The sequence below is a fragment of the Channa argus genome, chromosome 16, assembly GCF_033026475.1.
Source record: "Channa argus isolate prfri chromosome 16, Channa argus male v1.0, whole genome shotgun sequence".
Taxonomy (NCBI): Eukaryota; Metazoa; Chordata; class Actinopteri; order Anabantiformes; family Channidae; genus Channa; species Channa argus.
Genome location: NC_090212.1, coordinates 6,698,880 through 6,767,150, shown reverse-complemented (window position 1 = coordinate 6,767,150; position 68,271 = coordinate 6,698,880). Strand labels below are relative to the sequence as shown.

General features: G+C 41.3%; 1 protein-coding gene across 3 annotated transcripts; it reads right to left on the bottom strand.

Moving 5' to 3' along the window:
* Positions 1–7,910: 7,910 nt before the first annotated feature.
* runx3 (RUNX family transcription factor 3) lies at positions 7,911–56,128 on the bottom strand. 3 transcript variants are annotated; one of them, XM_067479403.1, is made up of 8 exons: positions 55,921–56,128; positions 55,477–55,587; positions 36,727–36,968; positions 35,825–35,981; positions 34,465–34,569; positions 22,094–22,234; positions 15,937–16,011; positions 7,911–11,249 (listed from the first exon to the last, which is right to left on the bottom strand). In XM_067479403.1, the coding sequence occupies exons 2-8, from the start codon at positions 55,532–55,534 to the stop codon at positions 10,768–10,770; spliced, it is 1,260 nt and encodes a 419-aa protein (XP_067335504.1). In that variant the 5' UTR covers positions 55,535–55,587; positions 55,921–56,128; the 3' UTR covers positions 7,911–10,767. The 3 variants fall into 3 exon arrangements, with proteins under 3 accessions (XP_067335504.1, XP_067335506.1, XP_067335505.1); XM_067479405.1 differs by lacking the exons at positions 55,477–55,587; positions 55,921–56,128 and adding an exon at positions 49,283–49,443; XM_067479404.1 differs by lacking the exons at positions 55,477–55,587; positions 55,921–56,128 and adding an exon at positions 46,444–46,498.
* Positions 56,129–68,271: the final 12,143 nt, after the last annotated feature.

Here is a 68,271-nt window from a genome sequence, read left to right as displayed (position 1 = left end):
TTAAGCTACGGAAGCCTCCTGGGTTCATTTCTTCTGCAGCCCAACCACATACCCCTGAATCATGCTTTGGTTGGAAATGTGTCTGTTTTTTTTCCAGTCATCATAAAGAAGACAAACTCCTCTACTGTCTCCCCATCCTATATTAACAAGCTATGTTTGGCCCTGGTCTCACTATAATGGGTCCTCTTTGGGTTGCTGCTGGTTACAGTAAAAATCAACACCTCCTCTGTCCCAGACTGCAACTTTTCAATGTGCAGATCCAGTTTCCCCATGAACACTTGGCCTGCTCAGTCATCAGGAGGGGTGTATGTGTAAACTGCTCTGTTGCCTATAAAAGCCTCCAGGCGTAGCCTATGAAGGTGGTTAATTACCTTAAAATCCATATGCTTCATTGTCAGACTGTCATTCTGCACTCTTATGTGAATGTCATTACGGTGTCTATAAAATGTTTCCCGTTATTGTTTTTAATGTACAATCCTTCTTGAGTTTGACAAAAAATATGAAAATAGATTATTTCATGTCATGTCTTTTTTGTAAATGTTTATTAAAACAAATACATTGAACTTTAAATTTAAAAAGCAGAAAACATCCAAGGGGGTGAATACTTTTTATAATCCCTGTACATTCTGGTACCCCTCGTTTCACTGATATTCTGTTCCTATACTAGCATTGTTGACTGTGATAATATAGTTGTCATCCTTAGCCATCATTGCCAACTGAGGCATATCCTAGAGCCACTTCAAGACAAGGACATATCTTGTCTGGCTTCTTATTGGCTTGCTCCTCTCTACTCTGCCAACTCAGGAGGAAACAATAGAAGGGCAGAACAATGAGCTGGCTGCAGATCAGTGGGGGCCCACTTGGCCTTTTCCAGACATTATGTCTTATTTCCTTTTTGATTACTCATGCCTGCATGATGAGCGACACACTCACACTCCTCTCTGTCTGCTTGTGAGAGAAGTCACAAAGAATAGCCTTTTTGTACGAGACTGGTTTTGATTTGGAGGCTGGAATGCCTTTGTGATAATGTTGCGAGTTTTGTTGGCAGGAGTGTGATGGATGGGTGCGAGACAAAAGAGTTAGGGTGCATAAAGGCTCATGATTCAGACACATTCAGGTATCAAAAATTAAATTTCTGAATATTGCATAGTTGTGTTTTTCCGTGCTTATTTATGTCAGTTTCCATTAAGAGGCATGGATAGTCTGCCTGTAAACAGCCTTAAACTTAAACTAATAGTCGTGCTGGGACTGAAGCCCAACTCTATTGCCACCCAAGCATGTGGCTTGTCTGCTGTGGGCTAGGTCCCTTTTGCCTGGTCCTCACTAGCTCCCACCACCACTTGCTTCCCACCCCCTCACCACCAGGCCGGAGGTAGGAAATCAAACCAATTACGGTTGTATTTAAAGAAAATTGGAGCAGGGCCGGAAAAGTGGGGGCATTTCTAAAAACCACAAAAAGAAAACTGCACTGCCACTATAGCAAAAAAAATAGCGTGACTGTAGGCTGAGTGGTATAGCACTTCTCAGTAAAGACAAGAAGAAATATATTGTTAGATACTTTATTGTATAAGCACTATCTTTTAATTATCTTCTTTATATAAATCAATCATTTAGAACTAGCCAAAAGTCTTTTAAACTATAATTTCTTGCAATGTCCTCTTTCTCTTTTTGTGCCTTACTCTGTGGCTGCATTTACATGCACCTAACTGGGGTACTGGAAATCTGCATATACATGCACCAGAAGAGTAACCTAATTTCTCCTCTACATATGACTTATTTTGAAAGCCTGGCCCACAGTGAAAGAAAATGCTGCTTTCTGGCATTTCTTTTATGCGTGTGCATTTGTGTCGCAGCACAGGGGAAAGTAAAAAAAAAATTTCACTCGCTGCATGTTCCTGTCTGCTGCCTTTTGTTATGCACATATGTAATTGGAGAAAGATGGTTAGAAACCTGGTTATACATGGCAAAGAAATTCTCAGACAGAGATTTACCTGGGGAAACCAGGTTTACCTAATCTGTGCCCTGATTTCGGAAACCAGCTTTCCTGTTTACATCACACATAAGAAATCAGCTTTACCAAGAAAGCCGACTGCAACCTGGTTACTTAAGTCCATGTAAACACACTCAGTGGAAGAGATTGATGGATTTTGCTCCCTGGTGGACCTGCTTGATGGATGGTTTTTAATGACTGACTGTGTTTGTATTGAGGTCTGCTGTGCCCTGCTGCGAGCAGACTGCCAGAAGACCACACCTCATAGTGTGGCAGAATTCTCCAAGACATCCAAGAACCCAAATGCTCCTTGGCTCACTCTCCTGTTGCAGCGCCTGCTAATGTGAAGTGTAGGGCCTCTCATAAAGCACAAACACCTGTGGGCTTCGAAATGGGGGGACAGTAAGGTATGTATATGCACGTACATGATCTTTTGGTCAGAGCTCTTCACAATCTGAGGCCATCTGTAGGGCCAAAAAAGCTTTTCTGCAATCAGTGTTGTAATCGCCACCCCCTGATCTGATATATTCTCTCTGTTTTACCTCTCTCTCTCTGATCCTCCTCCTCGCTGTCATCTCTCAGGAAAGCCCCCTCATTACCAGGCCCTGAATGTACTGTAAACGCCTCATTTTCCACCCCCAACCCCCCAAACGCTCTTTGTTCCACAGCCCATTTGGCTGTTATATCTCAGTACTTAAAAGCAATTATTCGTAAATATGAGTGCTCCGTAACAGGCGTCTCCAGACACTAAAAAGATATTTTTCTTCCTTCATCTTTTTCTCTGCCTCATGGGCAAAAACATAAATATGAGAAATTAAGGTGTCTGGTGTCTGCAGGCCAACACACACACCGTACAGGTGTACATGCAGAAAAGACACTAAACACACACAAACTGTTTACTTCACATGCACACATCATATAGAGTGTAAGATGATCTCCCATTAATTATGAACACAAACCAGTGGGTGGGAGGTGTCCCACAAGGAACTCCACAGTTGCTTTAGTGGAACCATGGGAACTTGTTAGTAGAGGCCTGCAGGGCACCCATGGCCAAACATGAGAGGTTGTAACACTGCCACACACACACTGCAGACTGTAGATATAAACACCAATGCGATGGCTTTTAGTCACCTTACCTGTCTAACAATAACAATAGTTGACACTTTTTTGTGTGTCAGCAGTAGCTTGATTCATTCAGGCCTGGTTTTGTTTGTCTTGAGGAGAAAGTTTGAGTATCAATGTGCAAATATGGGAGCAACAATAAAAATGATGGTTGCTGAAAGAAGACAGACGACAGGCGGATTTGTGTGTGTGTGAAGCTTTTGTGTTCAGTGACACTTAGATGAAGGAGAAGATGGTTTTAATGCTGTCAGTTTATGAGTCAAAGAAGGCCTGTAGCTCTGTGGTGCTTCGGCGGTTTTCACAGATTTCTTTATAGCCACATCAGCCCTCAATGGTGAAAGAATATTACTCATCTAGATTGGTGGTCAGTGCAAGGATGACGTTTACTTTCAGAGGGACAGAGAACAAGAAATTAGAGACATGAATTTAACTTTAGAGCTGCCACAGTAAATACTGGGAACGGAGGCTTGAAGCTTCCCACGTGATCCAAAGCAGACTTGAGCAATCGTCCTCGTTTTACTCACTGCTTGCGCACAAGGATGAAAACATTAAGGGAGATCGAAAGATAGAACGTGTGTATGTGAACCGGCAATTGAGTGGGTTCCCCTGCTGAAGGAGGAAGTGAATAGAGACCTACTCCACAGGGATCCCTGTTTCCCCTTTTCTGCCCACTTTCCAACGGAACCCCACCATGATGGGGGAGAGTCTGGCAAGAAGCTACAGTGTGTGGTGTTTGTGCTCTGTGTGTGTGTGTGTGTGTGTGTGTGTGTGTCTGTGTGTGTGTGTGTGTGTGTGTGTGTTAATTTCCTGTTTTATAGAGGAAGCAGTGTTTGCATGTACAGATCGTTATTCAGATTTTTTTTTCTGTGAGAAACAAGGACAGAAAAAAAGATTGTGTCAATTCTCATGAATCTGTATGGGAAACAACTATCATTGTTTCTGGGAAGCTGCACTGCTCTTTTAGTAAAAACATATTTTGGTTCACTGGTGAAGTGCAAATGCGATGTCTAAATCAAACTTTTTAAAAAAGCATGTCATGTCATTATTCCAGTCAACAAAACAACCCCAAAACACTACAGGCTTTTATTCTTTCATATCATATGCTCTGCTTTATTTCCCTAACGAACTAATTAAATTATGTGTGGACATTATGCAATGACAAAAATCTGACAAGAATCCAGGCCATTAGGATATCTTCAGTAAATGAAAGTTAACTGCTGCGGTCTTAGCCAGAATACCCTTTAACCATGGTCTGGGCCACCATGCAGCGGTCTGCTGGGTTTCAATAAAGGCCTTCTTTTGGTTTTGACTCATTTACATGTCTTGGTTTCCTATGACAAGATAAGTGAGGAAGGATGATTCAGTTGAGTTAGAATATTGTTTAGAACATTGCACTCTTCTTATCAGCACTATCAAGCTGATTCTTTGCATATGTGCTACTTGGTGATAGCGCTTGTGAAATTCTTTGAATTGCAGCTGCAAAGAAAAAAAATTGTTTGCAACATGGTTTGAAAAGATTCCTCCAGACATGTTTAAACACATAAAATACTGTGCATTGTACAATGATATAATGATTTTCACAATAATTTATTTCGCAATAAACCCCAAACCTAAAGCATAACATTTTTTAAAATGACTAAAATCTACTCACATTAAAAAAATCCCGAAACTGTGAAAATGTTTCTGGATTTTCGTCTGGATCTTCAGTTGTCCTTTATCTATCTGAAATGTCCACTGTAAGTTTATGTGCACTGCAGGCTTTTAAAGTCGTTGTAATGCTACAAAATCCGGCTCATACATACACATCTTAAATAAAACGTTAAGGTAAACACAGAACCATTTTCTCCCTTGTTCATATAAATGTGGAAAAATGCCTTTTGATAAACTTAACTGCAAGGCAGTTTTGGATGGTAATTGTTAGATACACTGAACAGGAAGAAAAGTAGGTGAAAGTGTGATGCAAATATTTAGTGTAATTTAATATTTAAGGCTTCAAGTAATCCTTATTTTCATATATTATTAGTACAGTTCTTTTTCATGTTTGCTTGAAAAATAGTTTTGTTGATTTTGTAAATTACCAAAAATATTGACAGATGAACATTAAGTAGACTGGAAATTTTAGTGGGTGATTAAGTGCTGCTCAGAATAAAATCCCTTAATGTTCATTACTTGCATGTTTGGAAATATCACTGAGAGTTCACACAGCAGAGTTCAGTTTCATATAACAGCGGTGACCTTGATTTTTATGGTAGCAATTCTCTGGGTCGACCTGATAGTGATTCTCTTTCTGCAAGTGCCTCTTTTAAGATTTCACTGATCCTCAGGGCCTGAGCAGGATCTCAGTTCTAGTCCCATGGAGAGGTGCTCCACTGTGGGAACGGGGCTCTGTTGGGTGTATGGTAGCACAGACCGGTCTCTGTAGAGGCAGCATGGATGAGAAACTACCTTCACTTGGATCCCTCTGAACTCGGTGAGCTCTCTTTTATTTTTCCTCTATCTCTCTGTCCATATTCAGCTCCCTGTCAGAGAGGCAGTGCTAGTCAGTATGAGAACAGTTGCATCACAGCTCTCGCGGTTTCTTAGCCCCTGGCCCCTGTGTTTCTCGGTCAATCTGTGGGAACCCTAATTTTGGACGACAGCCTCTGTTCCCACCACCAGTCTGGTTAGAAAATAGACTTATGGTCATGTACCAGGCACCCAAAACAAGCCAGTTCTAGCCTGCTCCTTCTCACGGGTTCAGGGGGCAGGAGAGGTCAGCGGCAGTAGAAGAGGCCCTAATGAGTTTCGTATGCAGGTACCGCAGAAGCGACAGAGGATACAGCGTTCATGAGAAATGAGAGGGCTTTAACGATTCTGTGCTCATTCCAAAACACTCCCTCTCTCCTCGGGTTGGTTTTTCTGACTCCTGTATCTCTTTCTCTGTGTCTGTCTCTTATTCAAATGTATAAATAGCACTATATTTATTTTCCTTTTTCTGACTAATTGAAGAAAATTTGTGACAGGAAAACTCAAGACCTTGTGCTCTTCAACAAAACAGATGAGTGCAGAAAGTAATTTTTTTCCTACAGCAATTCACAATTTCATTTTTCTTCACAATCATGCCTCCAGTTGATCTTATATTTCATCCACTTAAAAAGCTATTTTCTATGTCATCTCATAAGCCAATTCATCATCCCTTTGACTACAATTACAACCAGACAAGTGGCCTCATCCAGGCAAACATTTCCCCTCTTGCCTTGAGAGTTACAGTTTTCGCAATGGAACACCACTGCAGGAACACAGAATAATTTTTTATTTTTTTTTTAAAAAGGCAGCGCAACTCATGTATCTCCATGAAAAAGACGGAACCAGATGAGAGCTCCTCTGCTCCCCACATGTGGACGAGAGAGCCAGTTCTCACAGAGTGTGTGAAGACAGCTGGAAAATTCCCCTGAGCCCAGTCTAATTCAAAGCTTATCATCTTTTTGCTTCCTGAGCAGTGAGGGATTTGCGAGGACCAGCACGTAGAGCCACTTTGTGACGAGACCTGGAAGAAATGGTTGGGAAAAGACTGTGCAGATCTATCATATACTCACACTGTGAGGTGGACCTCAGACTGTATGGGTGGAGGTGGGTGTGAGATCTGTCAGCAGGGGATAGTGTGTGTCTGTGTGTGTGTTTCTTGTGCGTGTGTGCAAATGCTTTGAGTGTGCAGAGTTAATTGAATACAGTGTGTATCAAGGCTGCGTGTGCGTCCCGAGGCTTTGTTGTTCTGCCAACTCTGCCCCCACAGAAGGCCTGACGCACACAGCCATACAGAAAGAAAGAAAGGGAATTGAATGAGAAGAAAGGATGAAAGATGAACGAAAGAGTATAGATACAGGAGAGTATAAACAGGGAAAATAAAATAGTGAAAAACTGAGGAAGAAAAAGAAAGCATTTAGAAGTGAAAGGCCTGTCATGGTATATCAACAGGTGGCATTAGTTTAACTGTGAGGCATTGTGGGTGTTGTATTTCAGGCTAACCACATGAGAGATCTGAAATCAGACCACCCCACAAGGTAGCATCTCAAGTGTTTAATCTTGTGTCTCAGCTGCACATAGGCCAAGCAGATGCCATCAGCGCCGCATAAATTAACAACCACATAGCTGGTATAAAAGACGGCCGACATTCCAAACTTCTTCTGTATTGTTTTTAACAAGTGGCAACTTGCCGATGTACACTAACATGGAGGCTGCCAGGGTGGTGTTGGATTCCTTAGCCACGCTTTATTTACAGTCTGGGTACCACCGTGTTGACAGCCGAGGCATTTTCAAACCTCAGAGAAGTGTGAGTAATTGCCAGTGAGTTTTTCTAATGGCAAAGAACAGGGTAATTATTAAAGGGGGGTTATTGGAAATGCACTATCAATGAACTGCCAGGGTTATGAGATGGAAGCAGTGGCATGTATGGTATTCACTGTATGAGCAAGAGGAACATAATTTGTTGGATCACAACGTCCTACAACTTTTTTACTTTCCCTCTGGTTTGCTTGATAGCTGATGTGATGGAGTCTAAGTTTCTGGGTTTCACTCTTAACACATCCACTTGTTTAAAGATCTCAGTGTCCAGACGTTTGAGCACTGAGTTTCATAATTAGTACAGTAATTAGTAGTATTAATAATAATAATAATAGGAATTGTTTTTCAAGTAATGTGCATAATGTTTAAAGATGTATCTGTAAACACTGAACCCAAAACTGGGGCTGATTCTTCTCAATAGGTCAGGTGGCACATATAAAAGATTTTAACTCCTAAGGTAAAATGTATTAAACAGCAGTTGAGAAGAAAAAAGTCAAACACTTTTTTTTTTAATTAAAATGATTAAAAACTACATTATCTGCAAACTTTACAAGCACTCAATATGGAAGCATTAACAATGTCATTACATACGTACATGATAGTTTTAAATTAACATATTAGTTTCTGGTGTACATGCTTTGAGCATAAGGAGAAACAAAGACAGCGAGATGACTTAACATTTTTGTTATATGAAAATGAAAGGGGATTTCTTTTTAAAAGAAACAAAGGAAATGTAACATTGTGCTTTTTAAATGCAATATACATTAAAAAAACAATTCACTTATTTTGCTTTGTAGTTCTCCATAAGACAAAGTTCATATAACACACACATCTTTCCCACCATTAACATCCTAACTACATTACAGGCAGTTGTGAAGGTTTTGCTTTTAATGTATGTATGTATTTATTTATTTATTTGAAGTAACCACACAAAAAGTACATGTGGCTTCTTTAGCTGCATAATATTTGCCCATAATAAATTAAGGTCTCCTTCTGAATAAAGACTCCAGAGGAGAGGGCAGGGAAAATTGATTTTTCTTTAAAATCAAAGAGAACTAGGAATGAGATATTTTTACTAATTGTTAAATAAAAATAGGAATAATACACAAAGGTCTTTATGTTGAATCATCAGGATAATTTGCATATTTATTTTTTTACCTGAGCTGCTTTGGATCACTATCACTTTGAAATTAAATCTCACTTCTGTACTGACTAAACACCCATCTTACTGAGTCATGAATGCTAATTGACTTCCTTCTTGTGAAAGACTTTGCTAGTAAATGTTAGACACTTGATATCTTTCATGAATGTCTTGGTATGGCTCACACCAAGAGGATCTGTAGGGGCGTATAAATTATTGGCAGGGCCACGGGCCCCTGGAACTAATGATTAATAAATGAAACCGGGAAAAGACAGAATCAGGGCCATACAGGATTCAAAGCACTCGCTGGTGCACAACAATGGAAGGTCTCTTGCATAACTGCCCTTGGTGTTTCTTAGACAATACAACTATGACCCCAGTGCCTTCAGTGCTATCCTTTCATCCTCACAGTCTTCCTCCTCACTCTTCAGGATCACATGTAACTGCAGGGGGAAAGGCCTTTCGCACAGAGGGAATGTACACACACCTGTGAAGTAGGAATGTGTGTCTGATCATAAAATCTCTTGAAATTGGAAATTATTTGGTAAAGAATTTGTTGAAATAACACAAAGTGTGTTCAGCAAACATATTTTTTCACTTAGTTCTGAAAAACTTGCAAACTTTCTGATATTTGTAAATACACCAGCAAAAGGAAGAAACAAAAGTTCAAAAATATAGTGCAAAATGTAAGCAAATGGCTTATTTAACGTAGGAAGGCAATTTGGAAAAAAGTATGGCTCTAGGTACAGCGTCTCACTAACAGAATCTGTTGGGCGTGGTTCATAAGGAATAAAAGTTTTTAGTGCATCAAAGCTACATTGGAAGACAAAATAATTACTTTAAAGGTTTTGTTTTTTTATAATTTAGTAGCAATATATTACACAAATTCCAAATTTATACTCAACAACACAACATGGTATATGTACTGTGTATATATATATATATATATATATATATATATATATATATATATATATATATATATATACTATATATATATTTATAAAAGGAAAGGTAGAGAGAAATGCTAAAGAATTTTGGGTATATGCATACATTTCCTCACAATTTGGCTCAAATAAATATTAAAGTAAACTGTTTCATCCAGTTCAAAAATAGTAGACTAGGACTGTTTTTTTTTTAAATCAGAAAAGGGCTTGAATATGAAATTTGGGGAAAATTAAGGAGCAGACATTTTAGGACTTAAACATTCCTCCAGGAAAAGAAAGAAAAAAGGAAGAAAAAACAAAAATGTACACTCCTCTGCCGTAATCGTTTACATTCCTCAAAATATTAGCCATTTTTCTGCAGAGACTGAATACACTGGAGATTCCACAAAGGAGAAATCCTTTCTCAAATGTGTGACTTCTAACAGATATATATTTCTTTTCTCTCAAATATGTGGTGATTTTTGTAGAAGCTTCCACTGCATAACTTAGCACCAAAGGCTATTTGTCCATTTTGGATAATAAATTAAACAGTAAGGTACTGCATATTTGCTGTGATACTGTTATTACACAGCCATGGATGCTACTGAGGATGTTTTCACAACTGTGACAAGACTTTTGCAATATTTAAATTTTAAAGAAATTAAAGCTTTGGAAGATTGATTGCTACAGCAGTACAGATTTAGGAAATATGTCAAGAATCACTCTACAAGCAACATTCAGGTCTACCTATCTTCACCTACCAGGTGAGTTGGATTTGTCCAAACGGTCCATCTGGTGAATGTCTGCTGTGTTTTCTTTTAATCAGCTGTGGTGGTTGATCATACAACCGCTGTCTTTAGTTGCTTTTCTATTAGTTTTTGATGAGTACCTGTTTGAGTGATCCTGAAACATGATGATGGCTTCTTTGGTTTTACTCTCACTTCTATTTTACAGTCTGAGCTGAACACCATCGCAATGTATATGGCTTTAATAGTCCTTTTAAGAGTACATGTTTTAGCACAGTGCAGGAGTTCACTCAGAATTTACAAAAAACACGGGGTCTTGGGAGAGCTCTAAAACTCAGTCTTTTAAAGCGAGCGCTGGAGAAACAAAAGACAAACATGCAGCATTTCTGTTTTTGTTTTTTTGGTTTTTTTGGTTTTTTTTGTTGTTTTTTTTTTCAGTGTTCAGCTTTTTTTATTCATCAACCTCCTGGCTTTTGCTCACTCACTTTTCCTCCACTCTCTAATTGTCTAGCTGTCTGTCAGTCAATAAGGCCTCCAGACAGACTCATCCAAGCGACCCGAGGCACTCATGGCCGTAGGGGAGTTGCTGTGGCTGCCGTCGGCTTCCACGCCCTCGCTCTGTGTGTTGAGGCCAGGATTCATCAGGCTGTTGGAGCCTCCACTACCCGTAGCACCTGAGCAGGACAGCAGGCGGGTGGGGGAGCGCTCGCCCCCAGTGTTCCCTGGTGCCACCATGGAGAACTGGTAGGATCCAGAACCTGTGCCGTAATACAGGTAGGAGTTGGACTGGAAGTTCTGGGTCTGGTTGTTTGAGTAAGGTGGTGGCAGGTAGGTGTGGTATCTAGAAGAGGCTGACATGCTGAGGCCACTGATGCCGGTGCTGGAGGTGTTGGCTGAGTAAGGGAAGGCCCCAGGGTAGTGCATGCGGGGGTCTGAAAAGCGAGGGTCAGCCAGCGGGGTCAGAGATGGGAAGGTGGTCCTCTGTTGGAAAATATCTGTAGTTCCTGTTGGCACAAATGAAGAAACAAATGGTTGAAAAGACTCAACAAATATTCAGGAATGAATGAAACTTGCTCTCTGGGTTTTGAAACAAGGGTCCGATATCGCATTTTCTATTATTCTAAAAAAATAACATACATCTTAGCAACAGAAAACTATCCCAGACCCTCAATTCTGTGCTCAGAGTTCTTGCAATACGTCTGCTTATGGAAATATTTACTGAAAGTAATGAACTGAGACAGTTTTTTGCTTAATAACAGTCATCGAGCACTGACAGCACATCATCCCACAGCCCTGTGTAGTGGACTGAAGTTATGAAAAGTCCCCTCACCACAGCCCTCCTACCACCCCTTTAAAAGGACAGCAACATATAGAATTCAGTCTTACTCAGAGCGATGAAAAGAGACGTCGTCAATGCTTAGGAGTGCTTTGTATAAACATCGACGGCTCAACGTAAATCATACTTAGATGACAGAAGCAGACAGACAATAAGTACACAGAGAGAGAAATAGAGATGATAAAAGCAAAGAAAGGAAGCTGGAGAATTAGTGTTTTGGTGTGAATATCCTCTAATGTGTATCACAGTCCAGGATCTGTTAGAATTAACTGCTGAGTGTAACCTCACGGGTAACAGCAGAGTTGAATCAAGCTGTTGGAAGTTGAGTTTTACTGCGCACTTTCTAAATTATTCAGCTGAAAAAGGGAAATTGAAATGTTGCTCCAAGGTTTGACCTGGCAGTTTAGCTTCTCTAAGATTTGGGGCCATTACTGTCACTAAGTTAGTTCCTTAAGTCAAACACCATATTGTGCCTCTCACTTAACTAAGGACCATGATTGGCTAATGTTACATCCTGAGCTTCAGATACTGGATGATCAAGGCCCTGCAGTTCCAGGATTTGTGAATGCCACGTGTTGGCAACTATTGTTTGTATTTGTATATTTGTATTTGCACTATGGTAAAGGGACAAATAAGTTTCATTTTCTGCGGTGTAACTTGATACAGATTAATAGCGAATCGCTATCTGTAAACTTCTAGTAAATTACGCTCTGTATTGGTTTATAAGGTCAGTTTGTAGTTTATATGTACTAAAACACAACACTGTAAAAAAGTTGGCCAGTTGGCCAACAAGTTAAGCATGCCTAGTCTTTGCGCTCAAATCAGTCACATATTTGGCAAGAGATGTTAAGGTGGCCAACAGCCAGGCTGAAATATTCTGTAGTTGTAAACGCCCTTAATCTGGTTGTTCGCCATAACTAGGAAACGTTCCTCATACCTGGTGTCAACATGAAGTATGCTCTGTCCACACCTGCTGTCTGTACATACACTCACAAACACACACACGCACCTCCATCCATGGTGTTATTTGTTTGTCCGCATGTGGCTTTCATGGGTCCAACATGCCCACATGACTGCAAGTGTAAAATGTGGATTTGGATGGCAGAGAAAAGAAAGCTTGTATTTGTGAAATAGCAAGCGCTTGCATGCCACAGCCCTGAGGGGGGAGAATGCCAAACTTGCGTGCCACAGTCTTGTTGAAATGTCTTTTCCCTGTGTCTGGAGAACTGAATCCATTTTCAGCTACTAAAAAAAATCTGTTCCTTTGCAATTTCCATGGCCCCTCTTTTTTTCCTGCAGTTGAATTTCCTCTTCTATTTAGGAAGAGGGTGTTTGGTAGTGGGGGAGCTGTTTCTTTTTCCAGAGTCAACCAGGCACTGGAGCTGGGTTCCATATCTGATTTCACGCGAGGAAAATCCAAGCGTTCAGCTGCTGCTCATTCGAATGAAATGGACTTGGCCCACTTACTCTTACTGGTCTCCCAAAAGCCTCTATTTCTCTCTCTCTCTCTCTCTCTCTCTCTCTCTCTCTCTCTCTCTCTTTCTCTCTCTCATTCTATCCCTTCATCTCTCTCCAGTCTGCCCTAAATTTAGGCTTCAGGGTGAAGCAAGGGAGGGAATATGTGGCGTGGAGACCTGATGGCTCTGGCTGCTGCGACCCACCCTGCTCATGATCTGCATTTAATTGGAGTCGATGGAAATGTGTTGGCTAAACTGTGGTGGAGATTGACTCCTGTGTTCTGTCAGGGGAAACTGGACTGGACACTTATCACAACACCTTAATAGGCTTGTGTAGTATCAACGTCTTGGCTGGGAGCCAGGAGGAGCCTGTTACCGACTTAAACTCTTTACAGTATGGTAGCTCCCTCTGGAGGAGAGGGCTAAACAAACTGTCCTGTAATTGAGAAGCAAAGTTATGTAGTCTGCTTTTTCTCCCTCTTAACCATGTTGCATACCTTACTGCATCCCCACCCTCCCCCACCCAGTATAAGTACAGGCTCCACTGTTGTGGCTGTGGTAACGGTGGTGTATTTTTGGCAGAGAGGGTCTTCCTAACTCAGCCTAGTAGTAGCTGCCTGTAACCTCTGAGGCCCAAAACCACACATGATCTCCATTAGGCTCATCTGAAACATGTTGACTAAATTGCAGGGACAGGAGAGGGGATGGACCCCAGAGGGCTCGCTGGCACGGTTTGCCGTCTGTGAAGCGGGTACCTGGGAATCAGTGTTTTTATAGAGAACATAGTGTTCCAGTGCTCTCGGTTTCTCTTTTCTCCTTTAGTGCTGAAGCAAAGTGCCACACACTTATTTAATTCACTGAGGGTTGCATCCTCCTCCTCCTTTCTGCTTAGCTCAAGAAGTCCACTAGTCCACAGTCAAGCGTGTAACCCAGATATGACAGGAGGTTTGCCTCATTTGCTTATGGAAGAAACTGATTTTGGTTGTTAACATAAGGGTAGGTTTGAGGCCGTCACATCTTTGTGTGCAATTGTGCAGAGGGTTATGTGTGTGTATGTGTGTGGTGGCTGGCAATGGAGAGATGCAAATCCATGCGCTCACCTGTGAAATGTTTACTCAGGCTTGATGCAAACTGTGACAGCCAGCACCCAGGGAATGGTGTCTCAGGCAAATCAGTGGAGGCCAGGAAAAAAGAGAGAAATCCTAAGGATGGTGCAGCAAAGATATGTGTACGTGTGTGTAAGATTGTTTCATAATTATCTCCCTGCATCTCCAAAAAATGCTGCTTCTTCTTTCCAAGGTAGAAAGGGTCTTTGACTGGTTTTGGTGGTTTGAACAGTGGATGCCATGAGGAAGGAAATCATCATTGTTGATAACACAGTGACAATGACAAGGCAATACGGTGCCAGCCTAGAGCTGCTGCAGCGCAGCCTAAAAAATAGGAGACCCAAATGAACACAAATGATCTCTAGGTGTTTATTTAAGCACCAAGGCTTTGGAGCCAGAGCATCATATCTAATGCAAATAATAATAACCTCTGTACTGTGGCACCATGGTCAACAGCCCCAAAGCCTCATGCATGTTAGACACTTTATCATGAGACACACAGGGGATTTTGCATGTCCCCAACTTGTGACATGCAATACAAGCAAAGGTAAAGGAAGATTGTGATGACAAAAAACCCTACATTTTCCTAATGCATCAACAAACAAGCTGACACGATAAATATGTTTGTTAAGTAAATCTTTTCTATGAGAGATATGATGCCTCTCTGTAAAGGCTCTGATGTGATTTGCTGACCCTATATCATATATGCTACATTGTGATGGATCAAGCTATATAAATACATCATTCATTCTTCTTTCTTCCATCTCATTCACAATTTATTCAAAGTAAATATTTGACAGATGTCAAACATACACTTTTAACTAACCTTCACTATCAAGTCACATTTTTCACACCACCATGAATGTCTCACTCTGCATTAAATGTTTATCTAGAAAAGGTCTTGGACAAGCAGTAACATATGTTAATATTGGTGATTCCCAGTCTCTCTCAAACAGTCATATTTTTGTTTTTTGCTTCAGGCATTGTATTCTATCTGATCAATTGTAGAAAAGAAAGAGATCAGTGGGCCAAATCTTTCTTCTTTCTTAATGTGTGTGTGTGTCCTCATCAGAGTGTGTGAGTGAATGACTTTGCACGTTTGGTGTGGTGGTTTCTGGGTAGGAGGTGGATAAGAGACTGAGGGGGCTGTTAGATGGCAGCAAAGATCCCAATTAAACAAATGAAAGAAAGGAGAAGTAGGAGAGAAGGAAGAAGAAAACAGGCAGGGTGGTGGCGTCCTAGGAATGTTCCGGGATGTAGTTGGGCCCTACGGCCAAAATGAAATTGACTCCAAAATTGTCACAGCGAGTGTCACACCCTGTGTTGTTCCCGCCTTTCCTGCTTCTCCACGTCACTGTTGTTTGTTTTAATTTGACTGTCAGTGTGACTACTAATTAAAATAAATGAGTTTGGAAATGTTCTAAGGTGTTAAAGCATTACCACAGAAAGGAATGACCTCAATTACCTGCATTGTACGTTTCATGCTTGCTAGCTTACACGGTAATTAAGGCCATTGGTTGCCAGTCACCTCACCCCTTGCGGTCTTTGCTGATCAAGCCTAACATTATGGTTATGTCTTGGCAACTAACAAACACCCTCTGGAACAAATTTCTCATTAACTCACACAGAAGCACGGACACGAGTAACTCAAGTTCACATTAAATATAACGACAAATCACAGAGAGTCAACGTTATTGTGAAGAAAATTACAAAGGAATACAAAGAGTTCTAAAACTATAGTTCGCTATAGTATCATAGTAAACTTATGAAGAAGTGCACTGCAAGGTCTCACCTGGCCATGGTCTGAGGTCTTCCTCCACCTTGCATGTCTTCAGAGCAGGGGTGTCCATTTGCTCCTGCCACAGACCTGTTGTAAGACACAATATGAAGAATAGATGAACACTGGAACACTACATATAAAGAAGTCAATTGGAGTAATTCTGTTTTTGCAGGAAAGAAAATGGTTGGGGGTGTGGAAGTCACTGTGCTATAGAGATTTAAAACAAAACAACAACAAAACTTTATGACAGATTCGTCAAAACTGCCTTGACATCTGGTGATTTGGAGATGTGTCTTCATGTCAGAGGTTGGCCTCTGCTAACTGTGCAGTGAAAACTGGGGAGTGGAGGGGTGGTTTTCTCACCAGAGTGAGACCAGGCTTGGAAAAACATGCTTGATGGGTGCATGGGAGATATTTTTGGGTCTTTCAGGCTAGACACCAGAGCAGCAGCAGAGACCTGTGAAGCACAGGACACTTGCTAGCCTGTCCAGCCAACCTGTCAGGAAGCGAAAAAAAGGGGTCAAGGACCTACTGGCCCAACGCGTGGGACCCTGCTTCACACTCGACAGCCACACCACAGGAGGGCTTACTCAAACAGGAGCTGTTTGCTCTGGGTCTGAGACAGAACATTTGTTACAAGACAACTTGCACAGCGCTCTGTGCACAGGAGGCTAGTCTTCATGCTTACACAGAAACGTATTCCTCAAATGTATGTAAATATTGTCTTCATATGGACAGAAACCTGCATAGTAGAATGTGGTTCTGTGACTCTGCCCTTTGCTGTTGATACCACAAAATAGTAAACCCCTAACCTCCTGTAGTGGCAATTAGGATGGAGAAGGATGCCAAAAGCAGAGAGAAGGGTGGTGCTGGGCTGTTCACCTATAGCCACACTGGGCTCAACCTGTGTAAGATCTATGCTTCCCTTGGAACTCCCTCATCCCAAATCAGCACGCAGTCACCGAGAGGTCCTGCACTATGCCTCACAATGGTAAATTCTTACACATAAATGGCCTTATTCAGAAAGGCTTGCAAGCAGCTGGTGCGATTCGCTCAAGAAAATAAACATTTCCTTCAAATATTTTGATTGGCCAGCAGACAACATCAATAGCAGAGGCACAGATTACCCCTGTTAATAAGAGGACCAGCCCTCTGGGCGGAGCTGAGAACTGGGGAAGGAAGGGGGCTAAAATGGGAAGAAGCAGCCACTGCGTCACTAATAAGTAGCTTTGCGGTAGTGCCAGTGTAGTTTTGGGGATGACACAAATAAACACATGCATTGCTTTTGAAGTGTGTGTCTAGATGAAAGGGGTGGCTGAGAAGATGTTTGAGCCAAAATGGCGTTCAACCTCATGACTCCTGATCCAGCAACGCCTCTGAGACATGTAATGCGCCTGCCGTAATAAAGCGTGTCATTGAGAAACAGTGAATGCTGGCCCTTGTGCTGGCTTCCTGTTTCGCTTAGGCCTTAGGCGTCGCAACAGGGAGAGAATGTAAGCGAGCAAGCAAGAGAAAGATGCCAACGAGGGAAGGAGAGAGAAAGAGAGTGTGTTAGAGAGGGGAGGAACACGGCCTTGGCTCAGCTATGTGGGACATTTGATATGTCTTTTGAGCCCTCACTTATAACGTGAGCAAAAACAAACACATGGGCTGAAAAATCCTATGTTCTCTTTGAGAGCTTGTCGTCCTCCCACCCTTCCTCTCTCCCCAGACTCAATAGAGACTGTTCAAGGCACACATGTAGTTTCTGTAATTGCTGAAATGTAAAACTCAGCCTGACTCTGATGTGAAATTATAACTTACACAAACAGTTGAGTCTGGTTAAAAAACAACTTGCTCTCGCTTCTCTTTTTCTCCTTTCCTTTTTTCATTGAGGAGGTGGCTTCAAAAGATTCTTTTTTGAAGAAGAAGAAGAGAAACATTTTCAGCTTGAATTATTCATCTCAGGGTCAAAAAAAGAGAGTAACCACAAGTGAAGCTCTCAGGCACCATAACAAATAAACTTCGTGGCAGTCATTGACATATTATGTAAATAGTGGAGCGCAGAAGTAAAACAGAGTGTCTAAAAGATTGGTCCAGATTTCTGCTCATTTCAGTTGTATTGGCCTCACAGGGCCAGCTTCCTGCTTGGGTTTGGCAGAAATCAGCAAGAAATTCAACTAGTGTGACGGCTATACTCAAAAGCCCACACCACAGCTACCTGACGGCGCTAATTTCCTGTCTCTCTCTTGTTTCTAATTGGCTGATCATGTCACTCTGAATGTGTGAATTAGGTTGAGCCTCTTTGGCCAGCATGTAGCAGAGAGCTGCCTCGAACCTGGGGGGGCCGGCCAGCTTGTTTATGTGGGGTAAACAGTGTGGTCACTGTGGACGAGGTAGGAGGGGCATGGTGGCATCGAGGTGGTTTACCCTCAAACAGGACTTTCTCAAGTTAAGTCCAGTGCAGAGGCCACAGCCAGCACATACTGAACAAGAGGGCCACAGCACAGCTGCAGCAGATGTATGCCAGTTGTGCAGGAGGAAGTGCCAGCATTTGTGGAAGTGTCATTAATAGAAAAGCTCCTTGTTCCTTTTAGCTAGAACTTGCAGGATAAATGTAAAGTACATTTTAAAAAATGAAGTGTGTAATATATTATTTTCTGCATGATTCTACTGACATTTTAAATGACATCACTACATGGGTCTTATATTTATACAAACAGGAACACACGCACACACACTCACACACACACACACACACACACACACACAGCTTTGGGCCCTCATCAAAGCACTGAGCACTTGACTTGATGGCGGAACGTTATGCTAGTATCTGATATTCATCTTCAGAGAGGAACACACAGGTGTTGGAACAAATAACATGTTAAATGATACCACCTCAAAAGTGCCAGGACTTTCTTACTGGATGATTAAATTGCTGCCGTATTACTTATTCACTACCCCCCCCCCCCCCCCCCCCCCCCCCCGAAAAAAACACATTTAAGTTAAAAGAGCCACTTTCGTCTCGGCTCTCTGTTAGAGGCTGTGCCAGGGGCTTGTTGGGTTTTGTCTGCATTTAAAATGGAACAAGGTAAAACTGGAATCTGGTTTTCACTTTGCACACTTTGAAAATCAAATTTTCCCTTAGCTGTTTGTTTTTCTTAAGACTGGGAAGAACTTTAAATGTACACAGTTGAGCCTGAACATTAAATCCACCTGGTAATTTTAATGTTGTGGTTCACATAGGCACTCCAATGCAGCAAGCTCCGATGCTGTATGTGTTCTGCCACGTGCCGATCATGGCCAGCATTAAAATTTTCCCATGCCGACCCTACCACAATATTAAAACCACTAGGTGTTATTAAGGCTGTGGCTGATTGGTTTGTTATGAATGCAGTGTCACAGTTAGACGTGAGAGGATCAACTACATTCTGTATCAAAGGAAGGAAAAAAAAACTGCCACCCACAGACATATATATAGTATACACATGTACCTCATTTGAGGTTTTGAAAACCAGAATAACAATTTAGTACTTGATTGTCTGAGTGTCAGATTTGCTTGACTGCACTAGTTGAACCACGCATTTTCAACCACACACACACACACACACACACACACACACACATATATACTACCTCCACCCTCCCTGAGAATCATTCCACATGTCTAGCAGGCTTACCTGTGGCCACAAAAGAACAAAAAAGCAGCAAATGCAGCGTCTGCCAGTGTGCAGGAATCTTGTCACTGCATGTACTGTAATGAGCTCTTAATTACCCTGTCTGTCTGGGGCACTAGCGGAGAACTTGCAACACACAGAACTGTGTATGTCTGTGCATGCGTGCGTGCATGTGTGTTTTGTATTTTCAATATGCCTGTGGTGCAATCGTGTGTTTGTGTGTGTGTGTGCGTTTGTGTGTGTGAAAGAGAGAGAGAGAGAGAGAGGTTCAAGAATCCAGGGTAGCAGATGTCTGGAGACGTGTCCTGTTGACAACAAAACTGAGACAGTATTTCATGGCTCAGACAACAAAATGAAGCAAGGAGGCTTTAGGAGGAGATGACACTGTATTTTCTTATTTAGTTGTCTTCAAGGGGAGAATGCAAGGTTCCAGCCCTGGATAATGGAAAACATCTTTTGTAACAGAGAGACGGGAATCCATTTAATTATAACGTGTTGATGGGCAATCTATCACCCCACAGTTCTCAACAAACAGGCCCGGGGATTTAAAGTATCTGCAAAATACAACAGTGTCTGGCAGGGTTGCCAAAAGCAGAGATGTGTGTGCTGTTGATATGTAAACACCTCTCTGTGTCTCTGAATGGGATTTATTACAAGTCTATTTTTGTTTGAGCTTTGCTTGTAAGACTGTGGTGTTGTTGTCTGTGCATGATTCCTACACATACAGGAGCTCTCAGTGTTATGTGTGCCATGACAATGCATCTCCAGTCTGCAGCACAGACACAGAGAATGGGCCTATGCTCTGTTAATTAATTACTTTACCACTCCTGCCCTGCGGTGTGCCGTCATGATGGTAATACTGCAGATTAAGGTGTGTGGTTTTTACAGCCTTTCCCCTCCTCTCTCTCGCACACTCACTCACACACACACACACACACACACACACACACACACACCTACACACACACACACACACACACACACACACACACACACACACACACACACACACACAGTTCTTATAGACGGCCTTCAGTCACTGGCAGCTGTAGCGTCAAGCTCCAGGCCTTTACAGTGTATGACAGATGCAACTGACATTAATGTGTTGTGTCTGCTCACAGTGTATAGACTGAACATGTGTGGTGAAAAAAGCGCAGCGCTTTGAACCTCAAAAAGCCTATGACACTCTAATTCCTGCCCTAATCCCGCGCAAGGCGGATGAGAGCAAAGCAAAGAGCTGCTCTTCATTTGCTGTCTGGACCAAGTCTGTACACTTCTCCCCCCCAAAAAACCCATACACACCCCCTTTTCAAGTCAGTCCTCAGAAACCTAAAGCTCACAGTATAAGCTTAGCTGCAGGGGGCTTTATATTGGCAGGGAGAGCTGCAGAGCTCACTCCAAACTCTAAACCATCCGAAAATTATCATCACAGTGGTTGTATTGTGTGGAAGCTCCACAGTGTTTATTTTCAGCATAACCGGTCGGTGTTGTTTCTAAAATGGCTGACATGTTTTCAGCTCAGTACAGGCTGTGCGAGGGAACAAAATTAATATCAACATGCAGTAAGGACAAGGGAAAGCAGGGTAAAAGACCCTGTGTTCTCCACAGTCAGCTGTTAGATAGGGTCATAATGGTGACTCAGCGCTGGCTAAGCTAAGCACAAGGCCAAACACTGGTGTTTGACTGTGATACACACTGATAGAGTTCCACCCACACACGGCCTAGCACTCGCAAACAAGCCCTCCTGTACACAGCAACATGCTGATACAAAGGTAATGAGATTCATTAGCTTGCATGAGAACTTGACAGTGGGCAGGAGGAGAGAGCATTGTGTGTATGTGTGTGTGTGTGTGTGTGTGTGTGTGTGTTTTGTCTGCATCCACACATGGCATCCTGTTTTTAAAAAAAAAAAAGGCTCTGACAAATGACGACGAGTGAACACTCATCCTTTCTCTAGCCATCACCCCCGCAGCTGTCCAGAGCATACACACACATATGGTTGAAAGAACCCCCTCCTCTCTATCGCACCACCTCAGTCTCAGCCCCCTGCCCCCGCATATTCGACCAGTCTGAGAGTGACGTGATTGCCAAGGTAGCGGGTGGCTGTTAAATTCCTAAGGCTGTAGTGTGCGGCGTGCGGGGGCCAGCTCCAGCACTGAGGCCAACCTTAGTTGGCAGGACCAGCCATGCCACCTGGCCAAAGACTCAACCCAGCATGCTGTGGGGCCCGGACCCACCAACGCAGGGCATCCGGGGACAGAGCTGACATGAGCTTCCCCTCTGACGGCCAACGCATATAAATGCTCCAAGATTAGTCGAAAAGAACTCCAAATCCCCCTTGGAGGAAATAACCATATAGGGCACTTGGCTTGTTTAATGTTGGATGAACAGTATGTACTGCGAGTAACTTATATTACAGATTTATACCCAATCACAATTGATGTGATCTGGACCCTGCAGTGTTGTGGTAATTTTGCTGTTCGGCTGGGGTTCTTTGTAATAGAGGTCCTTACCTGGTGTGGTGCTGAGGTTGCTGTGGTGGCTTTGGCGGATATTATTGTTCACTGGTAGCCGCATTCTCTGGTAGCGCTCGATGTCTGACAGTCTGTCGGAGAACTGCATCTTCTGATTATCTTCCATCTTTACTCTGTGTCCTGAAACAGTGAAATGAGAAGGGTGGGTAAAAGAGAAATCACAGTCTTGCCACCTACACAACCAGAGAAATGGCATAAAATGGGACGTTGTGTAACCACAGTTGCATAAAAATAGTAAAAACAATAACGAGTTCTTTTGGAAAACTTCTTCTCCTTAATTTCTTAATAGAGCCAGACAGTTTGATATTTCCTGAAAAAACAAAACAACCTCTCTTTGCCTGTCTAAACTCTAATTAATGTAAAATTGACTTGGACTGTTAGGACCAACAATACCCTTCATTGTAATACACACAAACACACACAGAATGAAATTATATAAGGGGAGGGAGAGATGCTGTTGCCATGTTTTCAGATTCCAAATACAAAAATATTATTAGAATGTTAGCAGACCTTGAAATACATTGGCTAGACACTAAGTGTTACCCAAGCTGCACCTGCTGCCGTGTCATCTGCAGATAACGATAGCATAAGTGGCTGAAAATAATTGCTTGAAGAATGCTGTTTTCCTGAAGTGAAATGAATGATAAACTGTGCATTCTTTCTGTGAACTGATGAAGTGATCTTTATCTTTTTTATCTTCCTCAAAAATAAGAAACAGTGAGTAGATCAACCCCCAGTAACAACCCCCTCAAAAGTGCACAAACTCACACATACACACACATTCAGGTCTGACTGACACAGCACTTAGTCAGAAGGAAACACCCAGACAAGGCTAACAGACCATATAGTCATCAGTCTTAAACATAACTGAGAGAAAAACTGAAAGAGAGCTTTTGTGTGCGCAGGAGGTGTGGGAATTAATTTTAAGTGAAGCATATCTGCTGCATCTCTTTAATCCAGATCCGGAAAACTAACCGACACACTTAACGCCTGTATCACTTCGATGTCCTGTTTAGGGAGATGGTCAGACAAGAAAACCACTGATCATGCCTTTTATATAGACACTCAAATACACATGGTCACATACACACACACATGCGAACATGCCCAACATGTGAACACACCTTAAATGTCAGACGTGAGTCCGGATGAGGTCTATGCCTCTAATGGGTGGAAGAGATTTTAATGTAACTATCAATGCACCAAAACTGTGTGTGAACCAGCATGTATACATTCTGTGGTTTTCTCCCTGGCATCTCTACAGAGTAGCCTAATGTGAAGTAATGGCTGGATTTGAATATTTTATCACTATATAAAGGGGGCAAGGCAGACGGACCAATATGGATTTTGCCCATCCTTTCTCTCCACTGACCCATGGGCAATATATCTTCCGTCAGAGGCTGACCCATGGGTAAAGTTTCCTCTCGTTTACCGCTCTGTCCATTTGTTTGTGCCCACCACCTCCACTCTGTTTTACGAACTATATAGAAATATCTATCTTTGACAAATATGCATAAAGGTGCACATGCACAGACACAATGTCTGAAGGTAGATGGGCACTGGAATCAAACTGCGTGCTGCTCGAAGTCAAACTGCAGCACAGATTACTTTGGTGCTTTTTAAATTCACGCCCTCTGACAAACAGTTATGTTTCGTTTTTCATATGTGAGACAGATACTCAGTCATGAGTAATCTGTTTCAGCAGAGACAGCAGTTCTTTTTGGTGGGTTAGGGTAAGGGTCCAGCTGTTTGTTTTCATGAGCATTAGGATGTGGGACACCAGAGGTAAGGACGATGAGTGTGTGTGAGTGTGTGAGAGCTCCCACCCACCGGCTGACCAGTTTGGTTCGTGCTGTTACTCAGGAACGTATGCTGGGTGGATAGCCCTTCACACTTTGTAATATCTTTCTTATTCACATTCATTTACACCCAGTCTGCCTTCTCTTTGAACTCTGATGGAAGGAATGAAAACCAGCGTCTGATTCTCTTTCTCGCTCAGTGTCTATCTCACACACAAGCAGGCACACACACACACACACACACACACACACACACACACACACACACACACACACAAGAAGGGGTAATGACACACAGCACCAGGTCTAGGCTCCATCACACACATAGACACTGTGGCTACTGTCTGTTCCAGGCCAGAACAGGGGCGGCCAGTGGGAAGCAGCCCTCCAAATATAGCCCCTTATATGTGTCCTTCTGTAGTTATTAAGAGATTTACACCACCTCAAACGGCTGAGGTCAAGGAAATGATACATCCCACTGCTCTCTGGTTGGAAAAAAAGACAGACAGGCAGGAAAAAAATGATAATTGGTCAGTTTTTCTGTGGCCAGTGGTGGTCTAAGATGAATTGGCTGGCTCTTTAGGGATGAAAGTGATCATTCAGCTGTCCACAAACTCTCACGCACATACACTTGAGCCTAACTGTAGATTCCATGGCCCTGATCCATCTGGCAAGGAGGCGCTGCGTTTGGGGACACACTCTTCAGAGCCTCCAGTAGGGGGTTTAGTGGGCTGTGAAAGGGAGATTTTCGGAGAGAAGCGGGCTTCATTAGAGCAAGGCCTGGAGCTTATTAACCCTTGTCCTACAGTTGCTGTTAACACCACTAATCAACTGGGAGGTGGCTTGAAACTTTCCTTTCCCCTTTTCTGTTTTTCCTTTTGAATGCTTTTTATATAAACCTACCAGGAGAGGAACACACTCACACTTCCTCTCATCTTTTTTAAGACACTTTCTTTGAATTTGTAACTCGAATTTCTTAAAAATTACAATCAGTTTGCATTTTGTTTTGTTTTTTATTCTACGGAAATATTTGATCTCATCTGCTCCTGCCTTTTGGGTCTTCAAACGTTTTTTGATTTCGAAAGAAACAGTTTTTGTACCACATATAGTTTAAATCATGTAATGGCTCTCCTTTAAATTTTACATTTCTATTGCTTTTTAAAAATCCTACTAGTTAGCCAGAACCTGTATCCTCTACTTAAACCTTGTTTTAATGTTCTCTTTAGCCTGTTGACCCAGGCTGTGGCCACGGTTTGCCTGCTCCGACCGCCAACATTTGACTTCTATCTACTAGACAGGGCCAGGGGCCAGAGGGGTGCCAGCACTGCACACCAGCCCCATTTTAGAGGGGATTCTGTGGTTGGATGAATATTTAATGTGTGAGGGTGCACTTAGGAGAGAATGCCCTTGTTTTTCTATCTATGATATCATAACCACAAGATAGAGCTGGGAGATGGGGGCCAATGCACACATGAGGCCTAAACAGCAGTGCTCAATATGCACCCAGAGGCGAAATGGATGCTAAAGGTTGTAGCTTTACTAGCCTCCTCTCAAGCATAGTGGTCACATCATCTGAAAGCATTATGGAAGTCTATGATGAACAAATAAAATGCTTGATATAAAATGTCTGGTATTAACGATGTCCTGAAAGGCAGTGGCTGTGTTTTGAAGAAATGGGTGTGCCGTTCTCAGCACCCACTTTGTTTTGTGTGCATGTGTGTATGTGTGTCTTTTTATTTCCTGATAATGTTTTATCTTTGATGCAGTATAACTTGAGTTGCGGCTTTTCCTCCAAGTGCATGGAGCTTCAAGTTGAAGTTATGTGAAAGGTGTGAAGTTGTTTTTCATAAGATTGCACCCAATGTTCTTAGACCAGTCCACATGGACAGAAAAATGAACCATTCCTACCCTACCTTCCCTCCACAAAGCTCATATCAGTTCAACACAGAGACAGTGTTTGCTCAGTAAGGTGACAGCCAGGCCTTAGGCACTGACACCACAGCTGAACGATCACCCAATATGACTTGTTTCCTTCCTTCATCCCCCACTTTTTCTCTACTTCTTCTCCCTTTCTCTGTCTGAGTTGAAAGAAAGAAACATATGTTCCTGTCCAAAGGGAGACACATTAAACACAAGCTCTCTTTAGTGAAGGGCTGGGTGCTTTTTCAGGGGCAAAGTGAAACTCTATCTAGATGGCAAAGGGCAATACGTGCTTTGGCTGTAGTCCAAGTCTGCACTGAATATATTTGAAGTGTAAATATTTATATTCGTCATATAAATGGACTCGATAGGCCCCCGATAGCAGACTAGAATTGATTTGGAGAGCATGTATTATACTTAACACTGAAAAATATGTCTGAACTGGTAAGTCAGTTAAGTACGTTTAATATAGGATTGCTGCAAAAAATGCCTGGGGAGTGTGAGGAGCATTTCTGAGTCTGGCACGAGGGCTCAAATTGCCAGCTGATTGTGATGTTTTCCTTTAGTTTATAAAATGTTTGTATGAGGTTTTCTTTTGTTGTATTGGTGAGTCATTTCAATATTACCACAACTTAAAATGCATCCAGCTTTACTTTTATATCAGGGAAGCCCAAGTTGTATGTGTTTTGAAAGCTAAGTGTTGAAAAGATCTGAGCACAAAGGTAGCATCCTTATCTCAATTTTGAAACCCCACAGTGCGATGTGGGGCGACAGTTGAACACATGTTGCAGGGAGGCCTACTCGCCTACGAGCAAACTTCCGTTTGCCCTCAACAGACATAGGGTATGTTTCAACATCTGTTGAGCAAAGCCTTGTACACCTGTCTTCCTCTTCCTTCTCTCTAGCGGACCTGAACCCCCTACATTCTCGTTCCCACCCTGCTTCTCTCCGCCACAACCTCTTATACTTCCCTTTTCGTTCTATTACTTGCATCGTCGCACAGCTCATAAAGCACCTCTGCAGCAGTATACTTGATACAGTGTTTCCCTGGGCTACCAATCACACTGTTGGGTATTTACAGTGGGGCGAATCAAAGTTCTTGTTTTGAGGCTGACCCTGAAGGATGTGGGTTTTACCCTTGGCTGGTGATTGTGGCTGTCTCGTCTGGGCCTTAAATGAGTTGATGCTAGCCACATGCAGACATTACACTACTTTGCACTCATTTAAATAACACTCTTGTAACACTTTCAATATGAATGCATTAGGTTTTACAACTGTATTCTAACCAAGGATTGAATGTGCAGCCTGTTAATTTATTTGGCCATTATTTAGGTTTGAGTTAAAATGTTTGGAAAACGTTTGGCTAACGTTTTGGTTTGCAAATATTATAACTATAAACATCAAAAATTTCATGAGGGGGTCATCAAACCTTTTGCCATGCTTTTATCTATAGTTCACCCTGTCAAGCCATTGGTGGGGATCATCTGGTCCCTCAGGCAGATGCATCAGACTCTCTCTGGGGACATCAGCAGTGTGAAAATCCCCCTTGCAGGCCTGAAAACAAGCTGCTCACAGCGGAAGTTGCTACATGAGACTGTTTGAGCAAAAAGCGCAGCCTTCCTTTTCTGATAAGGGGATAAAGCTCTTTGCGTGTGTCTGCTTGTGTGTGTAAGTGTGAACAGAAGCAGTGCCGCACAAGGACAACCCTACACCAAGACAGGTTGAGGCAGGCAAGTAGAGTGAAGGGTTGCCAAAATAAGGCCCAATACATCCGGATTCTCTAAAAGTACAATAAGTCCCATCGCACCTTTAATGTAATTATGGCTCTTTTGTCCCACTGTTCTGTGTTTTGTGGTGTGTGTGTGTTTGTGTGTGTGTGTCTTCTGCTCAGGAGTTGAGTCGTGTTGGGGGGTGATATGAGTGAGATTGTTTTCATGCCTTTTTGGCTGTTTGCCTTCGTAGATTTCCCCGTCCTGATGCTTCTGCTACTGCTTTGGCCTTGATGAGCACACAGGCCTATTTGGCTCCAGTGACAGATCATATTTAAGTGAAAAGCTACTTCAATTGTGATATTTTAGTTCTAATGCTGAATAGGGTTGCTGTTTAGTCTGTGTATGTGTGTGTGAAAGGGGGGGGGGGGGGGGGTGCGCATGTTTACGTGGTAGTCAGTTGGTCTAAGCAGCGAGGTGCAGAGGGAAAGGTGGGGGCCTCGCAAGACTGTGGGAAAGGAAAGCAAGCTGCCGCTGTCACATACATCAATGCAACGCCAGCAGATGTGTCAAACGGCTTCACGTTCACACCTCTGTGCATACTAGCTCACACACAATAATGTGCAACACGCTTGCATTTGCCCCTAAGCGCGCGCGCACACACACACACACACACACATTTCCTCAGAATGACAATTGATATTCCAGGTGGGTCAACATAAATGTGTGAGATGTGAAATGTGTGAATTTTCCACTGCGTATGCATGTGTATATTTCACTTTTAGTTTAAGATGCTGTTTCTGGACTGCTGCAGTCATATTGAGGTTGCAGATTGACCTCTCTTTTTCTGTGATGTTTGCAGCCTATTTTGAAAACCTAAGGTTTCTCTCTATGTTTACACAGAGGATTACAATCTTCTCTGCTCCTGGAAGCAGAAGAAAGATCTTGCTACACCTATTATTTGCTCACTGTTTCTAACCATTGGGACCTAAAATCATAAGTATCCAGACCGCAGGGTAGTGGTACATGCCGTCTTTTCCAGTAACCAGCAGGTGCCTTGTTACCACAAAACATTCCTGCCCCCACTGCCCCAACACATAAAATAGTTTATTGTCATAATTTAGCAGGGGAGAAAATGGTCCTACACTCATGAGCCATTTATTTTTCTAAATGCAGATCAGAACCTTTATTGAATTACAGCTGAAAGGTCGTAATGGCTAACTCCTGTATGGGTCAGTGTAAATAAGGACGAGTGAGCACACACAGAGTGGGCATTTTACTTCCCTTCATGGGTAGGTAAACAGGAAACTGAGTTTAGAGGTGAGTGTGTAGGGAGTAGGCAGAGAGACAGAGAGGGAGTAGTGACATTGGCCAAGCTTCTCACTTGATTCTGAGAAAAATGTCTAATTGCATCATCAGTGTGAATAAAAAGCACTGTCTGAGACCTCTGTAAATAATTTGGTAATTCCTAGCACGTCTTGCTGTTCAATCTGGCGTCAGCAAATATAGGGTGGAAATTTTTGTCTGAGTGGAAAAAGAAAAGGCATTTTATCCTAAGGCTATTGTGTGTGAGCGTAAGTGTGGGTGTATGTGTGTCAGTTGGCCCGAGGTGTCCACGTCGTGAAAATATTAAACCATATTCTCCTGTTTTTAGCAGAAATTTGTATTTGCATTTCAGAAACACGCCAAAGAGCAAACACAAGCAGGAAGGGGAGAAGACATTTGTTTAGAAATGTCTGTTTATATATCAGTTTTTAGATCAATTAGCTAAGTGTTCACACACAAATCTAAATACCAAAGCCTAAAGAGATTACCAACAACTGTGTGATTTGTGTGTGTGTGTGTGTGTGTGTGTGTGTGTGTGCGCGCATGCATAGCCCTCAAAGGGAGTTGGCCTCAAAGCTTCTAGATGTGGTTAAGGTGGCAACAGTGGTCAAAGAGCTTCCATCTCAGTCCTTTATTTATGCTACCATGACAAACTTGATTACATTACACATCCTTTCTGTTTGTCCTCTCATGCTTTAATGACTCTGACAAAAAGTTGTGCATTTATTCATATATAACATCAAAATCATAAAAAAAAAAGTCTCACAAAATAATAACAATTAAGTGTGACTGATTCTCTCTAATACGTAGACATCCCGCATGACTGCTGTCCTTATCCGTCACCCATCATGAGCCTGAGACCTCAGAATGTGATGAATGTGTCGTCTCAACACACAAGTCCCTCTCTGAAATGAATCCAAACCTATTCAATATGCGCTGCTACATTCCAGTGGATTTATCAGTTGGCCAATATTTGCTCTACTTCTAATCGCTGAGGCCAAGTATGACGTGTCTGGATTGACCCCAGGGGGAGGAACACCACAGTTGAGAGCCTCCAGTCACTGCATAGGCCACAGAGTGTCATTTCTCTGAAGAAGATATAAAATATCCTCTTTATCTGTTGCTTTCTGTCTCTGAGTGGTATTGAGGCAGAATCGTGTCTTTGCCAAACCATAAATTAAGTGGTCATGAGTTAGATTGTTGAGGCTAGCCACCATTTGTGTGTGATTATGTGCGTAGGCCACTATGTCTCCAGGTTATACATTTGAGAGTCATGGTGAGCTATTAGAAGTCAGGAAAGCACCCAGCATCAGACATGCCACTATTTTTCTGTCTTTCCCCTCCCCTGGTACTGATACACCTGTAGGCCTTTCTTTCAAAGACACCCATCTCCATTTTCAAACATCAAAGTTGCCTTTGAGAGAGCAATTCGCACCAAGGGTGAGCCTTTCATGTGATTTGTGGAGCATGGGCGTGGCCCGTGGGGCCGACTTAAAGAGATGGACACACCTGGCAGGTGCATGAGCTGAGCACCCGCACACGCAAATACATACACAACAACACACATGCCATCTTTTTGTTTACTTTACAGAGAGACTGCAATATCATAGGAAAAATAACACAGCAAATGTCATTGTTTGTCTATTTGCATACTTTGTACAGTCTCTGTGCCAAATGCAAATAAATCAACCCGCCAACTCCAACATGCACCCCTGCAGCCGGGAGCCCCCCCATGCCTGCCATTCTCCTCATGGACCTGTGTGAACACACCCAGCCAAGTAAATAGAGGCAACAAAACACGACAGCACTTGTGTAATTTTTGTGGATGCAAGGGCTTGTGGGTGGCAGAGTGTGTTAGCTCTGTCTGAATGTATAGAGGGATAGCATGTATGTACCATAATTGTGTTAGCTCTTAAGGCTTATGCAGGTGTAACATTTTTAACTCTTATCAGGCAAATTGCTACTGTGAGGTAATATTGAAATATATAGGCTTCCACATCGCTAACATTCAGTGAAATGTTTACTTTCTGTTTCTGTAACCTTCTTCTGGGGGTAAAGGGGTGTATTATTTAAACAAAATGATAAATAATAGATTGTTATTATTAAAATAATTACTGTTACTTAATACCAGTGCGCCCCCCCACCCCACACACACATACACACACATATGCAAACTTCAAGTGTTGATATTTACAGAGAAGCTAAATCTATTCTCAGATATTCACAAAAAGTGCTATATTTTTTCTAACTAAATTTCTGCATGTCGGTAGATGATATGTTTCCAAATTCTTTTTTGCATTTTTTTAAAGCTTGACTTTCAGAAAATGCCTTATTTACATGCTTTACACTCACTCACCTACTGTACAATCATGCTAATTTTTAAATCATCCGTAAGCTGTAAAAATAAATTCTTAACAGTATTTTAAGAGCTAAAAATATTTTAGACCCTTTTTCTGATGTCTGACTTGCGATGAGTTCATCTTTTTAACTTCTGTGACTGATTCATTTCAGATTGAGAGACAGAAATACAAATGATGACTCCCCCGTGGGTAAGTAGACTGCGGCTGATGTCATATATAAGTGAGAGAGTGAGAAGGGTACTGAAAATATAGTTATGGGATTAATTGGTGAGAATAACTCTGCAGGGTGCACCAAGTGTAGGAGCAGTGTAGCAGAGGCATCTGCTGGCAACAACAAACAGGGAGGGTCTCGACACTTAAGTGATCTGCCTTCCTTTTTGGTGTTTCTAAGTCTGCATGCTCTATCTTGTTGTTGGAAGTGGCGTATTGTTAGAGCTGCTGCTCAGACAGAAGTGAGGGGAGCGTTGCAACAGTTGTTTCCAGTTCGGTCGCGGCAGAAGTTTGATAATAAAATATGAAAGATATATCTTAGTTGAGTAGGGGGGGGGTTATGGTGACAAATGCCGGATGTGTGATGAGGAAATCGGCAGCAATGAAGATAAAAAAACATAGCTAAACAATTTTGAACATTTAGCCTATTTTTTGTTGAGAACCACAATGCTGTCTGTGCTTATGTATTTAGTCATGTGTTGGGGGGCATGTGAAAATACATTAGTGTACACACGCTCACTCATCTGTGTGTCTATTTTACGACTCAAGTGTTTTTCAGTAGGCATGGTGCAGGCAAGCAGCCGCAGGCAAGCAGCCGCTGCCACCGCTGCAGTCCTGTCCATCAGGTTTTCCAGACTGGATCAGTAAACATTAATAAAAACCTCCTCCCCCCTTGGTGCCAACTCCTGCCACTGCTCAGTTGGCAGTCATGGAAATGCAGGTCCTATACAAACAGCCTGTAAAGCCTTGTGCCGGCTGGCCCCCGCAGCCTGCCAACCTGCGGACAGGTGAACACGGCATGGCCAAGTCTGGCTTCAGGCTGTCTGCAAACTGTGAATGATAAAACTGGGTTGTGCTGAAAATTGTGTGGCAATGTTGATGGAAATAGTGTTCAAAGCACCGCTGGAATATATAACTGTCTATGAGGATGTGATTTATAATGAAAAATTGCTGTTACTTTTATGTGTTGGGAGTAGAGCCTCTCTGCTTCGGCTCTAAACGTTGCACAGCTGATATAATGTGGTGCCTTGTGGTTAGAGAAGAATCTGATCATTTTTATGGTTCTAATAATGTCTGAATGGTGGTGTGTGTTCCCGTGCATTGAGTGAGCCAGGACTGATATTATACTCTTAGAATGTGTTTCTTGTTTTTATATGAAAGGTCCTTTATCTCATCTTAAAAGTGATTTTTATTGTTTAGGCTATAAGTCCTTCAGTACACTAAACTGGAATGAAAACTACTCTGAGCCTCAGATGTAATTCACAATAATACAATGAACATAATTATGCTGTGTTTCAAATTGTTTGTTAGTGATCAGCTGTTTGAACTGGTTGCATTATTCAAATTTCCAATAATCTTTAAGCCATAATTTGAGACAGCATTCTTTGTTTACAGGGGGTTAAAATAAAGGGGGTTTTAGTTAGTGCATATTGAAATCTTATACAAATGGGTTATTTTAAATCGGCCTTTGCAGAGGTTTAACTTCTGCCATTCTATAAATTCCCTGTCAGCACCATGTAACAGAGTTTAACAGAGCCTTAAATTCCCCCTGCCCTATATTAAACAGTGTCACTTTATAGCACCCAGCACCAGTGTAAAAGTAGCATGGCCACTCTGACGCGTCAGCTGGAGCTGTGACATACTGAGAGACAGACGGGAGGCAACCTTAATGTACACGGTTATTTCAAGCGGAGACACGCACAGATGCATGCAAATGCATTTATGCACAGGCACATACTTTCATTTTTTCTTTAAACAGAAGACAATCAAATTGGAACCATCGACACAGACACAAACTGTGTTTATTATTGTTTTGTCCCTCCCTCCTTTGCAGTCACTGTTCTCTTTATGCCTCTGCAAATAGCCTGGCAGGGGGTAGCTGGCATACTGCCCCTCTCCCTGTGCCCCACAGCTCCCTGTCTTCCAGCAATATTGCTACCACTGTCTTTCCCTGTTGTAGGCTGTTGTGACGAGGCTAAATTCTCTCTGTCCCTGATTTCCCCTCTCCAACACCAGTTATGCATACGTTCAGTGGCATTCAAAACGATGCACCAATATAAACACCATCTCCTCATAGGTGGATCAAGGAGTCCATTTTTATGTCCCGCCGTTATCTATCAGTTCATAAGTATAGCTTCTGCTCTCAGCAACTGACTCATCTGAGTAATGCTGGTCTCCACCATCTCACACACTGGCAGCATTAAACCACATAAGAATGTAGCTGTGGCTGAATTGGGGTGCTAACAGCTTCAGCACGCTGAGCCTTTCTGCCCGGGCTAACAGTGGCTGGAGACCGCCCTGTGTTAATTCTACGTGCCAGTTATGTGGTGGGGTAGGTATGACCCCTCTGACCAGCACTGGGGAAGGGTAGAGGTGAGGGGTGGGTGATGAAGAGGGTTCCACTGAGCTGAGCCACCTGTGGCTTGGAGACTTATTCAGCTCCTCTTAGTGGTCTCGGGTTATGCCTTAATATGCTTTATAGTTTCCTCTGACTAGGCCCATCCCTGGGCCCCTGCTACACACATGTACACACACAAAAATTTGCACATCTATACTTGAGAGGACAATTTACAGCTCCACATTCATTCTTCAGAGAGTTACCATAACCACTACATACCTAACCCCAATCTTTACCCTGCTTTAATTCTAATATCAACCCCAAAACCAAGTCTAAACCCCAAAATAAACCGAGTGGAAACCAAATGTTTGCGTATGTGATCGTGTGAACAGATTTTACCTCCACAGTATGAATAATACTTATCTCATGCCTACACACAAACAACCTGTAAGACATGCTCACAGTCTTCAATTTGGTTTGCATATGAATCATGCCTTTCTCATAGCATATAGAGGTATAACACCCACACTTGCAGAACTAGGAATAGTTGCTTTTAACCAGGTGGCTCTGCAGCGCTAGCATCACCCCACAATGCATGTTAAAATAACATTATTAGTTGTGTGTGTGTGTGTGTGTGTGTGTGTGTGTGTGTGTTAAAGAGAGAGAGAAAATAAGTGTGTGAACTCACTGCGTGGTTCCCGGGGTCCATCCACTGTGACTTTGATGGCTCGGTGGTAAGTCGCCACTTGTGGCGGTCCAGTGAAAACGGTGATGGTCAGAGTGAAGCTCTTTCCTGCGGCAGAGAACATGTTCATGACACTTGTGAAAGAAATATCATTTTTTGAATCAAATGTGAAACAACCTTCCCTGAAAATAACTCACTGTTCCACTGTCCAAATCATCAGCTTTTGTCTTGCTACAATTATAAGGCAAGGACCACCTCTTTTGATAGCCTGACTGTGGGTATGATTTTGATTATTGAGAGGATGTGTTCCAGATTGCCTAAAAGAGCCTACAGCAATAGTTTATTGTTCAACAAGGCAAAATCTTGCTCTCATCTGCATCAGAGTCCATTCAGGGGGAGGAAGACTGCATCATGCAGTGGGTCCGGTGCTTCTCTTTGGGTCTGAGAAAGACATCTTTTGTTAAAAAGAGAATGCGTGGGAGGACATGTGGGGGGGAAGAACTGGTGCTGTAACTGACTGCAGAAATGAAAGGTATGGGCTACTTTTTAATTCGGAGATGAGAACCATTTTCAACCCACCAAATTTCTTATTCGTTAGATAGAAACAGTAAAAATACCAAAAAAGTGGGCTCTTAAGGGACTGACAGAAATATACTCTAATTTTTAGTTCAGCATGTTTAGTTCTTTATGATTTAAATTGAAGAAGTTTTGGTTTATTCAGTGTAACAGCATATATGCAGCAGTTTTACACCTTCTTTTTTAAAGCAGTTATACCATATCAATGATAAATACACAATATCCCTAATATTGTGTATTGTGTATGTAAGCTTTTGGTAGCGGAACTGTTTGACAAATTACCCCGGGGCATGAATTGCGAGGTGTTTTTTTTTTTTAATCCCTTTCTCGGAATAAGAAAACCCATATAATTATTTCTATTTCCTTGGATTAAATTATAGTCACATCGCAAATGTGCACCGTGACGCAGGCCACATGTTTCGAGTGACACTCATGGAAATCAGCTGGCAAAGTGTGGGTGCTCGCCTTAACCAAACCTAAATGATTCCACATTTGAAGTTTTTATATTGGTAATGCAAAGATCCGGCCAGAATTTACAGAAATATAAAATCTAAAAGTATACCTACTATTAGTGCTTCATGCGCCTGTGCAACCTTTTTAGATGTTTAAATGATGTTTAACATTCATTAAAAAATAATATGCTGCCAGTTATTACTCCAGACATTTTTCTTGTTGTTGTTATTATTATTAGAATTATGATTATTATGAGCGCTTTTCCTAATGTACAAGCAGCGACGTCCTCTCTCATTGTGTATCTCTGTGTGTGAGAGGGACAGTTTCAGCTCACCTCGTCCGCTCCTGCCCACGAAGCGCAGGTCGTTGAATCGGGCCACTTGGTTCTTCATTACGGCGGAGGCGTTCCTCAGCTCGGCCGAGTAGTTCTCGTCGTTCCCGGCCATCACGGTGACCAGAGTCCCGTCGGGAACTTCGCCGAGAGCTACGACCTGCGCACAGGAGAGCGCAGGCGGTCACTCTGGGTCACCAAACCAAATGTAGCTGCGCGCGTAAAACCGCATCCGGCTCCAGTAATATTAAACACGAATATCTTTGCAAATCCACCGCAATGTCAACAATAAAACATAAGCCGAATTTTATAGCCAGTAGATTTCCTAAAGTAGACACATGCAGCGCAGCGTGTTAAGATTTAAATGTTAATTATATTAATATTTTAGCGGATGGGATCTCAATTTTCTTTGAGTTCTCATGGGATGGGATCATAGCATGTTTTACACAATAAATGGGCTTTCATTGACACAAGCCACAAATGTTTGCCCATAAACATTTGGGAATATATAGTATAGTAAATGTAATAATAAAATAAATGGTCAGATCTATTTGTTTAGAACTCTGTAATTTCATATCTCTCTGTTCTGTAATATAGATTTTTTGGGCCGATTGGGCTGATGATCAAATTGAATTGTGCATAATGTTCAAGAAAACCGTTTTGCACATTTTATTAATCTAACATCCCTCAGAAATGCAAATTGCAAAAAACAAAAAGCACAACTTAAGAGCTCACTCTTTTTAATAAATAAATGCAAGTCATTTACTTCCTTAATATTTATCTGGTCTTAAATCAGTATTAAATGAGTCTTCTGTCATTCATTTCCTAAATACATAAAACCACCATGTGCACCATTAAAATATAATAGAATGTAATAAATGACAATTAGAAGCCATGTGTCTGACCTTAAATGCCACGGGGAGCGTCTTGTTGCATCTCCAGTGAGATGGAAGGACGGAGCAGAGAAAGTTGGGGCTGTCGGTTCTGACCAGCTCGCCCGGGTGGTCTGCCAGGACGTCCACCACGTTCCTGGTGTCCGGTCTTGACCTGAGGGGCCCAGCGGTGGCCATCGTCCCGTTACCGTCTCCAATCTTATTGCAGGGGAAGGACGTGGAGGGCGGCGTGAACCGTCTGGTGGTGGGCGGCTCTACGGGAATATGCATCACAACACCTTGGGTCAGTGCCACTTGACTGGGTTGTAACAGAACTCTTTGGGAGACAACAGTTTTTTATGTATTTTCCTCCCGATGCTGCTGGTTTCAGGAGTCCACTGTGTGAGCGCTAAGGATGGAGGCGAGAGCGCACTAAGTCTGAGTATGGAGACTCTCGCTGCCTTAACAGAAACAATAAACTAATGAGTGGCGACTGCGCGCTAGATGATCTGCTCAGGATGTGTCAGCCTAACAAACATCAGGGCTGCTCTGTTTATCACTGGTAGCAGAAAACACGGCCAAACAAAAGCACCCCAAAGTCTCTCGCGGTGCTGAACTTGTCTTACGATGCGGGTGGACAATGTCAGCCGCCCGTGTACAAGTCATCAACACCATAAACTAGTTGAGCTCTCACTTTAAAATCGCAAATCAGTCAGTGAGTCTGTGTGTTGCCGTAATAATCAGGTAATCCAGTCCTGATGCAAAAAGTTACACAATCCTGCTGACTGGGGCTCTTCGGTAAAGTTTCTAAAAAGGTGGTCGAGTTTAAACAGTCAGACTTTGTCAGGCGCCTCTTCTGATGTCACCAGACGCCGCTGCACAAACCGCAAAACTAAACGTTCTAAAGTCAAACTGAATGTGAAGTATATCAGTGTCCCTTTTTGTGCGTAAAAGTTCTCGCAACTTTATCCTGGTTTAGATTTTCCCACACACAAAAAAATAAAAAATAAAACAGCACGATACTGGAATAAGAGTTCTCCTGTCGCTCCAGTTGGATTTCCTTTAAAGTTATCCTTTAGCGCAAAGGTTACGGGGCGCGAGAAGGAGCCGTGAGGCTGAACGCAAGAGCAGAGTGCCGCGAGATTATTTTACCCGAGTCATTTTAGTGTTTAGTGGTTGGAGTGTGGAGAAGATTTCCACCAATGAAGCTGCTGGGTTGGGCTTTTAGCTACCAATCAAACTCTCCGCTGCTCCTGCTTCTGCTCTGCACTGTTGTCACACACACCAGCTGAATTATTGATACTTATCTGTGCCTTTTCTCTCTACTTTTATATTTTTCTACACGTTTCATAGACGTTTACATGCTAGAAATTATGAAACATCATTGCTTATTTGTGAATGTAGCAAAGGACGCTTGGTGTAATAGTAAATGCACAAAACGAATGATGTGAGGTTAAATTGATTTTTACATGATATCAAATGATCCTCGCGCCTTTGGAGCTTAATCGAGTGTATAAAGGTGAATAAAGGAGTATTTTTGAACTGCTTTTGTGCAAAAACTAAGTATTTTGGAAATAAGGAAATACGTATCTTACAGGTAACACTTTTTAAATTGTCTAATAATAATAAAGAGATATTGGTTGATCAAAACACATATCATAAACTATATTTTACTTGAGACATTTATAATTTATTCAAAGACGAATTTACACTGCCGAAGCCTGTGGTTTTATTTTCATTTATTCATTTTGAAAAGCTTTTATGTCTGTCTGCTTTACAACTTTTTTCCAGGTAAATAATTTTTTTCATAAAGTGAAATTATGGCTTTAATACAGATCCGTATCACTTTAATTGACTGTATTAAGTAAGTTTTTTTTTCCACATCAAACGAGACACTAGTGTAATGTGTGTGTGCGTGTGTGTGTGTGTGTGCGTGTGTGTGTGTCAATGGGTGAATTCATTAGAAACCTGAATTGTTGAGGCTCTTATATCAAATGACGGCACACCCAATAAACCGTCGGCCATGCTGCTCTTTGACACTAGTTGGCGCATTTGCCTTTTCAATCGCTGTCAGCTCAGAGAGTCTGAGGCAGACATTTCACATCAGTAGAGAAAAGGAAACTTATCTGTGCTCTGAGATAGTCGGAAATCTGAATTAATTTCGACCTTAGTCAAAACAGTAAAAGGAATTACGTTTGTGAGACTTTGTTTCGTGCAAAGCAGCACCAGGCATATTTATTTTTAACCTCTGCATTCATAATTTCGTTTCACAATAAATGTAATTATTATTGAAAAATTAAATTATTATAACAGCACGGATATTTATTCGTTTATTAACTGCACATTGAAGCCGCGTGATGGATTAGAGCTTATATTTCCATCCTAAAATACAACATTTAGAGAACTGATTGGGTCAGTGTTTTGTGTCTTTGTTGTAAATAAAAGAATAATTGGTCAAACAACGCTTAAAATACTGTATGCAAGTTAACTTTGTTGCGTCTGGTGAACACTAATAGATGTTATTAAAGTGAATAAATATTATTTTGAAAACGTGCGATTTAGCTGGCCCATAAATTAATTTAGAATTGGCTTGCAGCTATGAACTTTTTTTAAATTGACCCAACATATTATGCAAAAAGAGATTCAAATTCACTTATGCAAACAGGAAATTGTCAGTAAAAAACATTAAACAAATCAGGATTTTATCTGAAGCCTTTTCTTTTTTTTTTTTTTTTTTTTTTTTTTTTTTTAATGCATTCAATACGTCGCGGTGTCGTTTTAATAGGGACTCATTTTGTTTTGGTTCATCTGCTTGCGTGTGGCTATTTTTAAGTTCTCTACTTGCATGAAGAAAATAAAAAAATAAATAAGTGCAGTTAAGTGCGGTGAGGAGCCATCGCGGTGCTTTCAGGTTTTCTACAGTTTCTGCTCCAGCACACAGAAGAAAGTCAGATTAATAGAGAATGAGTAGTGCTGAGTATAAAACTTAAAAAAAAATAAATTTAAAGTAAAAAAAAATCTAATTCTAAAAGTGTCCCAATTAAGTGTTAATATTTGAGAGCGCTGTTTAGCTTCTTTAGGATCAAACCTGACCACAAACCTCACTGTTTCAGTGCAGCATGCACAGTTTGAATACTTTAGAGGAGAAGTAGAGAAAATGTCTATAAGTATCGGAATTATATGTGGTTTGAAACAATGCTGTCAAACACTAGTTCAGTCAGTCAAATGTACACTAAACTACTTTCAACAAGTCTCTCTTCTCATTTTAATAACCTACTCCCCCTTATGTTTTATTTTTTGGGGTCACAGAAATATTAAGCTAAAAGTTTGTTTAACACCAGTGACACTCCTTGTTTGTGGTTGCTTGTTAATTTTGTGATCTAGGACAGTGGTTCAGTGGGGTGTGGTGAATCAAAGGGGGTTACCAACAAGATTTTAAAAAAAATCTGAGTGTTACACACCGTGAATTACACAAATCATGGAAAGATTATTTAAAATTTGATATCATGAGCCATTATCATCTAACAACAGGAGCCTTTTTTACAAGGGTCCCAAATGACTATTGACTGTGTGTCAGGTTTTATTTGATTTTATTATTATTATATTTTTAAATCCCTAAGCACACAGTTGCTTCACATAGCAGCAGCAGCAGTTAGATCTCTACAATACTGACTACAGAAAATAATCTGTGATCAGATCACCTATCATACAGCCTCTATTTTTGAGTAAAGTTCGACTGGGCCAATGACAAATCCGGTGATATTTTAGTCGTCCATCTGCCCTATAGTTCATAATTAATATGTGACCACATGCCCCAGCTATACCATGTTCAGCCTTAATGTGCACTCTGGGCGCCTGTCACATTTAGACCTCCACATTTCAATGTGCAGTTTCTACAGTTTCAGCCGCACAGGCATTGAGGACGGAGCCCGCCGTGCCCCTGAACGATTTTTAATGATCTGGGTGGGTTGAGCCTGAAATCAAGACAGAACTCCTGGAGGATATGTGAAACCCTGAACCACCTCACATAGGCCTCAGCGTACATGATTCGTACCATTCAAGGATAAAAAGAAAATTGATCCTTCAGACATAAATCAAGATATCACTACTTTCCTCACTGATGGTTGTTCTGGGAAAATGTGTTGCCTTCATTTCTGTATTCTTCACCTGAATCATGATGTGCACTTACAACAACAAAAGGGTTCCCTGTGGTACCACAAAATGATTTGTTGGCAAAAGTCACCATAAAGTAGACTTTCTGCAGCACCATGGTCCAGCAGTTCTAAATGGGTCATTTATGAGTAAATGTGAATAAATGTAGAAAATGAATTTTAACTAACCACACAGCTCACTGGAGTCCTCACAAAGAAAGAGCTGAGATCCCTCCTCCTCTCTGTGTGTAGAGCCAAAGGAAACCCCACTTACTTCAGGTTTCATGTGTAATGAGTCAGATTGTAAAGACTAATATGAGTATGATCCCCATTGGCAGAGAAGCCATTGGAAGCCTTTGGGCTCTGTAAACGTATACCTGCCTCTAAATGCCACCCACACTGCTTTCAGTGCCACTTGTAAGCTGCTTTGAAGAAGGGGACAGTCACACATAGGTGTAGTTCATTTCAAAGGTTTATTTCTTTCTTTTTTTCTTAACTAAATACGATCTATTAGCCTGTGTAAACTCCTGGTCTATTTTCAGACATGCACACATAAGCCCTTGGATGGGTAGCTATTCATTTGGAAAAGGGGGCTATGGGGGCAATTAGAAATAGTTTGAGGTTCGGCGATGACATAAGACAAAGATTTCTATCTTTAGTGGAGCTGTGGCGGTCACACATTTCTGTACATTCACAAATTACAGGGCGAGCTTTGGCCCTCAACCCACCGAATGCATTCCTTCCGAAAAGTGTCTGCTCGAATTTCTGCCGGGGGTTTCTGCTCAGTGGAAATATGAGTGTTCTGAATGGACAGCTTCTATGAAATGGAGTTTTATTCCTCTTGGATTAAATTAGCTCTGCTTTTGGAGCTCAGGGTATTTTTTTGTATGAATGATAAATTCTGTGGTGGCTGTGGAACGCTGGGCTTGTTTACCCTTACCTCCCTTTTACTGAAATATAGCTCGCTATGAAATGGACTTTTTCTGCTTGATATGACAAGAGTGTCTGTGATTAGACTTCCAAGCATGATGTAAGTCACCAAAGCCATTTGTGCCAGTCCCCTCAAAGCCAAATCATATTCTAGCGTCGGAGTGTTTATATACACAAGTATATGGAGAAACTTTTAAACAACAGTGAGTGGGTACAGAGTGTTTGGGTTTTGGGCTCTTGCTGCTCTGATGGCTGATTCGCTCTCAAATTTTGATTACATTACGTGTCAGCACATCACAATTGGTGGTCATTTTTGTCCATTTTGATGTTCAGACAAGAAAATAGGAAACACGTTGAACAATTTTGATCACACAAATTCGTATGTTATTTTTTCTCCACCAAGGCTGTCTATGTTAGTTTTAATGATCACTGGAATTCATTCATGTACTCAAACTTGTTTTAGCTCTTAATCATCCTAAAAATATTTTTTTTATTTGAATTTCTATAGTTTTCCTCTGTTGTTTTTCTCTGTAGTTCATTATATTCATAGACAGACAATTTTTCATTGTATTGAGTCTGTTTGTGGTCATTTTAAATTTGTTTTCGGACGTTTTGTTTCTGTTTTTTGTCATTTTGTGTGTTTTTGGTCATTTGATGCTTGTTTTCAGATGTTTTGTGTCTGTTTTAAATTATTTTGAGTCCATTTTTCAATGCTTTGTGCCTGGTTTTGTGTCACCTCTTTAGGATTGTTTTTTATTTCCCCTCTCTTTGCGCTTGTCATGCATCCCTTTCTCAATTATTTTGTGTCTTCTAACTAAGCTCTTTTAAACAAGAAATATGAACAATAACTTAATATTCATTAGCCCATTGGCTACCTGACCTATGGGGCCCCTGCTCAATGCAGTGGGGCCATTCAGGAATCCATTGACGATTATAGATCCAGTAACTCATGAGAGCAACAGGTCCACATTTTAGATCCTTGAAGGCATTCGGAACATATAGTATCTTAAAAAATTGTAAAGGTAAGGTGACATTATGAAACCCAGGAGTTAATGACAATGTAAATGTAATGAGACAAGATGCAGCAGTTACCAAAGGAGACAATGAGCACATTCATCTCATGCATCTTTAATACTCTGCTTACATTTTATAAAAGGTGCAGAATGGAGCCCAGGGCTTATTAAAGCTCTCTGAATCAATTGAGCAACATAATGGCTGCTGGGGGACAACTCCAGCTATGTTGTTATTTCTGTCTGCTGAATGTAAACAGACTTCTTAAAGACTTCATTCATTGTCAAAAATACCAAGCACATATCTATGTGTGAGGGATGTTTCCCAGTTCTCTACAGAATTTGTTTAAAGTAACCAAGTATTTCATTTTATAGTAGAAATTTATATACAATATTAATATATTTTACGTGGCTTTTTGCTTTTTGTGCAACTGTATGTTATAGTTAGACTAAATTGGAGAGCAAGTTATTTTACATTTGGCAGCTATAATGAGTTATCATTGTCATCTACAACAAAATGTAGTTATAAAGTTTAAACGCATATCTTATATTCCCAATCTTTTGGGGATTCTGTGAGTGTCTATGAGCTTAGACTTTTTATCATTAGCATTTCCACCAAAAAGACTGTTCCTGTCTAAACATCGCAGATGCTTAAAAAATTCTTAACATTATTCAATATTTCAAAAAGCAAAGATTATCAAATAGTCTTTGTCAATAAATACAAATTTCTATAACAGAATTCCCAACAATTTTCTCTTACCACATTAATCAGCTCATTACCTACAGATTTATGTTGTGACCTTTTGGACAGGGACAACTACCTGGCTGGCAATGTCTTGACTTAACTACTTTTTTATAAACTTATAGTTAAATATTAGCTCCAACTTGACCAGATACAACTGTAAAGTTGCTATATGTAATTTATGATAAAAGATAACACTGTCTTCCTCTCACATTTGGATTCATCATGTATAAATAATGGCAAATACATTGTTCTCTGTCTGTTTGCCGAATTTCTTCACTCTCCTCTTTTTGTACTACTGTCACACCCCATTTTACCATTTACCATGTTGATAACACGTTTGCACTTTTACTTAGGCTTAAAGCAGGGGGGGCACTTGCAATGCAACATGTTTGTCACAGATTCTTAGAAAGTTTACATAAAGAATAACATTCGTCAATTACAACAATCCCTGTACAGATAATAAAACCAACAATGAATTGCTTCTACATACTGTATGCATAATGTCAGTCTGCAGCCTGGATAAGCTGTGGACTTCCATTGATGTCCAAAAATCAAGCACATCAGCTACACACACTGCTCTAGTGGGTGACATTTTTTTATCTTTGTCAAAAGGAAAAAATAGCATTTGGGCCAATTTTTTTATTTTTCAAATGAATAAATATATAAATATGTCACCCACTAGAGCAGTGTGTGTACAACACAAGTCTATGGAAAAGCCGAGTAAGCTAATCTAGGCTGCAGACTCGCAAACATCACACATGAGCAGAGAATTAGTTTTTGCTTTTAGTGCATATATGGCGATTGTTAAAAATACAATTTTAAAAAAATTACCAAAGTTATGTCTGTTTAAGTAAAGGATTTGAGTTTGCCACTATTGTTCTTGATGGGATGGCTGCAGATCAGATTAGGTGTGTGAATATAATGTTTTTGCATGACCAAACATACAGTGTTTAATATTTAAAAATCAGTGCTTATGTCTTTTCTGGTAAAAATAAGTTAAAAAGTCACGAGAGGGACAGTGAAACAGTCTGATCGGTTCACTGTACTCAGGGGTTGAACGTGGTCAGGCCCCCTCCCTGTCCTTTCAGTTGCAGTTCAATGGCACACACCACACCCGAGGCAGGCAGAGGGGAACTCAGTGTAAACCCCGATGTCACGGTCGCTCCGCCCTCACATCATTTGTCGGGTACACTCACCCAACTATGACAGTCAGCAGCCTGTGATGTGGTTCGCAGGCCTGTTTATTCTTTGGAAACCCACTAAAAGTAGCATTGGATGGTAAGCTCACCATAAGGGCCCAGCGCTATAATAGGAGCACTTTGGGTTGAGTTTTGATCTGGTGGGTTTGTAAATGGGGCCCTGCCTTGCTGCGGGGCACCACTGTTGGGCTATATTGTTTAGTGTGACCTGAAGGAAACTTCTTGATATTCAGAGTGATTTGTAACCTGAAACAAGACGTAAAGTCCAAATTTGATATGATTTGAGGCGTTCAGTGTTGTGTACTTCATTGGGACACTGGCATACACTTTACATAATGTTAATGATGATGGACAAAGGCCTACTAAATGTACCCTACTGTACTTTTCCTCATTTTACTGGAGGACAAATTGTATTTTTTCCAGGGTCTTTATTTACCCTTGAAAGTCAGTATAACTTTTAAATCTAAATGAGTCCCCTAAATACGTCAACTCCCCCATTTTTTTTCTGTTGTGGTTTTTAGTGTGAGCTATAATCATTTCTCATCTTTCTTTGTCTCTGTGTCTGACTGTCTATTTGTGTGTAACGACACACACACAAATCCACATACACACAGTTCACGCAGTGTTTCTCTTTTTCTGGCGAGAGCTTCTGATGCAAGGACGGCAATCTGTAATCTGTAGTAATTGCATGTTGCAGAAAAACATTTTTCCGCTGTGGTAATCGCTGCAATATGTGCAGTTGCGTTGCCAAAGTGACAGCACCCCCACCCCCTACAGACACACACATACACAGTATTCTGACTCTCTTTGACTTTGCCAAATGTGTCCAACCCAAAGTTTAAGGGCTGCTCCTTAGGATGGCTGAAGGACAAAGACAGACAAATACGCAAGTATTGTGACACACACACACACACACACACACACACACACACACCTGTGGCTCTGTCACATTGCATTCACCTTCTGCAAAAGATTTACAGTTCCTGCCAGTGACAGTTTAACTGCCATGCAGCCTCCGTGCCAGAGCCCTGCCAGAGCCCAGCTGCTACACACACACACAGATCAGGAGATGAATCTTTTACAGTAGCCACATCAATTCATTCTCTGTGCTCGCTTTAACAGCTATCACACAGTGCAAGCAGGTGATGAAATTATCCTGACCATGTGTAAAACTAATCCCCTATTGTTCCTTGTAAATACATCTTGGAAAATCAAGTCATTTGTCAGAGTTTCTCCTTATCATTGGAAGTTGTAGCCACATAGGAAGTGTAGTGATGGCCTGTGTGTGAACCAAACCACCATCTAAAATTTCACCACTTGACACCAGCATCTACTCTACTGTGTTGGACTGCGGCGCAGGCTTATGAGGTCATCACCACCGTGAGAGTGAGGGCAAATGATGGTGGGTGTTGAAGAAGACAGCACGTTTTACTTGCTCTGCCACCTCAGCACATAAATCTCTCTCTCTCTCTCTTTCTCTCTCTCCTCGCTCTGTCATTGCAGCTCAGCAGCGCCACACATTTATGATATCATTACCCACTGCGTCATCACCCCTTTGCTCAAGAGAGCCCCAAAATATGTCAGCCCAGTTGGGCTTTCTTGCGTTGCACTCGTAAATGTGTAACCACACACGCACCTAGAATAAGTAATGCTCAGAGACATTTATAGATACACAGCACAGACACCAAGATTGCAACCAGACTGTGTGTGCAAACCTTTTCCTCTCTGGGCTGCTACTCTGACTGCTGAAGCCATCCAACCTCCCAGCAGTTGAACTTCCCTGTGTCTCTAACGGAGTCTCTCTGTCAGATCAAACAGCTCCCACTGACGAGGAGAGGAGACAGATCGCAGCGCTGGAAGCCGTTCAGTCTGACAGCCCGAACACGTTTGACTGGCAACGCAGCCTGTGTCTACTCTTCCATCGCTAGAGATCCCACACAAATATAGTAGCGCCACCAGAGAGGGGAAGAGGGGGTGAAAAGTGGGGAGGGGGTAAGGGAGCCCGAGCCTGTCGGCTCAGAAAATAAGTTGCGAGGCGTCCCTCTCATACAAAGGCAAAGCCCCATAGCTAAGTCTTTTCTCAAAATGAAATCGCATGTGAGCTGAATATTAGGAAGTGTGCATGGCTTCCAGCAACCACCAAGCCATTATAGCAGAGCCTGTAAACCACATTTTCACCATCAGACAATGCCCCTTTGTGCTTGTTGTGTGGCTGTCCCCTCTTGCTAGAACCCAAATAGAAGCCCTTCACATTTAAAAACTGGAGATTAGAGTGAAGAACCAAGAAAAAGTGATAAAGAGGAAGTGTCAGTTTTAGATCTCTGGTTAATTAGTGGCAGTCATCTGGACTGGCAACTAGGACAGTCTGCCCTCATTTAGCCCCATGGCGAGGGGAACTTTTGATGTGGTTACACATGGAATGCTGTTGTTCATTCCTCCTTACAACACAAGCCACATGTTTTTATTTTTTGAGACTAGGTCCCTGTTACTCCGAACTGTGAAGGAACACGGTGAGGTATGCAATGTATGAAATGAATGACATGAACATAAAGCAGCAAAATGTGAGTCACCTGCCAACCAGGTGCCAAAACCATTTGTCACTGAATTGTTTATAAAACCATTTGAATACGGATAAAGGTAAAGCTCGTTTATCAGCTTCATTGTCTCTGCTTGTGTAACACTACACATTCAAGCTTAACATCATGTGAACACACACCAATAAACACTGTACACATTTCTATCTTTTCAGATAGAAGTGTGTGTTTGTTGGTGTTTGTCCCTTTCGAACCCTTTCATTGCTGTTAAGGGACTCTTTCAACAAGGGTCACTCCAGGTTCTGTCACACTCATTCAAATGCAGTTGGACTTCAAAGAGCCCCCAAATATTGAATTTGCATTTATTTCCTCCTTCAGAAAAGTTCAGCCTCTTGAGCACCATCTGACTTGCCGCAGAATCCAACCAGATTTGAGCAGGAACCCAGTGCTGGTTTCCTGACAAATGTCTATGCCACTTTCCTCTGCAGACGTGAGACAACTCTTGGAAAGTCCACAGCTGTCGCTCAGGGCTTTTCATCATAAGGAAACGAGGGTGTGGCTAGTCTCAGCCTGCAAGCCAAGGAGCTCAGGAGAGCACCTTAACACATAACATTGTCTTTACTCATCAAACGTTTTTTTTTTTTACCACAGTAGGTGATTATTGTCAGCCATTCCAGTTGATTCCAAATTCAAATCAAAGAAATGAATCATCTCCACATGTGGCATAGCCTTCTTGTGCAGCTTCAGAGAGTCACTGCATTGCATGTTACTCTGTGTGTTACTGTGTAAGATTTGTTTGGCTTGACTCCTAGTTTTAGATTAAGCAAATCTAATTGGAGGTTAAATCTTATTTTCAATGGAGTCCCACCATTAAAATCATTGCTTTAGTTGAGGACTTAATTGAAGTCCAGGAAACCACTCATGTGTCCAAAGTGACTGAATGTTTCCTCTCATCGTCTCAATCGCTAATCAGTAGTGGTGCGGCCCGTGTACAGTTATCACCCTGGCCACATGGACCTAGTGTAGTAAGGCAGGACTTTCCCCTCTTTGACTCAGAGCCTGAGGCGTTCATTGAGGCTTTGCTGTAACTGCACACTAATCCCCTGATTGCTGTGTTTAGGCCCGGCACGTCGCTGCTCCACGTCAAGGCGGCCGCGGCTAACGACAAGCTAATGACACAACGTTGACAAGGAGGGTTTGTAAACCCAATCAGAAGCCTGGAGTCTGGCTGCCTGGTAATTTGGTTAATCAAACTCTATACTGACTGAATGACTGGCTCGCTGTCTGCCTCTTATGTCATCAGCTTGATTAAAGGGAAAAGTTGTGTTCAAGTCCATCAGGCACTTTACAAACATCTTTTCTGCCAGGTTGGCAGTATTTAGCACAGTTAGCTCTCATGCTAAATGGAGTTCTGAGCGGACTTTACTTTAACACACAGAATGTGTAAGAACAGTGTTAGTTCATTCTGCCCTTTATCTACAATTGTATTTAACCGCAAATATATTCACATCTTCAAAAATGAAGCCTTTTGATGAAACTCGTGTTCTTTGACATGCAAAAGATTGATAGTTCCTTTTTTAGGTGTCTTAAATTTTGTGAGCTAAAAATTCAGGAAGGTTGTATCTCACAGAAGAGGCTCATCTTTCAGTCCCATCAGTGCATATGTAACCACAGTTTGATAAGTATTTCTTTAAGCACAAGACACGAATTGGCACTATATAAAGTCAAGAAAGCAGTCACTGATATTTTTCAGTTAAGTCCTCTGCTGTTTAGTCACCATGTGGATAATGGTGCAGGACTAAGGCATCAGGAGACCATATGTTAGTACTGACTGGCTATTACAGTGAGGTCAGACAGCATTTAGAGTGGGAAAACGTCACGGTCATCATGTTGACATGCACTGCTCATTTCTGACTCAGCACGGGGAAAAGGAAAAGCTCAGCTGGTAGACGTGTGAGTGTGAGCGTGAAGTCTTGTAAGTGTTAGCAACAGTGCACATATAATGTTGAGTTTCCTTTACGTTTGCACTCGTGATGGCGGTGTCTGTGACCGTGAGAATGGCATTTGCAGCAGACAGAGTGACCTCACAGCAGACAGACTATGGAGAAGAGATGGAGGGGCCACTTCTGCTGCACAGCTGAGGGGGAATCCCTAGCATGGTGTTTCCTACTGAGCCAATACAGAAGTGAGCAGCTGTAGAGAAAGCACAGGGTCACTCATGTTTACTTCAGGTCAAAACCTGCTGCCGTACAGGGATATTGAATAATTTTATGAATTCTGCAAGTTTTGTGTTCTCAAAACAAGCAAACCTAAATTTTAATCTAGTTTTATAATTTAACAACAAGAACAAAAGTAAATTAATTAATTATCATGGGTTGTGTTTGGAATGTTTTCTTTGTCAAAATTATAATTTCTTCTTATAAACATGTTTGATTAATTTCACTTATCTTAGTCACAACACAAATGATAGAGCTGAGTCCTCAAATGAGCCTTCCCCCCTCTGTGTGCTGCATTGAAAAGGATAAATAGGTGGCCAATTACTGAGGCAGTTGGCAGTCCTGTCATTTATTTGCACCCCTTGAAAATCCAATTTTTGAAATGCTCTCTTCACAAAATCGTTTCCCTGTGGTTAAAGTTATGTTTTAAGGGAGGGAAGAAGAACCCCAAAAATCATGTTTTATTGCAGAAAGGACAATTAACTGTATGTAAACAAGCTGAGAAAAAAAAATTCTGGGAAAACAGAAAAATAGAAAATCAGTACACATTTCATGGCCTAGAGCCTCTCACATCCTATCATTATCTACATTTTTCCCTCAACCGTAATTAAGTTTTTTCTTTATTGCTTATGGGAAGAGGGCTAGGCTATAAGGATGTTTTGAGCATGATTAAAGTTGCTCATAATGAAGTGAAGATTTAGTCTAGAGGATGGATTCTTCTGTCTGTGAAAAACATTCGTTTAAATCCTTTGATGGTGACAGAATGAGTTCCTCTGGGCCTTAGATCTCTGCTAAACTTTCACACATGATAAAATAAAATCCTCTGCTCCTCCTGTGTTTCATCTTATGTAAAAAATAAGGAGTTGCTGTCTCCTGATATGTTTCTGAACATGTGGCATCTCCATAAGTTTGAGTCATTTTATGTGCTGCCGACAAGACCCATGCCCACCCATTAAAGTCATTTGTGGGTTAGAATGCAATCGTAATGTTAAAAACAAAAGTGCACAGCAATCGACACTGTGCTTTGTCATTGGTCTTTTTGCTTTTCCTGCAACCAAAAGGATATTGTTGACAACATCTGTTTAACGATACATCAGGGAGGGGTCTAAACAAAAAGTTATGCTTCATCTGAGTCAAACTCAGGTCACAGCTTCCTAATTGTAGCCGGAGCTACTGAGGACAAACTAGACCTGTGATGAAACAAATGTTTTGATTCAGGTTTGCTTAGAATTGTTTATCTTATTTCCAGCTTTACTGAAAATTGCAAGCAAATTTTAAACGCCAACATAATTACTGCCAAAATTTACATTTATAATACATAAATTAGCTGAGAATAATACTTGTGTTTTTTCCTGCAACCCCAGGCTTACCATGTAATAAGCTGTGGGGCTGGCCTGTGGTTTAGGGCGTAGGTTAAAAACAAAATTAAGAAACAGAAAATTGCGAGAAAGGTTTTTCCTTAATCTTGTCGTCCTCTATACAGGACGAATGAGATCATGCAGTCTAATAACAGTGATGTGGGTTTAATCATTTTAACTTAAGGGCTTAAATGAAATATCAGCTCGTAAGTGAAGCAAATTAACCATAAAGAAATGAGTCATAGAAATAGAAGGGCCTCATCCGGTATGGGAATCCTTTTTAAAATCAAGCTAAAGAATTTTATATTGCGACCATTTCCCCCTTATTATCTAATTATACAAGCATTTTTAAAGTCTGCATATTTTCCTGCCAACATGCAGCTTGTTCCTGTTTCAATTTCATTTTTATGTCACAGTCCCAGTTAAAGTTGGTCTAGACATTATAAATTATTCTAACATCACTGGACACATGCATATGTTTTTGTATTTTTTTTTTACCACAGACTACAGTGCATCTTCATTCCTTTTTTTTTCTTGTTTCATCTAAGACTGATCTCGGTAAATGTGTTCAGTCTACATCCCCAGGGTTCACAGCTCTCACAACTGCCATGCACAATCAAATCAGAGAGTTTAAAATACAGACTAACTCTGCGTGAACTGTGTGTCTCAGGAGGCTGAGACGCCGACCCGGCGATTCCTCCTGCATGCTCAGTCTGAAACCAGCCTCAGATGATATTAGCTTTTCTCTCTGAATGTTGCTTCAGAGTCTGTGCACCTCCATTTTACTTCACAGTAGAATTATAGAAACATCCCACCCTCCAGGAGTGTTTGTTGATACAAGTTGCTCAACCTTTCATAACACGTTTTCTTTTTTTTTTCCTTCTTTTTTTTATTTGTCTCCAGTCACCGAAACGTCTACAGCAAAATCCATATTATCAGATTGGCTAAAAAGAATCTGCAACTGCGGTTGTTTGCCGACCACCAGAAAATTGTGTTTACTAGTACACTTAGCACAACTTTAACCTTGACCAATGGAAGGCTGAGCAGGTTGGTTTGAGCCAACATTGCACACGGGTGGAGGCGGGTTTGGGATTAGTCAACCACATAATCAGCACAGCCCTCTCCATACTCCATACTCCTTTCATACCTGCAAGCCATGTTACTGGTAACCCTTAAAGGTCCTCCATATAGTCGTGTTGACAGATGGTGAAAAGGGGGAGGTGGACCAAAAAGTAAATAAGTACCTCCAAAAACGTTTACAGCCTTAATCAAGTCCAGAGTGTTTCTTCCATCCAATATGCCTTCAGAGGTTTATAAATAGATATTATACTCAACTAAATTGGAGACAGGATTTAGCCGCTGTGTGACTGCCATGCGTTTTCTATTATTTACTTTCACTTATTGATTCACTTATTGAATATTGAAACTCTTTATATCTGGTTACAGATTTCAGCTCGCTCAGCCAGTCTACATGCTTTGGCGTCACTCTGGGGCCTCACACTCAGCAGGACTTTGAATAAGTTCCAATCGGGCATGTTAATTTTAGAGGGGAGAAAAAAATATTCGCCATATGAGTTTGTTATTAATAAATTCACCAGAGACCAGCCATGTGTTCTGTTAAATTTATAGTCTTTTTTTTTGTAGCTACTGTATAGTGTTTTTTTATGTGTCAGTGGTTCTGAGCTTGAAATTCGTTGCATTTTATCCCCTGTGAATGATTCATTTTAGCACTACTTGCATTTAAAGTGTCTTTTTTCTCACATTGTGCATGTGTCTCTCAGTCTTCTTCCTCCCCAACACTTGTAGAAAAAACCAGACCACCTCCCGGAATCCTCCAAAATAACACTGCTACAACTGTGGTGATGCATGGTGCATTTCTCAACACACAAGCCTTCACTTCCATTCATGCTGTGCAATAAGCCAAACATATAAAACCATTCCCACCCTAATAAACCAAGGCCCTTTTCTCTGCCACAAAAGGAGCTGGCTCCCAAAAGCGTAATGCTTTAAAAAAAGAAATGGACCCCTGTATAAAGTGTCCTGCAGGGAAAACAACGGCCCTTCCAACCAGATGAGGGAAATGCAGTAACAAACTGTGCCAAGGCTATATCCCACCACACTGCCCCAATCACAGCTGCTATAAACCAGGTACACCACCTGATGCAAACACTGTCAACATGTCAAGATTGGAAAACTCAGTAAAATGTATACAATTCTGCTTCACAGGCGGAAAGTCCGGTGCTTTTTCTGGAGTCTGCCGCTTTTTTTTTTAAAAGTGTCTCAGAAAAACTGTTTTCTGATTAAATTGGGGTGCTTCTGTGTGAGGGTTAGCAGGTGTAGCCTCATTGTGGTTATTATCAGTGAACTGCAGCAGCACTGACAGTCTGGATCAGATTAACGCCTTGTTGAGGCAAAATTCTCCATCTCTTTCTCTTTCTCTCTTTCACAACAACTAACTGTTAGACTATTAGCCTTTTCTTGTGCCCTACACTGTGCTTTGACGCCATGAGAACGACAGCTGCTTCGTCTGTTGTCTTTGTGATTTGGTGTGCATGTCTCATATGTTGTTATATATGTGGATGTCTGTATGCATGTATGTGTGTGTGTGTGTGTGTGTGTGTGTCTGTCTCTCCCTGAACTGTAGCAGAGGACTGAGGTTTCTGAGGTGAGGCATCCTCTCGCTTCTCACGCGAAGTGCATCTGATGTTGCACATCACATGCTTATATGTTTTCTCTGTCTGCACTATGAGATAGGCTGCAATATACTATATAGAAGACACCCGTTTAACACATGCAGATAATATACTACTGATAATAATGTCTGATAGTAGTACTGATGCCTTTTTTCTTTATAAAGTTAGCAAGATAGACCTGAAACGATGATAATTATCTTAATCTGAATCTTTTTATTTCTTTTTCTTTTTTTTTTTGTATTTATTTTTTTCAGTTTTGTTGACCAACTCACATTCTTTAATGGGTGTTCTTTCTTTTTGTGCCATGTCTCAGATGAACTACATGTTGCATACAACAGTATTTCCTGACTTCTGAAGAGATGAATACATCATTTCCATAAGCTGTTTCACTGAAATAAATTTAGAGCTGGGGGAAGCCAGGCATTTACAGACATAACCGTTCCTCTTAATTTCAGTTAGATTTGAGTCTAAAAAAGAGAACATTGGCCAAATTGCTTTGCCTGTGTAATGCAAGTTGTCAAACTAACCACTGGGGTATTTTGCTTACATGAGGTAGTCCCGATTTCAAATGCTTTCAGATTGAACTGGAGGATTTAATGACTCTTGGTCTTTGTTCTCTTGCAGTTCGGTTTCAGTCTCCCGACAGAATGAATTGTAAAAGGATATTGCATATTCTCTAATGATTTCCAATGGATAATTACAGCTTTAAATGCTTGTCTCTGCTCCCTCCCCCCACTCCTTGACCCTCTTCGTCTCGCTTCTCTGGTTTGGTTTCAAGTCAAAATCAGGCACATTACGTTAGGGGTTAAAACCTCTCAAAATTCTGATAGATGGCATGCATGAAACCTGAAGTCTGTGACACTCTGATATGTAAACAGTGAGGAGATAAAGGCATGCAGATTTAGAGGAGAGCAAGAGGAAAGGGCTTGTCAGGAGGAAACTATAAATGCCAGCATGTCTGTAGAAGTAGTGAGAACACTGGAACATCATCCCCTGTCACTGCGGTTCCACTGAAGATATCAGAGGGTTTTTCTCATGTGAGACACAGATGTACTGACTGTGTGCGTTTGACTGTCTGTGTCTGTGTGAGAGGCTCCAGAGATTTTAAGATAACCTCTGCAAACAATTAGGAGTTGGTAGTGCTTCTTCTGTGGCTGTCTCTAATTAACACTGCAGCAAGGACTTAATTGGAAAGGAGATTTTGCTTTTTCTGTTGCCTTGCAGTGGCTGTCACAGTGGTTGTGTGACATGTTGAGTGGGAACAACGGAGTCCCCCAGCCGCCATCAGATTAACAACTTCTCTGACTACTTTATGCTTGTGTTATTATCACTTACAGGAATAAACTCAACAAGTATTCACATTCAAAACAGGCAAACTTTCAGTCTTCTTCTCCTTCACTATTTGCACATTAAAGCTGTGTGATTGGAATTGCCATGACAACAAATGGCTGCTTTATTGAGGGTAGCGTTTAGCGTCGCCAAGTATAGTGCACTCACCTCACCACACAGACCAAAAGTACCTCCTGGAAGTAAGAGTGAGAGAGCCTAATATGTTTTTTTCTCTTTGCTCTTTTATTGTATTGCCATGTTCCAGTAAAGGCCCAGTCACATGGAGCCTCTGAGCTCGTATTCTCACAGAGAGAGCGCAGAGTTTCACTTGATAATGAATGTCTGTGGTGAGAATCCCATTATGGCGGCACTCTATCAAGCCTACAGAAAACACAGGAGCGGAGGGACTGAGGCCTTTAAAGGCCATATCAGTCAACTAGATGAGGGCTGTTCACAAATCAAGTCCCTACTTCACACTTTTAGACGTGTTAGTATCATAGCTTGTGAAATGGCAAACAGAACAAGTTGTCAAACTGACAAAAGCTGCACTTTCAAAACAACTGGACAGAAAAGTGGGTTGTTGGTGGGAGGGAGGGGGGTGGGGGGGTCATCACTCACCTCTGAGTAGGCTGCTGCTGTAGTTGGAGAAGGAGTCAAAGATGCTGTTGGATGCCATGACAGGAAAGCCAGGATGTTGTGGAGCCCTCTCTGCAGTCGATCTGTACCGACCTTGCGGAGGAAAAGAGTAGAATTGAAACAAACAAACTAAAGCAGCATGAGAGAGAGAGAGACAGAGAAGGAAGGAGAGCACCAGAGGACACAACTCCTGGAGCTTTAAGCACGTTTTCAACCAAGAATCTAGGGTTTGTGACTACCGCAGGAATCCCAAGCCACAAGCCTGCAGAGAGCAGCCGCATGTGCTAGCAGCAGCACCAGGAGATATTTCAGAGAGGAAAGAGAACCAGAAGAGAGAAGAAAAAAACATGATATTGTTCACAAAGAGGCAGTTTAAAACAGAAAGAACAAGCAATTTTACTTCTCAAAGTGTCGAGGTGTACTCACCAGGGCAGGAGCTGAGAGGGGGCCCTCCTAACAGAGCCCGGGTGATGGAAGCAGGTTGGCCAAGAGGACTTGGTTTGTGGTCCTCTGTCACACAGTGGGCTGAGGGTCTGAGGTTAGCCAGCTGGCCTGATAGCGTGGTGTGTCTCTTTCTTTCTCCCACGATCGTGGTGGCCTGACTGGAGTGTTAGTGCTAGTAAAAAGCTAAAAGCCACACTCTATCTGCATCCTCCTCGCCATCCTTCACACACTCACACTCCCCTTCGTGAGTGGTGGAGCCCACGTCACATGTCACGTGAGGTCACCGTGCCTCTCCCTCTCTACTTCTTACCGTCCCTCCTTTTCTTCCTCTCATATCACATTGCTTTTTCTCTGGTCTCTCTGCTTTGGGTTTTTACTTTCCATGCTTCTCCTTCTCTTACTCGCCATCTTCACTCTGTCTTTTCACTGGTCGTCTAAGTTTGGGAAACATTCGGTTTGCTTTTCAGTTCAAACCAGGCAGCGGCCTGCCCCACTGTGGCTCACTGAGGTTTACAGAGCGTACTGGAGCCACTGTAGAAGAACTGGAGAGAAGCATTAAAATGTATTAAGCCAAACACACAGGAGAGAGAGAAGAAGACAAGAGAAAATAGTGAGATAACGTAGTTGTGGCTTTTTTTTTTTCAAAGACAGGAAAGTGTTTTGTCTCTAACTGCCGAACTACACTCAGAGTGCTTTTCTTGACTGTGTATATATGTCCTGTGCTACTTTTGTGTTTCTCTGACTCACAGCACATCTGTGTTTGTAATAACCCGTGGTTTTGGTCCTGCAAAACCTCCACCCATACTTACCACTTGATAGTATCATAATCTTAGTCTCATTAGAAGCAACACTGCCAATTGCCGCTCTACTTTTGTCATCTTATTGCTGTTATATCTTACTTATTTTTTTGCTCCTTCTTTTTTAGTTTTTTGTCACATCTGAGCATAATCATACTGTCCAATGTAAATATTTTTTTTCAGATTCATTTAGCTTTACTATGTATTTCAGATTAGTGCCTTAGTTCCTTTTGCAATATGAAAAAAAAACATCAACAGAAAACGTCAGTATTTGTGGGCATGTGCAGTCTCTTTCCCCCCTCTGAAAGTGCAAAGAGATTTAACCTGATTGTGGTTTTCACACTTTTTCATTTTCTAGGTTGAATTTAAGCACGGAAAAGTTTTCACTGATGTGGCTACTGCTTGTACAGTATCATGCCAAGATGTGATTTGAGACCAATATCATCTTTGCTTTTTCCAAAGTTTTTATGGTGTTTAATTTTAAGGTTTCTTTCTGCAGCAATAAGAAAAACAGGAAGTGATTCATCATACTTCTGATTCATATAGAAATGAACCGAGGACAAGTGTGCAGTCAGAGAGAAGCGCTGACTGCTTGCTGTGGTGATAACCTGACTATCTTGTAGTGCTACGTGTGTGCGTGTGTGTACATGATGCACAAATCACTGACATTTGCAAACCTGTGGTATCCACACTTCCTCTCTCCTTTCTCCTGTTTCCCAGTGACACACTGTGACCATGTCTGGCAGTGGGACATCAGGCCTAAACCACTGTCTGGTCACTCATGTGACCTAATTGCTTTCCCTAGAAACCTGTGTGCATAAGTGTGCGATCGTGTGTGCATGCTTCTGTTCTGTTTCTGTTTCACGCTGCTTTGTGTATGGATGTCATCCCACGTTGGTTCTCCTCTGCTAATTGCTGTGCAAAACTGCTGCATTGACCACAGCATGTGTTTGTATGTGTATATACAGTACCATGTTCTGATTGCGTGTGTGTGTGTGTGTGTGTGTGTGAGGAAAAGAGAGGGAAAGCTTGCCGCTCTTCCTGGTAGCCCGCACTGCCCTGTAAATGAGCAGTTGCCGTTCAGTTAGGCGGCAACGTGGGCTAAATGACACGGCGTGTTGGCGAGTGTGGCCGAATGTTGAGGCCACAGCCGCGGCCCCAGGACTTTTATCAGTCCGTCCATGCTGCCACTACAGGCCTCTGACTTAACCTCACACACAGCAAGGCTTCCTCTTCTAACACCTCTGCTCCCTCTTGACATGGTCGTGGCCTTGGCCTGCCAACCCAGGGACAGATTACAGCTCTGTGTCCTGCTGCTGAAATAGAGGTACTACTGTTATAAAGGCAAATTTTGCTCTCTGTAACAGAGCTGTTGGCCTAACCATTCTTTGAATTCTGTTTCTTAACAAAATATGGGAATTTGTAAAAATGTGTTAGTTTTTTGTGCACTTCCTCAAGTCTGCTGCATTTGAGATGGCAGATATCTGCAGGGATGCTTGTAAGACGTCCTGGTTTCTCAGTATGAAGGAAGGTGGTTGTTACACTTTATAATCATTTGATGTGCATGTATTTGTATTTGAACAAGTGAGACACGTTCCTTTGAATAATCCATGTTGTTTTATTTTTCTGATTTCATTTATGTAAGAAATATACTTTTCTGCTAGTTGTTTTCACAAGGACAGACTGTTTCAGATTATTGTCAATTTCCGTATTGTTGTCCATTTGTTGAAAGAAAGGCATTGCAACTTGATTTTCAATGAGGAATAGAGAAAAGCAAAACAAATTTAGGACCATCCCACAGCATTGTGCAAGACCGGGAGTTGGCTCTATTGTAGTGCAGGCCAAACTTGACATTTGAAGAAAGCCTTGGAGTCCAGGCCTTTTTGTCAGTCCTCAGTCCGCTCTGTGTTTTTTCTTCTTTGTCTAGGTAAACATCTGCTTCATGTTTTGAAATGTATCTCATGGCTTTGTGCTGCCCATGACCGTGAGGGGAAAATAGTCTGAGGATCATTGTGGCCGTCTTTCACTCAATTCTTTTTTCCCCTGCCCAGGCCTTGTTTATCAAGCCCCTGTATTTAAGCTTAATATAACTCCTGTTTTGCTGAGAAAACTGTGGTGGTTTAATCACTGTCAGTGGTCCTACGCCTCTCGGGTGTGGCTCGCGAGGCAAAAAGGACCCAGTGCGGTCGTGCGTCCAGCTGCAAAGGGGCTTATTTTGTGGTCTAAAAATTGCAGGCTTCCCCATATGTTCCCCATAAACGTGGAATGCAGCGTGGGACTTGAGGAGGCTTTTATAATGAAGTGGCCGTCATTGCATCAAACACCGTGGTCCTGCCTGCCACTAGTGTAGGCCATGGGAGCCTGCTTTAGGGCTATGTGTACAGTTCCAATGTACTGACTGGTCACTCACACCTCATAATGACCATTGACTTCTTATTATATTGCAGTAACATTCTAGTCCAATCACGTTGCAGCACCCACAGTTCGATAATTTATGACTTGGCACAGAGTGGATGAACAAACGAGTTCTCATTGACTTCACGTTAGTTTTTTCCCAGTTCCTACTGATAAAATTTTTTTTCTGGAAGTTCTCAAGTTAATTCAATGTATTTGGAAAAGCATTGGCAACTCCAACGAGGCAGTTGGCACAAGACCGTGTAAGAAACAAAAATATAAAAACAACAAAATTCCTAACTTAACACACTTTGAATAAACTACGGTTAAACACAACAGCAGCCAAAACAGTTGAAACAACTATTCTAAAGAGATGAGTTCTTGGAAAGTTGTATGAGAAATGAGTTCTCTGTTACAAGCTCAGCATTAATCTGTGTATGTGTGTGGGTGTTTACATGTGTGTGTCTGGGCAGTCGTCGTAAGCGAGGCACTCCCAGATGCAGTGGTTTTAGCGTGCAGTATCACGGTTGGAAGTGATCACCAGGCCCATTATTTATTTATTGTCTCCAGCAGACATGGAGACTGTGGTAACCACACAGAGAGGAGGGGAGCAGGGGCACCGTGTCGCCACACACTGTGCAGGCCCGTATCCCTGAGTTCCTCCAGAGCGATACATGTAAACTGGAACCTGTGGCAGTATTAGGGCAATTCAAAGTTTATGGTGGCCAGGAGAACACTCATTCGGATGTAGTTATTTTTGATGAAAGTCAAAATGGCAAAGATTGCTGCCAGGAACATGACTGAGAACACAACATTGTGACAGCTCCTATGTGAGGTTTCTAGCTGTCTTTCCTTAGTGCCGTTTTGTACCTTTGGCACTTCCAGCTCCATTTTTACCATGTTTACAAGTAGTAAACCCTCCATCCATCGCTCTTGCTGTTATTCAAACACTTTTCACTGAGCATCCACAACCACTGGCAAAGAGCTGTGTAGGCTCATTTGACATGACTGTCAAATAGTTTTTCGTGTGTACCTCGTAAAACAAAGTAAAAAATAAACACGTCATCACGACACTCACATTGCATCATAATTGTTTAATGTTCTGATTACAATATTCAAAAAGAGACGAAAACCTAAATTTGAGGCCGTAATATGTGCTGTTTTGATTAACATGTAACTTTTCCACTGAAGTAGTGTTAAAATTATTATATTATGAATATGTTGCTATTAATGGGTGGTGACAGTTTATAAAAGCTCCTTGAATGCCTTTTTAAATGCAGTGCCAATGGCTATAAAAACATGCCAACTAGTTCAGCTTCAAATATTGTTTAGGCTAAATAGAATAAAAATTGTCAGTTTTTTACTGGTGCTTAAAAATATTAGTCAGGTTGACAAGGCTCAAGGTGATAAAACCAATGGAAGAGCGGACTCACAAGTAAAGAAACAGTGTTTTTTTTTTCTTTTGATATAAAAATGCAGTTTATTACCGTATGTGTTACATGTTTGCTGACAAATGGTTAATATTTGTAGCTGTGCAATTACTTTGAAATTAAGATGAGCAACAAACAAACTTAACACTTCACTAAGCAGCTTCAAGTTTTATGCCTGTGTGTTTTGTGAACTACTCATCCTCACCAGAGTGGTAAATTTACACTCAGCTTTGAGGTACACAGAGGCACCACATCATGGCAACGGAGCAGCTGGAGGGTGAAGTACTACAGCTTCACATAAAAGCACCCATAAACCCGAGACCTCACTTACCCCAAATGCCCCAACGCTCAGCACACACACGGCTCAGCCCCAGCCAGACCAGAATAGAGCCGACCATGGACTTGCCACAAACCCGACTGATCCCATTGACCTCAGACCATCATCAGGATCTTCTGAGCTAACACAGGTGGAATGCTGTAACTTTGCAGTATCTCTTTTTACTTTTATTTTTACTATTTGAGTGTTACACGAGAAATGTAGCTCATATGGAAATGCAAATTATCTGCGTAACTGCAGGTTTTGCTTTGCAGAGTTGCAGTTAGTATGTCAAAGTGCTACTCTCTCCATATTGTATTACCTGTGCATGTATGGCAGTGCATGTGTTTGTGTCTTTGTGTGTGCATACGTATTTCCTGTGGTTCAGACATGGGTTTTGGATGTGACAGACAAGTTTGCAAGCAAGCTAGTCTGTGTGGGGCAGGATGTTCCTCTACAGCAGATGCACAGTGGTTTACTTCGACGCTGTGCGTGTGAGCATGTGTTGCTGCATCACTGCATGAAAGAGGCACTTAAGTCCAACAACTTATTATAAGAATCGTTTGAAAGGAAAATGTCCAGTGTTCGTGTCAACGCTGTAAAAATTGACATTGAGGTTCAATGCAATAAAAGTGGTTGTGGAGCAATTTAAGATGTAAACAAAATGCTCCGATGCATTGTGACACAGTTGTATAAGACATAGATTATTTACGTAGCTAAAATCCTAAATACCACAGTTAAATGACTACATTTGAAAAAAATAATAATTATATAATAATTATATATAATAATTTTACATGCAGTAAAAATGTTCATTGTCAAGACACACTTACCCGTTTTCATTCTTAAATGTATATAATAATTTTTTATTGTAAAAATATTATTACGGATGCATTTATGTGTAAGTAGTGTTTTAGTGTTGTTTATGTAAAGTATAGACTTGTAAAGCCACCAAAACTTTGTGGTAGTCAAACAAATGCAATGCAGTCAAAAGTGCAATATTTAACTTCGCATGGTACCATTAAACTGATAGATACAAGGATACAAATCTCAAGCTTGTACTTAATGAAAGTGTACCTTTTAATATTTCTGGGTCACATACCTGATGAAGTGTTTTTCAGTCTCATTTAACTGGAGCATGTGAGAGATAACATGAGAGTTTGCAGCAGGATAACACATGACTGCGTGTGTGTGTTTGACTGCAGCTTTTTGACCAAATTAGCAGCGTGGTTTGTCATTTGCACACATCTCAAACTAAGAACAAATAATCTCTAATAGTTATTTTGTTTGTATTTATCATTCCCTTTAATTGGGCATTATAATATCTTCACATGGAGCATCTGCACTTTAAAAGTAACTGTCTTAAGGCAACTGTCCAGCTGTTGATTTTAATTATATTGATTTGGATACATTTCCTTGTCTGTTTAAAGTAAAATTTACAACTGTTTTTTTACCTACTTAGGTTTGTTTTAAGCTGTTTCCATCTGAAAATACACATTAAGCAGATATGTATCCACTTCCCAGGAACAGTATAATCGGCAAGATAAATGGTCATGTTTGTATCTAGCATGAATTCTGTAACTCACAGTAATGGGCAGCGCCTAAACTAAAGTCTATTTGTGTGTGTGCGTGTGTGTGTGTGTAGCTGTAGCTGTGACCTGCTTTTATATGACAGCCCATACATTTCAGTACTTCAGTGGGTTTCACTGACCTAGAATAAGGGAAGGGGGCTCAGGAAATTCATGGCTGTGTCTGTGTGTGTCTGTGTAACTGTAAATGTAGGCATATGTGCATAAGCCTTTTATAGTCTTTTGAAAGCCAGTAACATAATAGCACGCACACCATTTTTGTCTAAAATGTCGTTCTCACTTTCTCTTTCACCCCTCCCTTGCTTTGCCTCTCCTTCATTTGTCTCTGTTTATGACAAATAGCAAGCGACGTATATTAGGGTGCTTTATGAGGTGATGGTGATAAAGGGCACCCTTGATGACCCCTAACACTGTCTCAGCTCCCCAAGTACAAACGCATACACTCTTTCTCAAGTCTCCCGGTCTCTCTCTGCCTCACCGTTCATCCTCTGTGCACTTTAATATTGGAGCTCATTGCTCTTTGTCATTCATTGCAATGCATGCCTGTGCTGTTTCCTTTAGTGTGTGTGTGTGTGTGTGTTTGTGTTTCTGTGTGTGTGTGTGTGTGTGTCTATGCCTGTGTCTGTGTGTAGCTGAATCCCTCAGCTCTAGTGGGCCCTCCTCACTGGTCTAGAACCAGGCTCAGCAGGCGCTACACATGTCTGATCAATGAGCCAGGGCTGGCTTTTATTCTGAGGGAGACATACAGTGTTTCCTTTGTGGAAGGGGAGTATGTGTGGTGGGTAGAAGGTGGGGGTGGTGCTGCTCTTAATGAAGGACACGCAGGGCAGCCTCTTCCCCAGTCTCTAATGCATCCCAGGCCCCTTGGACTGGCTGGCAGGCTGGATGACTGCTGGTGCTCAAGGGCACAGAGCAGTAGAATAGGTATACTGCATTGACCTGCTTTAATCATCCCCTCACACTGCTCTACCCCATCTAGAGTATATGCTTATGAATCGTCTGGAACATTGGTGTGTGATATGGAGGACACTTCTCAGGATTTTGCTGAAATTTTCACAGGAGGAAATGCAGATCAGATGAAATACGTCTGGGTTTATTGAAAAAAGGTTCGGAAATTTACCCTGCACAGAAAAATATTCTTGTAAAATATGTTAGCGCTTGCTTCATTAACCACAACTGTGCACTTGCTGTGATTTGCATGAGGAAATGTCCCACCATGCCCTTTTAAGGCCACAAACTTCCCCCTGAAACTGACAGGAAGTGTCACTTGCAGCATTCCTGATATACTACTATAAATGAATATGTCAGACAGTGTTTAATTTGACCCCACCTCTGTCACTTAAAAGACGAGATATATTTATAGTAAAACAAATTTGTCTGTCCTAGATCTTGATATTTTGTATTCTTCTGTGTAAGAATAAGCTCATAAGCTCCTGCTGCTTTAAGTACTCAGCGGTGCACCAAATCCACAGTTGTTTTTAGGAAAATTACTTTAACAAGAGAGGAAACAGTTGTACATTTATAATGTTGGGAAGGTTTCCCTGAGAAACGTTAATCTGTGGAGAAGCAGGTCGTCATCACTAAAGGCTTTTCTCTTGTATATGTCAATAATAAAATACAGTAATACATAAAAACCCTTTGTATATCTTGTTGATCAGTCACAGACTGAAGCATGCGAATCATTTTCTCCGACTGTTAGCTTTGTTTAGCCTTTTTGAGCTCATTAACTGTGACAGCTGTAATTCTTGGCTGTTTGACAGATTGTCTCCCTGGTTCATTGTGGCTGTAAAGACATCAAGAAACACTACAAACTTGTTTTTTGTTGTTGTTTTTTCAGTTGTCACTGATTTATCTCCTCCTTGGCAATAAAGTTACAGCAGCCTAAAACACTCTGCTATGATGAAAAAAAATCTGATGTTGCAAACACATAATTGTCTAATCCTTAAATACACAGTAAGACGGTCCCTACTTTTTCAAACCTACTTGGCAGATGAAAAACAACTTGTCTTGTATTTGAGCCAATATGATACTTGGTCTGAAATGTAAATATATTTATTGGTGATTATTGCATTGTTATTAAGAAGTTATTTTATTTTTTCTCCAGACATAGAAATGTATTTGTGGTGCACGGACTAATTTTTCCTGTGAGATCATTTTCTTGTGGTTATGATGTCTTTTTGGGTAATCCATATAACTTATTTACATTTTTCTAGAATAAGTGTGGCAGTAATGTTTTTATTTATTTATATGTTGAACCTAAAAGATCATTAGACAGCTAAACATGGTAGCTGTAGCTTTGGTCTCCATCTAATGGTTCATGTTTTGTTGTATGAATTATCTAGCTTTGTAAGCAATACTTCCTTTTGTCTATTTTGTACAAGTGTCATCACACATCAAAATAGAACAAAAAAACTCTATTTAGATATATGCTAATTCTTAACGCTTGGTAAAACGCATAAATAGCACACTTGCTTCGGCAGACCGGCTGGGTTTCAGTGTCCTTGCTGGTTGTGTGGTTTTAACACCTTGGGCCTTGAATGTAAACTACTTGCAGTGGTAAAGAACAATATGATCATGCAGGAAAGAGTGTTGATTTAAGTCCAGAGGGTTTTTTTTTTTTTATGAAACTTAAAAATGGATAGGTGATTTGTGGAGAGATGACTGATCAGGACATCTTCTGTATTGCAACCTATGTATGTGTTTGTCTGTACTTTACCTCAGCACTGTAAGACATTTTCACTGTATTTTGTATTTACTGAATCTGGTAAGAACGGCTTTTGTGTTTGGGTGGATACAGAAGTTACTCGTGTTTTTGTCCCGATAACATAAATTCATACAGAGGCTTGTCTATTACCTAAGTGATTCTAAAAACTTAAATTCCTGAAAAAAATTTAATGTATAAAAAAAAAAAATCTAATCTTTTGTATGCAGTAAACATAATTAAGACAAAGTTGTAAAAGTCATACGTATTCTGTGTAGCATATTTATATTTATACTTCATGTAACATGGTGTATGCTTTAGTGCGATCTCTCATTTTTGATGGCAGCACTTGTGATGTTGTTTCCCACGCTCATCGCTGTAAATAGGTCTAGATGCTTCTGGGTTCATCTGCAGCACACATACACACTGACACACAACGCATAGACTATGTGATTCACACTACGATCCATGCATTGTTTCACCTATATACATTATATGGCGCTGCATTTTAAGAAGCAGGTGGTTTTTGCACGATCTTCCTTAAAAGACATGAGAAAAGCCAAAGGGTGCATCTTTTGGGGATTGTGTGCACATAGTTGCGTGTGTGTGTGTGTGTGTGTGTGTCTGCTGTCTGTCTGGGAGCGGGTGTACAGCCAGGTGCTTGCTGACATACTGGGGCTTTGTGGTTGTGGTTGGTGGCTTGCTTGCTGTGCAGACAACCGAGAAGGAACTGTCTCCTTTTTCTATTTCTATGGGCTTGTGTGTATGTGTGTGAGAATATAGCATAAATGTAAATTATATTCTATATCGTTCACAGCTTTCCGTGACAAGACTAGGGGATTTGGTTTCCGCTGTAGTTCTAGTTCACTGCATGTCAGGGTAGTTTGGTGCAGTCTCTCTGTTTGCCATTTCGTGCCAAATTTAATTTGTAAATGTTTAATTAAATTTGTGTCTGATCTGTCAAATGTAACAGTACAAGCTATAGTCACAATATAGCATCATCACCTGCCCTGTTTCCTGTCTGCCACCTCTACACAATACCTCTATGTTTGACACTTTCAAATGTAACCCTACTGTATAAACTCAACAGCAGGCAATTCTAGAGGCAGCAGGTGAAAGATCAGAGGATATACGAGCACTGGCTTTATCAAAGGCCCCGTTCCAACCCACATGAGGAGCATATTGTGGGCTCACTATAAAGGGAGTGGGAGCAGATAGCGCTCTGCCATTCCCACAGCCGTGGCTCAGGACCCATGATAGCATGGTGTCACATGATGCCCGAGGTAAGTATGATTGTGGCCTTTTGGCTTGAAAGCACCAGCACAGGTCTGTGGGCACATGACTTGAGTATGATATGGTAAGGCTTGGCTAACCAAGACTCAAACGCTATGTAAAAGAGATGCTTTTATCATGTGGTAAAACTTACCTATCTGAAGGATATGGATTGTAACTCTATCAGAAATGTGATTTTGAATAACGTATGTCAGATCTGCCTGAGATCTTTATTTTTTATTGCCTTTGGTATATTTAGGCTTTCTGATGAATGATGCACTACCACACCCAAGAGAACGTCTAATTACATCTCACCCCGATCGTTTGATTTAATACAGGGCAGATTTGTTATGTGATTTATGCAAAAAACTTTGATCTTCAGAAATTCATCAATACTTTTTAAAGAGGTCTAGCACCTTTCTATACAGAGATAGACCTAGAACCAAGCTGACATTGCCACAGAACAGGACATAAATTGCCACATTCTCACGGTGTTGGTTAGCCAAACCTCCTTACCCAGAACTCTTGGCTAGGTTCTGCTAAGTTGAGTCATCTCAACTCAGCTAAGGGCTTCAGCTTCACCCACACACAAACCACTGAGTGCTATCTGAGTCACAAGGATTAGGTCCTTAAACCTGCACACATACACATTATATACACAGATTTAGCAAAGTCCTGATTTTAAGTCATGCGTTTGTGGACTGGTTTATTAGAACATTTCATTGTGCATCAGGTAGCACCAGTGAAACTACTGACAAACTGTCATTTCCAAAGAATATATTGGTACACAACAACAACCCACATCTGCTGTTCAGTTGTAGCTCACAAACTAAGCAAAAGAGCTTAAAAGTGGTTTTGCAAACCCACACACATACAAACTTTTCCACTTCAACGTCAGCCTGTTATACATTACCTGATGTTTCACTGAGCTGTCACTGTTGTGATTAATATGCTTATGGGAATGACTGCTGTTGCGTCATTGTGTGCAATTGTTCCACACAAGATAGTGTTAGTTTTGACATACAGTATTTAACATTAAAAACGGTGTTTTGGTTCAACATTGCGTCACAATAAGTTTTTATTCTGAGGAGAATCAATAAAGGAATGACACAGGACACACATGAAAAGTATTTTCATATAGATCCAGCACCGTGTGCTGTCTTAAAGAAATGATATGAATCATTTCTTTAAATCTGCTTTAGATATATATTAATAAACGAAATAGTTGTGTTGTATAATATGTTAAAAATCATTGATCACATGAGAGAACAAAACCGTATTTTGTGACACATAAAAACATGGCAGGGGCATGACAGGGCTTTACTTTCTTAAAGTAAGCCGTAACATCAAATGCGTATGATGGAATGTCAGTGGCCCTTCATAACTCAAATCTTTTGCTTATAAAACAGAAATACGTTTGAGGATACAGTTTCTTTTCTGAAGTGATTTTAAAGTTTGCTGAAAGGTTTCAGTGTGTGTGAATGTGTTTTAAGTTTGTTTGTTATGTGCAGAGTGCAGACCTGCCTGCTGGAGCTGAGTGAAATCAGAGACAGGTTGGCATAGGGAAGACTTGCCTTGGCACAGCTCAGGCCGCAGACGGGTTCCGGTATGAGTTTACTGTATAGTTTGCTTCTCTGTGGCTTGACGACTCTGTGCTCTGAGAAAGACTTAACCATATGACAGACATGCTATGCACATTCCCACAGCCACTAAACTGCTAAAGCTACTCTTATGGTTGCTTAACATTTGCACTTGGCTACCTACTTGCCACCCTAATATTGCACAGCTTCGTAGTTTTTTTTGTTTTGTTTTTGATCCTATGCTTAAACCAAGG

Coding starts and splice junctions, on each gene's coding strand:
- runx3 (XM_067479403.1), bottom strand. CDS start 55,534: ATGGCATCCAACAGCATCTTTGACTCCTTCTCCAACTACAGCAGCAGC. Junction 34,570..35,824: donor CGTGGGCAGGAGCGGACGAG/GTGAGCTGAAAC, acceptor TCTCTGCCGCAG/GAAAGAGCTTCACTCTGACC. Junction 22,235..34,464: donor TGGACCCCGGGAACCACGCA/GTGAGTTCACAC, acceptor TCACTGTTTCAG/GACACAGAGTAAAGATGGAA.